The 72,089-nt window shown below is 43.7% G+C and overlaps 1 protein-coding gene and 2 long non-coding RNA genes across 6 annotated transcripts; 1 reads left to right on the forward strand and 2 right to left on the reverse strand.

The window, feature by feature from the left end:
- Nucleotides 1–23,794: 23,794 nt before the first annotated feature.
- On the reverse strand, nucleotides 23,795–34,093 carry LOC139834862 (uncharacterized). Of its 2 annotated transcripts, none has more exons than XM_071824850.1 (2): nucleotides 33,698–34,075; nucleotides 23,795–24,705 (listed from the first exon to the last, which is right to left on the reverse strand). In XM_071824850.1, the coding sequence occupies exon 2, from the start codon at nucleotides 24,703–24,705 to the stop codon at nucleotides 23,902–23,904; it is 804 nt and encodes a 267-aa protein (XP_071680951.1). In that variant the 5' UTR covers nucleotides 33,698–34,075; the 3' UTR covers nucleotides 23,795–23,901. The 2 variants fall into 2 exon arrangements, 1 of the variants encoding a protein (XP_071680951.1); XR_011750534.1 differs by lacking the exon at nucleotides 23,795–24,705 and adding an exon at nucleotides 24,932–25,251 and having other exon boundaries at nucleotides 33,698–34,093.
- A 1,047-nt stretch (nucleotides 34,094–35,140) lies between these two features.
- Nucleotides 35,141–43,396, reverse strand: LOC127324200 (uncharacterized). Of its 2 annotated transcripts, XR_011750532.1 has the most exons (3): nucleotides 42,993–43,356; nucleotides 36,669–36,754; nucleotides 35,141–35,360 (listed from the first exon to the last, which is right to left on the reverse strand). It is a non-coding gene; the product is annotated as an uncharacterized lncRNA (long non-coding RNA). The 2 variants fall into 2 exon arrangements; XR_007866138.2 differs by lacking the exons at nucleotides 35,141–35,360; nucleotides 36,669–36,754 and adding an exon at nucleotides 38,012–38,299 and having other exon boundaries at nucleotides 42,993–43,396.
- A 2,488-nt stretch (nucleotides 43,397–45,884) lies between these two features.
- On the forward strand, nucleotides 45,885–48,890 carry LOC127324201 (uncharacterized). 2 transcript variants are annotated; one of them, XR_011750533.1, is made up of 5 exons: nucleotides 45,885–46,285; nucleotides 46,373–46,614; nucleotides 46,704–46,777; nucleotides 47,282–47,367; nucleotides 48,679–48,890. It is a non-coding gene; the product is annotated as an uncharacterized lncRNA (long non-coding RNA). The 2 variants fall into 2 exon arrangements; XR_007866139.2 differs by lacking the exon at nucleotides 48,679–48,890 and having other exon boundaries at nucleotides 47,282–47,499.
- Nucleotides 48,891–72,089: the final 23,199 nt, after the last annotated feature.

A 72,089-nucleotide genomic window follows, 5' to 3' on the forward strand; every position in this document is an offset into this window, starting at 1 on the left:
TTGATTATAGGCATCATCTAGAAGAGGGAAGTAGTTAAGAGTAACAACATGAATAAGAACAAGCTCCGATTGAGGCCGTTTAGAAAGCATTGAAAATCTCTTTGGGATCTAAGATGAAATTACTTCACTTTCTCACGATCAATATAAATTTTAGTGTACGCACACATCCCCTCACACGTGTTGAAACTCTCGACCCCCAAAATGACTAACCCAAAGTAACAAACAAGTATGCAAAAAACACAAGTTTTTTTTGTTTTTACTGTTCGGTTTTGCATGGGTTATTTTACCCCGATGCTATCCAGGTCCTAGACGCCCCAGATACGGATGTCTACGATAGGGTGTTGGTGTCACATTAGAGAAGATACGGTGACGAAATTGATTATAGGCATCATCTAGAAGAGGGAAGTAGTTAAGAGTAACATAATGAATAAGAACAAGCTCCGATTGAGGCCGTTTAGAAAGCATTGAAGATCTCTTTGGGATCTAAGATGAAATTACTTCACTTTCTCACGATCTATATAAATTTTAATGTACGCACACATCCCCTCACACGTGTTGAAACTCTCGACCCCAAAACGACTAACCCAAAGTAACAAACAAGTATGCAAAAAACACAAGTTTTTTTTTGTTTTTACTGTTCGGTTTTGCATGGGCTATTTCATCCCGATGCTATCCAGGTCCTAGACGCCCCAGATACGGATGTCTACGATAGGGTGTTGGTGTCACATTAGAGAAGATACGGTGACGAAATTGATTATAGGCATCATCTAGAAGAGGGAAGTAGTTAAGAGTAACAACATGAATAAGAACAAGCTCCGATTGAGGCCGTTTAGAAAGCATTGAAGATCTCTTTGGGATCTAAGATGAAATTACTTCACTTTCTCACGATCTATATAAATTTTAATGTACGCACACATCCCCTCACACGTGTTGAAACTCTCGACCCCCAAAACGACTAACCCAAAGTAACAAACAAGTATGCAAAAAACACAAGTTTTTTTTTTGTTTTTACTGTTCGGTTTTGCATGGGCTATTTCATCCCGATGCTATCCGGGTCCTAGACGCCCCGAGATACGGATGTCTACGATAGGGTGTTGGTGTCACATTAGAGAAGATACGGTGACGAAATTGATTATAGGCATCATCTAGAAGAGGGAAGTAGTTAAGAGTAACAACATGAATAAGAACAAGCTCCGATTGAGGCCGTTTAGAAAGCATTGAAAATCTCTTTGGGATCTAAGATGAAATTACTTCACTTTCTCACGATCTATATAAATTTTAGTGTACGCACACATCCCCTCACACGTGTTGAAACTGTCGACCCCCAAAACGACTAACCCAAAGTAACAAACAAGTTTGCAAAAAACACAAGTTTTTTTTGTTTTTACTGTTCGGTTTTGCATGGGCTATTTCATCCCGATGCTATCCAGGTCCTAGACGCCCCTGATACGGATGTCTACGATAGGGTGTTGGTGTCACATTAGAGAAGATACGGTGACGAAATTGATTATAGGCATCATCTAGAAGAGGGAAGTAGTTAAGAGTAACAACATGAATAAGAACAAGCTCCGATTGAGGCCGTTTAGAAAGCATTGAAAATCTCTTTGGGATCTAAGATGAAATTACTTCACTTTCTCACGATCTATATAAATTTTAGTGTACGCACACATCCCCTCACACGTGTTGAAACTCTCGACCCCCAAAACGACTAACCCAAAGTAACAAACAAGTATGCAAAAAACACAAGTTTTTTTTTGCTTTTACTGTTCGGTTTTGCATGGGCTATTTCATCCCGATGCTATCCAGGTCCTAGACGCCCCTCATACGGATGTCTACGATAGGGTGTTGGTGTCACATTAGAGAAGATACGGTGACGAAATTGATTATAGGCATCATCTAGAAGAGGGAAGTAGTTAAGAGTAACAACATGAATAAGAACAAGCTCCGATTGAGGCCGTTTAGAAAGCATTGAAGATCTCTTTGGGATCTAAGATGAAATTACTTCACTTTCTCACGATCTATATAAATTTTAATGTACGCACACATCCCCTCACACGTGTTGAAACTCTCGACCCCCAAAACGACTAACCCAAAGTAACAAACAAGTATGCAAAAAACACAAGTTTTTTTTTGTTTTTACTGTTCGGTTTTGCATGGGCTATTTCATCCCGATGCTATCCAGGTCCTAGACGCCCCTGATACGGATGTCTACGATAGGGTGTTGGTGTCACATTAGAGAAGATACGGTGACGAAATTGATTATAGGCATCATCTAGAAGAGGGAAGTAGTTAAGAGTAACAACATGAATAAGAACAAGCTCCGATTGAGGCCGTTTAGAAAGCATTGAAAATCTCTTTGGGATCTAAGATGAAATTACTTCACTTTCTCACGATCTATATAAATTTTAGTGTACGCACACATCCCCTCACACGTGTTGAAACTCTCGACCCCAAAACGACTAACCCAAAGTAACAAACAAGTATGCAAAAAACACAAGTTTTTTTTTGTTTTTACTGTTCGGTTTTGCATGGGTTATTTCATCCCGATGCTATCCAGGTCCTAGACGCCCCAGATACGGATGTCTACGATAGGGTGTTGGTGTCACATTAGAGAAGATACGGTGACGAAATTGATTATAGGCATCATCTAGAAGAGGGAAGTAGTTAAGAGTAACAACATGAATAAGAACAAGCTCCGATTGAGGCCGTTTAGAAAGCATTGAAAATCTCTTTGGGATCTAAGATGAAATTACTTCACTTTCTCACGATCTATATAAATTTTAGTGTACGCACACATCCCCTCACACGTGTTGAAACTCTCGACCCCAAAACGACTAACCCAAAGTAACAAACAAGTATGCAAAAAACACAAGTTTTTTTTGTTTTTACGGTTCGGTTTTGCATGGGCTATTTCATCCCGATGCTATCCAGGTCCGAGACGCCCGGATACGGATGTCTACGATAGGGTGTTGGTGTCACATTAGAGAAGATACGGTGACGAAATGGATTATAGGCATCATCTAGAAGAGGGAAGTAGTTAAGAGTAACAACATGAATAAGAACAAGCTCCGATTGAGGCCGTTTAGAAAGCATTGAAAATCTCTTTGGGATCTAAGATGAAATTACTTCACTTTCTCACGATCTATATAAATTTTAGTGTACGCACACATCCCCTCACACGTGTTGAAACTCTCGACCCCCAAAACGACTAACCCAAAGTAACAAACAAGTTTGCAAAAAACACAAGTTTTTTTTGTTTTTACTGTTCGGTTTTGCATGGGCTATTTCATCCCGATGCTATCCAGGTCCTAGACGCCCCGGATACGGATGTCTACGATAGGGTGTTGGTGTCACATTAGAGAAGATACGGTGACGAAATTGATTATAGGCATCATCTAGAAGAGGGAAGTAGTTAAGAGTAACAACATGAATAAGAACAAGCTCCGATTGAGGCCGTTTAGAAAGCATTGAAAATCTCTTTGGGATCTAAGATGAAATTACTTCACTTTCTCACGATCTATATAAATTTTAGTGTACGCACACATCCCCTCACACGTGTTGAAACTCTCGACCCCCAAAACGACTAACCCAAAGTAACAAACAAGTTTGCAAAAAACACAAGTTTTTTTTTGTTTTTACTGTTCGGTTTTGCATGGGTTATTTCATCCCGATGCTATCCAGGTCCTAGACGCCCCGTATACGGATGTCTACGATAGGGTGTTGGTGTCACATTAGAGAAGATACGGTGACGAAATGGATTATAGGCATCATCTAGAAGAGGGAAGTAGTTAAGAGTAACAACATGAATAAGAACAAGCTCCGATTGAGGCCGTTTAGAAAGCATTGAAAATCTCTTTGGGATCTAAGATGAAATTACTTCACTTTCTCACGATCTATATAAATTTTAGTGTACGCACACATCCCCTCACACGTGTTGAAACTCTCGACCCCCAAAACGACTAACCCAAAGTAACAAACAAGTTTGCTAATAACACAAGTTTTTTTTGGTTTTTACTTGTTCGGTTTTGCATGGGCTATTTCATCCCGATGCTATCCAGGTCCTAGACGCCCCTGATACGGATGTCTACGATAGGGTGTTGGTGTCACATTAGAGAAGATACGGTGACGAAATTGATTATAGGCATCATCTAGAAGAGGGAAGTAGTTAAGAGTAACAACATGAATAAGAACAAGCTCCGATTGAGGCCGTTTAGAAAGCATTGAAAATCTCTTTGGGATCTAAGATGAAATTACTTCACTTTCTCACGATCTATATAAATTTTAGTGTACGCACACATCCCCTCACACGTGTTGAAACTCTCGACCCCCAAAACGACTAACCCAAAGTAACAAACAAGTATGCAAAAAACACAAGTTTTTTTTTGTTTTTACTGTTCGGTTTTGCATGGGCTATTTCATCCCGATGCTATCCAGGTCCTAGACGCCCCATATACGGATGTCTACGATAGGGTGTTGGTGTCACATTAGAGAAGATACGGTGACGAAATTGATTATAGGCATCATCTAGAAGAGGGAAGTAGTTAAGAGTAACAACATGAATAAGAACAAGCTCCGATTGAGGCCGTTTAGAAAGCATTGAAAATCTCTTTGGGATCTAAGATGAAATTACTTCACTTTCTCACGATCTATATAAATTTTAGTGTACGCACACATCCCCTCACACGTGTTGAAACTCTCGACCCCCAAAACGACTAACCCAAAGTAACAAACAAGTATGCAAAAACACAAGTTTTTTTTTTTGTTTTTACTGTTCGGTTTTGCATGGGCTATTTCATCCCGATGCTATCCAGGTCCTAGACGCCCCTGATACGGATGTCTACGATAGGGTGTTGGTGTCACATTAGAGAAGATACGGTGACGAAATTGATTATAGGCATCATCTAGAAGAGGGAAGTAGTTAAGAGTAACAACATGAATAAGAACAAGCTCCGATTGAGGCCGTTTAGAAAGCATTGAAAATCTCTTTGGGATCTAAGATGAAATTACTTCACTTTCTCACGATCTATATAAATTTTAATGTACACACACATCCCCTCACACGTGTTGAAACTCTCGACCCCCAAAACGACTAACCCAAAGTAACAAACAAGTATGCAAAAAACACAAGTTTTTTTTTTGTTTTTACTGTTCGGTTTTGCATGGGCTATTTCATCCCGATGCTATCCAGGTCCTAGACGACCCAGATACGGATGTCTACGATAGGGTGTTGGTGTCACATTAGAGAAGATACGGTGACGAAATTGATTATAGGCATCATCTAGAAGAGGGAAGTAGTTAAGAGTAACAACATGAATAAGAACAAGCTCCGATTGAGGCCGTTTAGAAAGCATTGAAAATCTCTTTGGGGTCTAAGATGAAATTACTTCACTTTCTCACGATCTATATAAATTTTAGTGTACGCACACATCCCCTCACACGTGTTGAAACTCTCGACCCCCAAAACGACTAACCCAAAGTAACAAACAAGTATGCAAAAAACACAAGTTTTTTTTTTGTTTTTACTGTTCGGTTTTGCATGGGCTATTTCATCCCGATGCTATCCAGGTCCTAGACGCCCCAGATACGGATGTCCACGATAGGGTGTTGGTGTCACATTAGAGAAGATACGGTGACGAAATGGTTTATAGGCATCATCTAGAAGAGGTAAGTAGTTAAGAGTAACAACATGAATAAGAACAAGCTCCGATTGAGGCCGTTTAGAAAGCATTGAAAATCTCTTTGGGATCTAAGATGAAATTACTTCACTTTCTCACGATCTATATAAATTTTAGTGTACGCACACATCCCCTCACACGTGTTGAAACTGTCGACCCACAAAATGACTAACCCAAAGTAACAAACAAGTATGCAAAAAAAACAAGTTTTTTTTTGTTTTACTTGTTCGGTTTTGCATGGGCTATTTCATCCCGATGCTATCCAGGTCCTAGACGCCCCAGATACGGATGTCTACGATAGGGTGTTGGTGTCACATTAGAGAAGATACGGTGACGAAATTGATTATAGGCATCATCTAGAAGAGGGAAGTAGTTAAGAGTAACAACATGAATAAGAACAAGCTCCGATTGAGGCCGTTTAGAAAGCATTGAAAATCTCTTTGGGATCTAAGATGAAATTACTTCACTTTCTCACGATCTATATAAATTTTAGTGTACGCACACATCCCCTCACACGTGTTGAAACTCTCGACCCCCTAAACGACTACCCCCAAGTAACACACACGTTTGGCAAAAAAACAAGTTTTTTTTTTGTTTTTACTGTTCGGTTTTGCATGGGCTATTTCATCCCGATGCTATCCAGGTCCTAGACGCCCCTGATACGGATGTCTACGATAGGGTGTTGGTGTCACATTAGAGAAGATACGGTGACGAAATTGATTATAGGCATCATCTAGAAGAGGGAAGTAGTTAAGAGTAACAACATGAATAAGAACAAGCTCCGATTGAGGCCGTTTAGAAAGCATTGAAAATCTCTTTGGGATCTAAGATGAAATTACTTCACTTTCTCACGATCTATATAAATTTTAGTGTACGCACACATCCCCTCACACGTGTTGAAACTCTCGACCCCCAAAACGACTAACCCAAAGTAACAAACAAGTATGCAAAAAACACAAGTTTTTTTGTTTTGTTTTTACTGTTCGGTTTTGCATGGGCTATTTCATCCCGATGCTATCCAGGTCCTAGACGCCCCAGATACGGATGTCTACGATAGGGTGTTGGTGTCACATTAGAGAAGATACGGTGACGAAATGGATTATAGGCATCATCTAGAAGAGGGAAGTAGTTAAGAGTAACAACATGAATAAGAACAAGCTCCGATTGAGGCCGTTTAGAAAGCATTGAAAATCTCTTTGGGATCTAAGATGAAATTACTTCACTTTCTCACGATCTATATAAATTTTAGTGTACGCACACATCCCCTCACACGTGTTGAAACTCTCGACCCCCAAAACGACTAACCCAAAGTAACAAACAAGTTTGCAAAAAACACAAGTTTTTTTTTGTTTTTACTGTTCGGTTTTGCATGGGCTATTTCATCCCGATGCTATCCAGGTCCTAGACGCCCCAGATACGGATGTCTACGATAGGGTGTTGGTGTCACATTAGAGAAGATACGGTGACGAAATTGATTATAGGCATCATCTAGAAGAGGGAAGTAGTTAAGAGTAACAACATGAATAAGAACAAGCTCCGATTGAGGCCGTTTAGAAAGCATTGAAAATCTCTTTGGGATCTAAGATGAAATTACTTCACTTTCTCACGATCTATATAAATTTTAGTGTACGCACACATCCCCTCACACGTGTTGAAACTCTCGACCCCCAAAACGACTAACCCAAAGTAACAAACAAGTATGCAAAAAACACAAGTTTTTTTTTGTTTTTACTGTTCGGTTTTGCATGGGCTATTTCATCCCGATGCTATCCAGGTCCTAGACGCCCCAGATACGGATGTCTACGATAGGGTGTTGGTGTCACATTAGAGAAGATACGGTGACGAAATTGATTATAGGCATCATCTAGAAGAGGGAAGTAGTTAAGAGTAACAACATGAATAAGAACAAGCTCCGATTGAGGCCGTTTAGAAAGCATTGAAAATCTCTTTGGGATCTAAGATGAAATTACTTCACTTTCTCACGATCTATATAAATTTTAATGTACGCACACATCCCCTCACACGTGTTGAAACTCTCGACCCCCAAAACGACTAACCCAAAGTAACAAACAAGTATGCAAAAAACACAAGTTTTTTTTGTTTTTACTGTTCGGTTTTGCATGGGCTATTTCATCCTGATGCTATCCAGGTCCTAGACGCCCCTGATACGGATGTCTACGATAGGGTGTTGGTGTCACATTAGAGAAGATACGGTGACGAAATTGATTATAGGCATCATCTAGAAGAGGGAAGTAGTTAAGAGTAACAACATGAATAAGAACAAGCTCCGATTGAGGCCGTTTAGAAAGCATTGAAAATCTCTTTGGGGTCTAAGATGAAATTACTTCACTTTCTCACGATCTATATAAATTTTAGTGTACGCACACATCCCCTCACACGTGTTGAAACTCTCGACCCCAAAACGACTAACCCAAAGTAACAAACAAGTATGCAAAAAACACAAGTTTTTTTTTGTTTTTACTGTTCGGTTTTGCATGGGTTATTTCATCCCGATGCTATCCAGGTCCTAGACGCCCCTAATACGGATGTCTACGATAGGGTGTTGGTGTCACATTAGAGAAGATACGGTGACGAAATTGATTATAGGCATCATCTAGAAGAGGGAAGTAGTTAAGAGTAACAACATGAATAAGAACAAGCTCCGATTGAGGCCGTTTAGAAAGCATTGAAAATCTCTTTGGGATCTAAGATGAAATTACTTCACTTTCTCACGATCTATATAAATTTTAGTGTACGCACACATCCCCTCACACGTGTTGAAACTCTCGACCCCAAAAACGACTAACCCAAAGTAACAAACAAGTATGCAAAAAACACAAGTTTTTTTTTGTTTTTACTGTTCGGTTTTGCATGGGCTATTTCATCCCGATGCTATCCAGGTCCTAGACGCCCCAGATACGGATGTCTACGATAGGGTGTTGGTGTCACATTAGAGAAGATACGGTGACGAAATGGATTATAGGCATCATCTAGAAGAGGGAAGTAGTTAAGAGTAACAACATGAATAAGAACAAGCTCCGATTGAGGCCGTTTAGAAAGCATTGAAAATCTCTTTGGGATCTAAGATGAAATTACTTCACTTTCTCACGATCTATATAAATTTTAGTGTACGCACACATCCCCTCACACGTGTTGAAACTCTCGACCCCCAAAACGACTAACCCAAAGTAACAAACAAGTTTGCAAAAAACACAAGTTTTTTTTTGTTTTTACTGTTCGGTTTTGCATGGGCTATTTCATCCCGATGCTATCCAGGTCCTAGACGCCCGGATACGGATGTCTACGATAGGGTGTTGGTGTCACATTAGAGAAGATACGGTGACGAAATTGATTATAGGCATCATCTAGAAGAGGGAAGTAGTTAAGAGTAACAACATGAATAAGAACAAGCTCCGATTGAGGCCGTTTAGAAAGCATTGAAAATCTCTTTGGGATCTAAGATGAAATTACTTCACTTTCTCACGATCTATATAAATTTTAGTGTACGCACACATCCCCTCACACGTGTTGAAACTCTCGACCCCCAAAACGACTAACCCAAAGTAACAAACAAGTATGCAAAAAACACAAGTTTTTTTTTTGTTTTTACTGTTCGGTTTTGCATGGGCTATTTCATCCCGATGCTATCCAGGTCCTAGACGCCCCTGATACGGATGTCTACGATAGGGTGTTGGTGTCACATTAGAGAAGATACGGTGACGAAATGGATTATAGGCATCATCTAGAAGAGGGAAGTAGTTAAGAGTAACAACATGAATAAGAACAAGCTCCGATTGAGGCCGTTTAGAAAGCATTGAAAATCTCTTTGGGATCTAAGATGAAATTACTTCACTTTCTCACGATCTATATAAATTTTAGTGTACGCACACATCCCCTCACACGTGTTGAAACTCTCGACCCCCAAAACGACTAACCCAAAGTAACAAACAAGTTTGCAAAAAACACAAGTTTTTTTTTGTTTTTACTGTTCGGTTTTGCATGGGCTATTTCATCCCGATGCTATCCAGGTCCTAGACGCCCCTGATACGGATGTCTACGATAGGGTGTTGGTGTCACATTAGAGAAGATACGGTGACGAAATTGATTATAGGCATCATCTAGAAGAGGGAAGTAGTTAAGAGTAACAACATGAATAAGAACAAGCTCCGATTGAGGCCGTTTAGAAAGCATTGAAAATCTCTTTGGGATCTAAGATGAAATTACTTCACTTTCTCACGATCTATATAAATTTTAGTGTACGCACACATCCCCTCACACGTGTTGAAACTCTCGACCCCCAAAACGACTAACCCAAAGTAACAAACAAGTATGCAAAAAACACAAGTTTTTTTTTTTGTTTTTACTGTTCGGTTTTGCATGGGCTATTTCATCCCGATGCTATCCAGGTCCTAGACGCCCCTGATACGGATGTCTACGATAGGGTGTTGGTGTCACATTAGAGAAGATACGGTGACGAAATGGATTATAGGCATCATCTAGAAGAGGGAAGTAGTTAAGAGTAACAACATGAATAAGAACAAGCTCCGATTGAGGCCGTTTAGAAAGCATTGAAAATCTCTTTGGGATCTAAGATGAAATTACTTCACTTTCTCACGATCTATATAAATTTTAGTGTACGCACACATCCCCTCACACGTGTTGAAACTCTCGACCCCCAAAACGACTAACCCAAAGTAACAAACAAGTATGCAAAAAACACAAGTTTTTTTTTGTTTTTACTGTTCGGTTTTGCATGGGCTATTTCATCCCGATGCTATCCAGGTCCTAGACTCCCCGGATACGGATGTCTACGATAGGGTGTTGGTGTCACATTAGAGAAGATACGGTGACGAAATGGATTATAGGCATCATCTAGAAGAGGGAAGTAGTTAAGAGTAACAACATGAATAAGAACAAGCTCCGATTGAGGCCGTTTAGAAAGCATTGAAAATCTCTTTGGGATCTAAGATGAAATTACTTCACTTTCTCACGATCTATATAAATTTTAGTGTACGCACACATCCCCTCACACGTGTTGAAACTCTCGACCCCCAAAACGACTAACCCAAAGTAACAAACAAGTTTGCAAAAAACACAAGTTTTTTTTTGTTTTTACTGTTCGGTTTTGCATGGGCTATTTCATCCCGATGCTATCCAGGTCCTAGACGCCCCTGATACGGATGTCTACGATAGGGTGTTGGTGTCACATTAGAGAAGATACGGTGACGAAATTGATTATAGGCATCATCTAGAAGAGGGAAGTAGTTAAGAGTAACAACATGAATAAGAACAAGCTCCGATTGAGGCCGTTTAGAAAGCATTGAAAATCTCTTTGGGATCTAAGATGAAATTACTTCACTTTCTCACGATCTATATAAATTTTAGTGTACGCACACATCCCCTCACACGTGTTGAAACTCTCGACCCCAAAACGACTAACCCAAAGTAACAAACAAGTATGCAAAAAACACAAGTTTTTTTTTTGTTTTTACTGTTCGGTTTTGCATGGGCTATTTCATCCCGATGCTATCCAGGTCCTAGACGCCCAGATACGGATGTCTACGATAGGGTGTTGGTGTCACATTAGAGAAGATACGGTGACGAAATGGATTATAGGCATCATCTAGAAGAGGGAAGTAGTTAAGAGTAACAACATGAATAAGAACAAGCTCCGATTGAGGCCGTTTAGAAAGCATTGAAAATCTCTTTGGGATCTAAGATGAAATTACTTCACTTTCTCACGATCTATATAAATTTTAGTGTACGCACACATCCCCTCACACGTGTTGAAACTCTCGACCCCCAAAACGACTAACCCAAAGTAACAAACAAGTTTGCAAAAAACACAAGTTTTTTTTTGTTTTTATGGTGGGTTTTTCATGGGCTATTTCAAACCGCTGCTATACAGGTCCTAGACGCCCAGATACGGATGTCTACGATAGGGTGTTGGTGTCACATTAGAGAAGATACGGTGACGAAATTGATTATAGGCATCATCTAGAAGAGGGAAGTAGTTAAGAGTAACAACATGAATAAGAACAAGCTCCGATTGAGGCCGTTTAGAAAGCATTGAAAATCTCTTTGGGATCTAAGATGAAATTACTTCACTTTCTCACGATCTATATAAATTTTAGTGTACGCACACATCCCCTCACACGTGTTGAAACTCTCGACCCCCAAAACGACTAACCCAAAGTAACAAACAAGTATGCAAAAAACACAAGTTTTTTTTTTGTTTTTACTGTTCGGTTTTGCATGGGCTATTTCATCCCGATGCTATCCAGGTCCTAGACGCCCCTGATACGGATGTCTACGATAGGGTGTTGGTGTCACATTAGAGAAGATACGGTGACGAAATTGATTATAGGCATCATCTAGAAGAGGGAAGTAGTTAAGAGTAACAACATGAATAAGAACAAGCTCCGATTGAGGCCGTTTAGAAAGCATTGAAAATCTCTTTGGGATCTAAGATGAAATTACTTCACTTTCTCACGATCTATGTAAATTTTAGTGTACGCACACATCCCCTCACACGTGTTGAAACTGTAGACCCGCAAAACGACTAACCCAAAGTAACAAACAAGTATGCAAAAAACACAAGTTTTTTTTTTTGTTTTTACTGTTCGGTTTTGCATGGGCTATTTCATCCCGATGCTATCCAGGTCCTAGACGCCCTGATACGGATGTCTACGATAGGGTGTTGGTGTCACATTAGAGAAGATACGGTGACGAAATTGATTATAGGCATCATCTAGAAGAGGGAAGTAGTTAAGAGTAACAACATGAATAAGAACAAGCTCCGATTGAGGCCGTTTAGAAAGCATTGAAGATCTCTTTGGGATCTAAGATGAAATTACTTCACTTTCTCACGATCTATATAAATTTTAATGTACGCACACATCCCCTCACACGTGTTGAAACTCTCGACCCCCAAAACGACTAACCCAAAGTAACAAACAAGTATGCAAAAAACACAAGTTTTTTTTTTGTTTTTACTGTTCGGTTTTGCATGGGCTATTTCATCCCGATGCTATCCAGGTCCTAGACGCCCCAGATACGGATGTCTACGATAGGGTGTTGGTGTCACATTAGAGAAGATACGGTGACGAAATTGATTATAGGCATCATCTAGAAGAGGGAAGTAGTTAAGAGTAACAACATGAATAAGAACAAGCTCCGATTGAGGCCGTTTAGAAAGCATTGAAAATCTCTTTGGGATCTAAGATGAAATTACTTCACTTTCTCACGATCTATATAAATTTTAGTGTACGCACACATCCCCTCACACGTGTTGAAACTGTCGACCCCCAAAACGACTAACCCAAAGTAACAAACAAGTTTGCAAAAAACACAAGTTTTTTTTTTGTTTTTACTGTTCGGTTTTGCATGGGCTATTTCATCCCGATGCTATCCAGGTCCTAGACGCCCCAGATACGGATGTCTACGATAGGGTGTTGGTGTCACATTAGAGAAGATACGGTGACGAAATTGATTATAGGCATCATCTAGAAGAGGGAAGTAGTTAAGAGTAACAACATGAATAAGAACAAGCTCCGATTGAGGCCGTTTAGAAAGCATTGAAAATCTCTTTGGGATCTAAGATGAAATTACTTCACTTTCTCACGATCTATATAAATTTTAGTGTACGCACACATCCCCTCACACGTGTTGAAACTCTCGACCCCCAAAACGACTAACCCAAAGTAACAAACAAGTTTGCAAAAAACACAAGTTTTTTTTTTGTTTTTACTGTTCGGTTTTGCATGGGCTATTTCATCCCGATGCTATCCAGGTCCTAGACGCCCCTGATACGGATGTCTACGATAGGGTGTTGGTGTCACATTAGAGAAGATACGGTGACGAAATTGATTATAGGCATCATCTAGAAGAGGGAAGTAGTTAAGAGTAACAACATGAATAAGAACAAGCTCCGATTGAGGCCGTTTAGAAAGCATTGAAAATCTCTTTGGGATCTAAGATGAAATTACTTCACTTTCTCACGATCTATATAAATTTTAGTGTACGCACACATCCCCTCACACGTGTTGAAACTCTCGACCCCAAAACGACTAACCCAAAGTAACAAACAAGTATGCAAAAAACACAAGTTTTTTTTTTGTTTTTACTGTTCGGTTTTGCATGGGCTATTTCATCCCGATGCTATCCAGGTCCTAGACGCCCCAGATACGGATGTCTACGATAGGGTGTTGGTGTCACATTAGAGAAGATACGGTGACGAAATGGATTATAGGCATCATCTAGAAGAGGGAAGTAGTTAAGAGTAACAACATGAATAAGAACAAGCTCCGATTGAGACCGTTTAGAATGCATTGAAAATCTCTTTGGGATCTAAGATGAAATTACTTCACTTTCTCACGATCTATATAAATTTTAGTGTACGCACACATCCCCTCACACGTGTTGAAACTCTCGACCCCCAAAACGACTAACCCAAAGTAACAAACAAGTTTGCAAAAAACACAAGTTTTTTTTTGTTTTTACTGTTCGGTTTTGCATGGGCTATTTCATCCCGATGCTATCCAGGTCCTAGACGCCCAGATACGGATGTTCACGATAGGGTGTTGGTGTCACATTAGAGAAGATACGGTGACGAAATTGATTATAGGCATCATCTAGAAGAGGGAAGTAGTTAAGAGTAACAACATGAATAAGAACAAGCTCCGATTGAGGCCGTTTAGAAAGCATTGAAAATCTCTTTGGGATCTAAGATGAAATTACTTCACTTTCTCACGATCTATATAAATTTTAGTGTACGCACACATCCCCTCACACGTGTTGAAACTCTCGACCCCCAAAACGACTAACCCAAAGTAACAAACAAGTATGCAAAAAACACAAGTTTTTTTTTGTTTTTACTGTTCGGTTTTGCATGGGCTATTTCATCCCGATGCTATCCAGGTCCTAGACGCCCCAGATACGGATGTCTACGATAGGGTGTTGGTGTCACATTAGAGAAGATACGGTGACGAAATTGATTATAGGCATCATCTAGAAGAGGGAAGTAGTTAAGAGTAACAACATGAATAAGAACAAGCTCCGATTGAGGCCGTTTAGAAAGCATTGAAAATCTCTTTGGGATCTAAGATGAAATTACTTCACTTTCTCACGATCTATATAAATTTTAATGTACGCACACATCCTGTCAACACCCGGATTTTTAAGTCCGAATGCCTATTATGTCATACATCGCAATCCCAGGAATATTGTTGTTGCGAGGCATAATAGTTAAGTATCACAGTCATCATTCATTACAAACCATAAGTCTTACAAATTGGAATCACATGATCCATATTACACGAATAGTTGATCTATTGATCAACGAACAAACACAAGTTCATAGTTCAACATAGCGGAAGCGTAAGATACAAGGACTCTCTAGTCCACAAAGCCAACGCTTGACGTCTAAGGCGCTTAGTTGTCGTAGGCGTCCTGCTGGTCATCTCCTTGTTCATCTTCATACTCTGGCCATTTGAATAGCCAGGGACAAAGCCGTGAGTACGTTGAGTACTCGCAAACTAATACTAATGTAAGTGCTAGACATTCTAGCAGGGTTTGCTAAGCTCTAGTTTATTTGCATAAAGCTAGTTTTAGTTCACAAAGCTTTGAGAAAAGCCTACTCAAGTGCTAACTAACCCAAGTGGGAACATTAGTGTCATTCCCACCATTCAAGTGGTGATTTCAATTCAATCCACCACAAGTCATTTCACCATCACCTTTCAACATCATTTTCAAAGATATGACATCGGAAACTGTATGGCCTTTCCATCCGTCCTTAACCGTGGAGGCGGCTATTCGAATAGGTTTACACTCTGCAGAGGTTGCACACTTGTGCCACAACATTTGATTTCATCCGTCGGGATTTCCCGAATAATCGTAACACGACGCGGATCATCAACCATAACCTTTCACTTACGAATCCTAGTATGAGCACCTCTCCCCATGAGCTTGGCCTCCCAGTGAAGACCAACTCACAACCTGGGAATCGCACAGGCTTGGGCCGGACATTCACCTCCTTTCGCATCATATCGTATCGTTTCTTTTGTGGTAGAGGCAGCTTTCGGCATAACCCCGATGACGCTTGTTTAGAGGGAACCCATACTAAGACGCATAAACTTCCAGTTAAGCCCTACCCATAATCGTGTATTGTGGGGGTACTCGAGAATTGGAAAGGTATCGCATTCAAACCAACATCATGTTTTATCAAAAATCACCATCTTCTCTTGGTCATATTCACCTTCAAAAATCATTCAATGGAATGCATCTTCATTCCAAGGTTTCAAAATCCTTTCAAAATCACAAGGTTCCCATCTAGAGTAGTCAAGTTTAGTTTATTAGCACTAGCTCTAAGTCATGAGGGGTGCTACCTTGCTTTGCTTGGAAAGGCTAACTCACTACTCTAACAACCACTTGTATTTTGACCAAAGTTAACTATAAAAGGAAAATCATTTGGAAAACAAGTAAAAACTTGGGATGGGTTCACATAGAAAAGGTAAGACATGGTGCCTTGCCCCAAGGGGCTTTGCACTTGGCAAGAATAAAAGCTTGCATAGTAAATTAGCTTGCCTTGGTAGTTCTCAAACTGTTCCTCTTCCTCCTCCTGGTAGCAACCTTCTTCTTCGCGTACTCTCCGGTGCTACCGTCTAAATTTGAATACGAGTATAATTACTCACTAATTCCAGGGCTATTCCACACATCACAAATAAACACACAAACTACTCTATGCACACACATAAATAAACTAGGGTGCATGGGTGGTGGGATTAAAATAGGATTTGTATTCTATATGTAAATGATAGTTTCCATAGGGTTCTTGAGAAATAATTTCCTCTCATTGAAATCTTCTTAAGATTTAATTTCTCCAACAATCATGGATGAACTCATCTTGACCTTGATCAAATGTTCATCATCATCATCATTTGGGAGAATGATTTAAATGAGGTGGAACACCTCATGCCATTTAAATAACACTACATTTGATTTAAATCTCAAGTAATTCATATAAGAGAGTTTGGAACCAGGGGTCCAAACATCCCATGAATTCATGTGAGACAAGTTTAAATGAAGTGTAATACTTCACACAATTTAACTTTAATAGTTTTGGACAATATCAACTAGTTAAACTAGTCAAAATATCCATTCACAAAACCATGGCATGATCATGCAAAGTGACCACACCATTTTATTGCATAAACAATTAGTGTAAGTCAAATGTGAGCTATTAGAGTTGGAATTAACTTAATATCTATTTTGGTTGATTTTTAAGAATTATTTGAATAGGGAAAAGTCCCTGGCTTGTTATTTTTGTCACATTAATTCTACAAAGAATTTGACCAAGAGGCCAGTGGCATTGGATAGAGAATTTCAGGGGCTTTCTAACAATGTCAAATTCACTAAATTTGGTTTAGCCAATTTGAAACTATTTAATTTCAAAGTTTGGGCAGTATTGAAATTGGGTGAAATTGATTTAAACGAATTTTGAATAAAAGGGCCGGCGGGAAAACGAAGCTGGGCCGAATTGAATTAAAACGGCCCACTCCAGCCCACCACGGTCCACAGACGCGCGGCGTGCTGACAGCGTGGGGTCCACGCGTCAGTGGCTGTTACAACCCGAACCGGTACGTTTTAAAGTGGGGCGTTGGATTAGAAGCAAATCGGACGGTCGAGGTTCATCGTCTTCTCCGACGAGAACCCGACGTGCTGGCGGCGGACCTAGGGGGTCGGAGGGCTAACCGTGGCTCCAGCTAGGGTGGGTAGTGTGCTTGGGGAAGTTGTCGACGACGGCGAAGCTCCTGGTACCGGCGGCTCCTCCTGGAACAGCTCCAATCGACGGCGGCGACCTCCGGGTACTGGCGGCGTCGATCTTCAAATTGGAGCAGCTCCGGCGACGATCGAGTGAGTGGAGAGGTGGTGGAGAAGCTGTGAGAGGTGGGGAGCGAGGTGGTGTGCTCAGTTCTGTCAAGGAACGCTCTATTTATAGGATCGAGAGAGGGTGGCGGGGCGATGATGCGGGCGACATGGGCGCGGCGTCTCCGGCGAGCTAGTGAGCTAGGCGAGGGCGTGGTGCTGTTCTGCGGTTCCTGGCGAGTCTAACGGCAGCGACAGCTTGGTCGGGGGAGGCTTGGTTGGGTCGCGTTGTTTCCACGACGGCCGCGGCGGTGGCGGGATCTTCTTCCCCGTCTACGGCGGCGGCGGTCCAGGGTCTTGTCGTGGCCATGTCTGGCGGTGTCGTGGTGTCACTGCGGTGCTCAACGTGTCGAGGGAGGGTCCAGGGCGTGCTCGAGGTGGTGGCGCGGCACGTGGCCAGTGCGCGTCCATGCGCGCATGGTCGCGACGCGAGCGGCATGCCGGGCGAATTTGGGCGCGCGATCTCCGGCGAGCTACGGCGTCTACCTCGACGATGGCCGGTGCTAGGTGGTGTAGGAGGGTGCGGTGGAGAGTGTGGGCGCCAGGGCCAGGGGTGGCGAGCAAGGATGAGAGGGGAGAAGAACATGGCCGGCATGGGCCGGCATGGCCATGTCTTGCTTGTTCTCTCCCTCCCTAGGGTTTCTATGCTGGGATTAGTGAGAGAGGGAACCAGGGAGCATTGTAGGATAGCTTTGGTTAAATTTGGATGAGGTAGATCACTATTTGCAATAGTTGCAAATAGTGCCCAATTTTGGAAATTGCAAAATTATCCAAATTGGAAAAAGTTCAAAAGGTGAAAGTTTGTGATATGTGAAGGTTGAGATAAGTTGTAATTGACCAGAGATGAATTGAGGTGGTGGTGGAAAAATTAGATTTCAAAATTTGGCCAAAATGGCTAAGTGGAGATTGTTGAACTTATTAAAAAGTTGCAACTTTGGATGAGCATAGCTAGTGATCAAAGATGAATTTGGCAGGGTGGTCTTCATCAAAGTTGTTCACCTTGATGTTGACTTTGAAATGGTGCAAAGAGTTAGCAAAGATTGGTTTGGAAAAATTGAATTGCAGGGGCTCAAAGTGGTGACCAGACTATAATTGGCAGATTTGGTCATCATCACATGTGAGTGGGAAAAGTGTTTGAAAATCATTTGAATTGTGCAACCCTGGTTCCAAAAGTTGTAATAAGTGTTTAACAACATTATTCAACTAATGGTGAAGACCAAATAGGTCTAGGGTCAAAATTTATAGAAATGCCATAGGGCATCTATGAGGGTTTTTAGGGTTTTGCCTTTTATTTGATTTTCTTCCTCTTTGATTTATTTGGTTGGTGATCTTCATATGATCACTCTAGGGTTTTAGAGCACATCAAAAAGGCAAGTAATAACAATCATCATGGCATATCACTCAAATGCACAAGTCCTATGCAGGGTACTATATGCAAAAGAAAAGTTTTTGTTGGTTTGAAATTTTGTATTTCTGGAATCTTCTAACTTTCTTTTTCATTGAAATTTGGGGTGTTACAAACCCTTCCCCCTTACAAAAGATCTCGTCCCGAGATCAAAAAGAAAGTTAGGTACTAAAGAGATCTGGGTACTCCTTCTTCATGAAGTCTTCGCGTTCCCAGGTGGCTTCATCCTCGGTATGATTGCTCCATTGGATCTTTAGAAACTTGATGCTTCGGGTGCGGGTGGTTCTGTATGCTTCTTCTAGGATGCGAATCGGCACTTCGCGGTAAGTCAGATCCTTGTTGATATCCACCGATCGGTGATCGATGTTCTTGAACACTTCGGTCTTCTCAGGGACTTCAAGACATTTCCGGAGAAGTGAGATGTGAAAAACGTCGTGCACAGCCGACATTTCTTCGTGCAACTCCGCTTGATAAGATACTTCACCTCGGCGGCTGAGGACTTGGAAAGGTCCCACGTAGCGAGGTGCAAGCTTTCCTTTCAGCTGAAACCTTTGCATCCCTTTCAAGGGGGATACTTTGAGATAGACAAAATCTCCGATCTCAAAGGTCATCTCCCGACGTCTCTTGTCGGCGTAGCTCTTCTGCCTGGATTGCGCAGTCTTGAGGTACTCACGGATCTTGTGAACCTTCTCTTCGGCTTCACGAAGAACGTCTGGGCCGAAAACTTGACTCTCTCCGACTTCTGACCAGTTCAGGGGGTACGGCACTTCCTTCCGTACAAGGCTTCAAAGGGGGCCATCTGTAGGCTGGCTTGATAACTATTGTTGTATGAGAATTCTGCGTAAGGTAGGCAGTCTTCCCACTTGGATCCGTATTCCAGTACGCATGCTCTAAGCATATCTTCCAGTATCTGGTTTACTCTCTCAGTCTGTCCGTCGGTCTGAGGGTGATAGGCGGTGCTGAAATTTAGGCGAGTGCCTAGTCCTTCATGCACCTTCTCGCGTAACCTTGAGGTGAACTGTGATCCTCTATCTGACACTATCGATTTGGGAGTTCCATGCAAAGCGACTATTCTGGAGAGGTAGAGTTCAGCTAACTTGGGGCCTTGATAGGTGGTTTTGACGGCGATGAAATGGGCGACTTTGGTCAATCTATCGACCACTACCCATATGGAATCATTGCCTTTGCTGGATTTGGGCAGTCCGGTGATAAAGTCCATTCCTACGGAGTCCCATTTCCATTCTGGAATCAAGGGGTTGCAACAGTCCGGCGGGTCTCTCGGTGTTCTGCCTTAACTCGCCGGGCAGATGTCACACTTAGCGATATAGCTACCGATCTCTCTTCATTCCGTGCCACCAAAATTGTTCTTTCAGGTCCTGGTACATCTTGGTACCTCCGGGTGGATTGAGTAAAGGGTGTCATGGGCTTCTTGCAGGATGACTTGTTTCGTGTCGTAGTCCGATGGTACGCAGAGGCGTTCTTTGTACCAAAGCACTCCGGCTTCGTCAATGGTGAATCCGGGGCTTTTCCTGCGGCTATCTGCTTTCTTGATTCCATCAATGCTAGCGTTGTCCTTCGGGCTTCCTTGATCTGACCAATCAAGGTAGGTTGCGCTCGATGCTGGCTAGGAATCCTTCACTCACAAGTTCAAGTCTGAACTGTTCAAACTCTTGGTGCAAACTAGGCTGTTCGGTTGCGAGCATGGAGTTCAATCGGGCACGGCAATGACTCAAAGCATCCGCTACCACATTGGCCTTGCCGGGGTGGTAGTGAATCTCCATGTCGTAATCCTTGATCAATTCGATCCATCGGCGTTGTCTCATGTTTAACTCCTTCTGGGTGAAAATGTATTTGAGGCTTTTGTGATCGGAATAAATCTCGCATCGATTACCCATGAGGTAATGACGCCAAACTTTCAAGGCTAAGACCACGGCTGCAAGCTCGAGGTCGTGGGTTGGGTAGTTCTGCTCATGTTGCTTGAGTTGTCTAGAAAGGTAGGATACAACCTTTCCTTCTTGCATAAGCACGCATCCAAGTCCAGCCTTGGAGGCGTCGCAATATACGTCAAAGGGCTTTGCGATATCTCGGCATGATCAGGATTGGGGCTGTTGTCCGCCGCCTCTTGAGCTGTTGAAAGCTCTCTTCACACTTGTCGGTCCACTCAAACTTTCTGTCCTTTTTCAGCAGTTGGGTCATTGGTCGAGCGATGCTCGAAAAACCTTCTACAAATCTGCGGTAATATCCGGCTAATCCAAGAAAAGCACGGACCTCAGTTTGTGTGGTCGGAGCTTTCCATTCCATAACAGTTTTGATCTTGGCGGGATCTACGGCAATTCCTCCTGCAGACAAGAGGTGTCCGAGGAATCCAACTTCTTCCAGCCAAAACTCACACTTGCTAAACTTGGCGTACAACTCGGTGCTGTCTCGTGGTTTCTAGAACAATCTCCGTGATGTCGTTCATGTTCTTCTTCGGACTTGGAGTAGACCAAAATGTCGTCGATGAAAACAACGACAAATTTGTCCAAGAAGTTCATGAAGATCTTATTCATGAGATTCATGAAATAAGCGGGAGCATTGGTCAGTCCAAATGCCATGACGTTGTACTCATACAACCCATATCTGGTGGTAAAGGCAGTTTTTGGAATATCGGTGGCTCGGATTTTCAGTTGGTGGTATCCAGTTCTAAGATCAATTTTCGAGAAAACTCGGGATCCGGTGAGTTGGTCGAACAAGTCTTCGATCTTGGGTAAGGGGTATTTGTTTTTGATGGTGACATCGTTAAGCTTACGATAGTCGGTGCATAAACGATTTGCACCATCCTTCTTGTCGACAAACAAGACGGGGGATCTCCAGTGGGGATGCACTTGGTCCGATCAAACCTTTGGCTAACATGTCATCTATTTGCTTCTTCAGCTCCACAAGCTCGGCTGCGTTCATGCCGTAGGCTCTCGGGCGATGGGTCCAGTTCCGGGATTAACTCGATGATAAACTCGATATCCCGGTCCGGGGGCATACCGGGTAGATCATCCGGAAACACATCGTGGTAGCGACAAACGACCCCGATTTGATCCGTAGTAGGCTTGGATACACTTTGGTTGCGGTAAATTTCTGGGTAGTTTTTCGTAGACGTGCTCAACTACGATTCCGGTGTCGCTAGTCATGGTTATGGCTTTCTTGGCGCAATCTATCCAGCCATGGTGCTTGGACATCCCGTCCAGTCCTCGGCCAACGTCCAACCCTATCGTTCCCAGTATGATGCGATTTGCAAAGAAATCAACATCATGGATTTTGAGTGGCACAATTTTACAAAATTTTCTCGGCTTTGGTGGTTGATCCGGGGATTTGAACTATCATAACATGCTTCAAACTGAGGGGTTGAATTTTACTTGTTGATGCAAAATCTTCGGTGACAAAGGAATGCGATGCTCCGGAATCAAACAACACTCTAGCAGGGGTGTGGTTGACAGAAAACATACCTAGTACCACATCCGGGGCTTCCGGGCTTCTTCGGCGTTCATGTGGTAGAGGCGGCCGTTGCGGTTGTTGGGGTTGTTGGGGGCGAACTTCTTGCCGGTGGAGACACGGCGTTGCTGCTGAGCAGAGCAGCGGTGTTGCCGGCGAGCTTGGCAAGACGCTTGGGACACTCGTTGGAGTAGTGCCCCACTACACCACACTCATAACAAGTGATAGTGCTCTTGTCCTGCTTTGTTCGCAACGGGAATGGCATTGCTCCCGGTTCTGGGGTTGGTGTTGGTGTTGGTGTTGTTGGTGTTCGGGGCTCGAGGTGGAGCGCGGTTGTAGTTGTTGTTGTTGTAGTTGGGGTTGTAGCCTCCTGGCTTGGAGTTTCCTCCACTTCGGTTCTGATAACCGGGGCGAGAGTTCTGCATCGGGGGTTTGTTATGTCTCGGATTGAAACCTCCGCTTGAGCTAGGGCGAAACTTTTGGGGGTGGCTTGATCCACTCTGATTTGCCATGCGGCGCTTGCGGTTCTCATTGGCTTGGTTCAACTTGCCCTCCATCTGGATGGCGGAGTCAACAAGGGCTTCGAGGTCGGCGAAGGGGATGTTGACGAGGACAGTCTGCATCTCATCATGCAGCCCGTTCAGGAATCTCTCCTTCCTCTTTTCAACGGTGTCCGTCTCATCAGGGGCATACCTTGACAAGGTGAGAAACTTGTCGCGGTACTCAACCACCGTCATGCGACCTTGTTTCAGTTCACGGAACTCATCCCTCATCTTCTTGATAAGACCCGGGGGTACATGGTACTTGCTGAACTTGAGTTTGAAATCCTCCCAAGTCATGAATTGACCTCCGTTCATGGCACGGGTACTTGTCCACCAAGCGCGAGCTGGTCCAGCGAGGTAGTGAGTGGCGAACAACACCTTCTCGTTGGCTTCCACTCCAGCTACTTCCAGATTGTTCTCCATAGTCTGGAGCCAATCGTCGGCGTCGAGGGGCTCCTCGGTCTTGCTAAACACCGGAGGGTTGGTGTTCTGGAAGTTCTTGAGCTTGGATCCGGGGTGGTCATGATTTCCATGGCCTTGGGCGATGTTCTGCAAGGCGATGATGTTGGCTTGGCGCTCGGCTCTCTCGGTTTCCCGGTCTGCAAGCAGGGTTTGCAGAAGTTGCATCATCGCGTCGTTGGTGCGATTCGGAGGGGCCATCTGAAGGTATAGAAGATCATGAGATAAGAGGGAACATTCTATGGTTCATTTAAGTTTGAAAAACATTTGAAAACTTGTAATCTTTTCATGACAAACATAACATTCATTCATTCATTCATGCAACACATAGTACAAACTACACACATACTCCAATGGTTTTAAGAACCATTTTCATGCTACGATACAAAGGACGGGATACAACTCACACCTACTATAAGTGAAACTAGTGCAACTACTCCTCATCGTCGATATCAATCGGGACGTAGTCATCCTGTCCGGCCTCCAGGAACTCGTAGTCCTCCTCCTCGGTGTTCTCGTCCTCCTCAAAGTCATCGTCATCGCTCAGAAAGGCGTCTCCTCCCTGAATATCGATGCCTTCATCGTCCTCCTCCATGTGACGAATCTGATCTTCCTGGGCCGTGACAGTGGCCTCAAGTGACGCGATCCGGTCGCGAAGGCGGCGAATCGTAGCGTCCTTCTTGGCACGCTGCTGGCGAAGGTTCCTGCGGTCGTTGTTGAGTAGCTTGATCGCCTCACCCTGCTCGATGATGTGAGCATGGGTCTGGTTCGCGTAAGCGCGAGAGGCGTCGAGGTCCCTCTGAGTCTGGTAGAGCATGAAGTCCAAGTGATCCACATGGTGCCTCAACTGGGGGTGGAGTGGCACATCCATGGGTCTTCCGTCAGAGTTACGCCGTGCGAGATGCGCAAAGCGTTCCTCACGAAGGGCTTCGGTATTCTGTCCGCACAGACGAGCAAGTGCTTCCTGAAGAGCACGTGCAAGCCCGTCGAGCCAGTTGCTTTCCCTGAAAGAGAAAAGGATCCTCTCCGAGGTGGGAGGCTCCAGCTTGCCCCTCAAGTCGGCAGTGATAATCCACTGCAGTTCCCCTCCCGGCTGGTCGTCCACCTGAATCCCGTGAAACTCGGGGTGTGGGCGGCCAAGGTGATCCGACAGGGAGTCGAGGTCATGCTCGAAGATCAAGCTTCCTCCGTTTCCAAGCTGATAAAACTTGGTGTTGAGGGGTTCATTCGGTTCCATCTGAAAGAGAATTGGATGAGTAAGTTAGAGAGTGCAAAGTGTGGCAAGGTTTTAAGTTGATTTAAAAAAAGATAGAACATGATCAAATTTTGGCAAAGTCTCAAAGACAAGAGTGTAGTAAATTTTCACAAATAAGTCCTTTCATTTGATTTCAAAGTTAAATTTTTCAGAACGCCCATTCTAACTAAGGTCTTCTAAGGTCAAACAATGGCTCTGATACCAACTTGTCAACACCCGGATTTTTAAGTCCGAATGCCTATTATGTCATACATCGCAATCCCAGGAATATTGTTGTTGCGAGGCATAATAGTTAAGTATCACAGTCATCATTCATTACAAACCATAAGTCTTACAAATTGGAATCACATGATCCATATTACACGAATAGTTGATCTATTGATCAACGAACAAACACAAGTTCATAGTTCAACATAGCGGAAGCGTAAGATACAAGGACTCTCTAGTCCACAGGCCAACGCTTGACGTCGGAAGGCGCTTAGTTGTCGTAGGCGTCCTGCTGGTCATCTCCTTGTTCATCTTCATACTCTGGCCATTTGAATAGCCAGGGACAAAGCCGTGAGTACGTTGAGTACTCGCAAACTAATACTAATGTAAGTGCTAGACATTCTAGCAGGGTTTGCTAAGCTCTAGTTTATTTGCATAAAGCTAGTTTTAGTTCACAAAGCTTTGAGAAAAGCCTACTCAAGTGCTAACTAACCCAAGTGGGAACATTAGTGTCATTCCCACCATTCAAGTGGTGATTTCAATTCAATCCACCACAAGTCATTTCACCATCACCTTTCAACATCATTTTCAAAGATATGACATCGGAAACTGTATGGCCTTTCCAACCGTCCGTAACCGTGGACGCGGCTATTCGAATAGGTTTACACTCTGCAGAGGTTGCACACTTGTGCCACAACATTTGATTTCATCCGTCGGGATTTCCCCGAATAATCGTAACACAGTACGCGGATCATCAACCATAACCTTTCACTTACGAATCCTAGTATGAGCACCTCTCCCCATGAGCTTGGCCTCCCAGTGAAGACCAACTGTCAACCTGGGAACTGCACAGGGCTTGGGCCGGACATTCACCTCCTTTCGCATCATATCGTATCGTTTCTTTTGTGGTAGAGGCAGCTTTCGGCATAACCCCGATGACGCTTGTTTAGAGGGAACCCATACTAAGACGCATAAACTTCCAGTTAAGCCCTACCCATAATCAGGTATTGTGGGGGTACTCGAGAATTGGAAAGGTATCGCATTCAAACCAACATCATGTTTTATCAAAAATCACCATCTTCTCTTGGTCATATTCACCTTCAAAAATCATTCAATGGAATGCATCTTCATTCCAAGGTTTCAAAATCCTTTCAAAATCACAAGGTTCCCATCTAGAGTAGTCAAGTTTAGTTTATTAGCACTAGCTCTAAGTCATGAGGGGTGCTACCTTGCTTTGCTTGGAAAGGCTAACTCACTACTCTAACAACCACTTGTATTTTGACCAAAGTTAACTATAAAAGGAAAATCATTTGGAAAACAAGTAAAAACTTGGGATGGGTTCACATAGAAAAGGTAAGACATGGTGCCTTGCCCCAAGGGGCTTTGCACTTGGCAAGAATAAAAGCTTGCATAGTAAATTAGCTTGCCTTGGTAGTTCTCAAACTGTTCCTCTTCCTCCTCCTGGTAGCAACCTTCTTCTTCGGCGTACTCTCCGGTGCTACCGTCTAAATTTGAATACGAGTATAATTACTCACTAATTCCAGGGCTATTCCACACATCACAAATAAACACACAAACTACTCTATGCACACACATAAATAAACTAGGGTGCATGGGTGGTGGGATTAAAATAGGATTTGTATTCTATATGTAAATGATAGTTTCCATAGGGTTCTTGAGAAATAATTTCCTCTCATTGAAATCTTCTTAAGATTTAATTTCTCCAACAATCATGGATGAACTCATCTTGACCTTGATCAAATGTTCATCATCATCATCATTTGGGAGAATGATTTAAATGAGGTGGAACACCTCATGCCATTTAAATAACACTACATTTGATTTAAATCTCAAGTAATTCATATAAGAGAGTTTGGAACCAGGGGTCCAAACATCCCATGAATTCATGTGAGACAAGTTTAAATGAAGTGTAATACTTCACACAATTTAACTTTAATAGTTTTGGACAATATCAACTAGTTAAACTAGTCAAAATATCCATTCACAAAACCATGGCATGATCATGCAAAGTGACCACACCATTTTATTGCATAAACAATTAGTGTAAGTCAAATGTGAGCTATTAGAGTTGGAATTAACTTAATATCTATTTTGGTTGATTTTTAAGAATTATTTGAATAGGGAAAAGTCCCTGGCTTGTTATTTTTGTCACATTAATTCTACAAAGAATTTGACCAAGAGGCCAGTGGCATTGGATAGAGAATTTCAGGGGCTTTCTAACAATGTCAAATTCACTAAATTTGGTTTAGCCAATTTGAAACTATTTAATTTCAAAGTTTGGGCAGTATTGAAATTGGGTGAAATTGATTTAAACGAATTTTGAATAAAAGGGCCGGCGGGAAAACGAAGCTGGGCCGAATTGAATTAAAACGGCCCACTCCAGCCCACCACGGTCCACAGACGCGCGGCGTGCTGACAGCGTGGGGTCCACGCGTCAGTGGCTGTTACAACCCGAACCGGTACGTTTTAAAGTGGGGCGTTGGATTAGAAGCAAATCAGACGGTCGAGGTTCATCGTCTTCTCCGACGAGAACCCGACGTGCTGGCGGCGGACCTAGGGGGTCGGAGGGCTAACCGTGGCTCCAGCTAGGGTGGGCAGTGTGCTTGGGGAAGTTGTCGACGACGGCGAAGCTCCTGGTACCGGCGGCTCCTCCTGGAACAGCTCCAATCGACGGCGGCGACCTCCGGGTACTGGCGGCGTCGATCTTCAAATTGGAGCAGCTCCGGCGACGATCGAGTGAGTGGAGAGGTGGTGGAGAAGCTGTGAGAGGTGGGGAGCGAGGTGGTGTGCTCAGTTCTGTCCAGGGAACGCTCTATTTATAGGATCGAGAGAGGGTGGCGGGGCAGTGATGCGGGCGACATGGGCGCGGCGTCTCCGGCGAGCTAGTGAGCTAGGCGAGGGCGTGGTGCTGTTCTGCGGTTCCTGGCGAGTCTAACGGCAGCGACAGCTTGGTCGGGGGAGGCTTGGTTGGGTCGCGTTGTTTCCACGACGGCCGCGGCGGTGGCGGGATCTTCTTCCCCGTCTACGGCGGCGGCGGTCCAGGGTCTTGTCGTGGCCATGTCTGGCGGTGTCGTGGTGTCACTGCGGTGCTCAACGTGTCGAGGGAGGGTCCAGGGCGTGCTCGAGGTGGTGGCGCGGCACGTGGCCAGTGCGCGTCCATGCGCGCATGGTCGCGACGCGAGCGGCATGCCGGGCGAATTTGGGCGCGCGATCTCCGGCGAGCTACGGCGTCTACCTCGACGATGGCCGGTGCTAGGTGGTGTAGGAGGGTGCGGTGGAGAGTGTGGGCGCCAGGGCCAGGGGTGGCGAGCAAGGATGAGAGGGGGAGAAGAACATGGCCGGCATGGGCCGGCATGGCCATGTCTTGCTTGTTCTCTCTCCCTCCCTAGGGTTTCTATGCTGGGATTAGTGAGAGAGGGAACCAGGGAGCATTGTAGGATAGCTTTGGTTAAATTTGGATGAGGTAGATCACTATTTGCAATAGTTGCAAATAGTGCCCAATTTTGGAAATTGCAAAATTATCCAAATTGGAAAAAGTTCAAAAGGTGAAAGTTTGTGATATGTGAAGGTTGAGATAAGTTGTAATTGACCAGAGATGAATTGAGGTGGTGGTGGAAAAATTAGATTTCAAAATTTGGCCAAAATGGCTAAGTGGAGATTGTTGAACTTATTAAAAAGTTGCAACTTTGGATGAGCATAGCTAGTGATCAAAGATGAATTTGGCAGGGTGGTCTTCATCAAAGTTGTTCACCTTGATGTTGACTTTGAAATGGTGCAAAGAGTTAGCAAAGATTGGTTTGGAAAAATTGAATTGCAGGGGCTCAAAGTGGTGACCAGACTATAATTGGCAGATTTGGTCATCATCACATGTGAGTGGGAAAAGTGTTTGAAAATCATTTGAATTGTGCAACCCTGGTTCCAAAAGTTGTAATAAGTGTTTAACAACATTATTCAACTAATGGTGAAGACCAAATAGGTCTAGGGTCAAAATTTATAGAAATGCCATAGGGCATCTATGAGGGTTTTTAGGGTTTTGCCTTTTATTTGATTTTCTTCCTCTTTGATTTATTTGGTTGGTGATCTTCATATGATCACTCTAGGGTTTTAGAGCACATCAAAAAGGCAAGTAATAACAATCATCATGGCATATCACTCAAATGCACAAGTCCTATGCAGGGTACTATATGCAAAAGAAAAGTTTTTGTTGGTTTGAAATTTTGTATTTCTGGAATCTTCTAACTTTCTTTTTCATTGAAATTTGGGGTGTTACACATCCCCTCACACGTGTTGAAACTCTCGACCCCCAAAACGACTAACCCAAAGTAACAAACAAGTATGCAAAAAACACAAGTTTTTTTTTTGTTTTTACTGTTCGGTTTTGCATGGGCTATTTCATCCTGATGCTATCCAGGTCCTAGACGCCCCTGATACGGATGTCTACGATAGGGTGTTGGTGTCACATTAGAGAAGATACGGTGACGAAATTGATTATAGGCATCATCTAGAAGAGGGAAGTAGTTAAGAGTAACAACATGAATAAGAACAAGCTCCGATTGAGGCCGTTTAGAAAGCATTGAAAATCTCTTTGGGGTCTAAGATGAAATTACTTCACTTTCTCACGATCTATATAAATTTTAGTGTACGCACACATCCCCTCACACGTGTTGAAACTCTCGACCCCCAAAACGACTAACCCAAAGTAACAAACAAGTATGCAAAAAACACAAGTTTTTTTTTTGTTTTTACTGTTCGGTTTTGCATGGGTTATTTCATCCCGATGCTATCCAGGTCCTAGACGCCCCAGATACGGATGTCTACGATAGGGTGTTGGTGTCACATTAGAGAAGATACGGTGACGAAATTGATTATAGGCATCATCTAGAAGAGGGAAGTAGTTAAGAGTAACAACATGAATAAGAACAAGCTCCGATTGAGGCCGTTTAGAAAGCATTGAAAATCTCTTTGGGATCTAAGATGAAATTACTTCACTTTCTCACGATCTATATAAATTTTAGTGTACGCACACATCCCCTCACACGTGTTGAAACTCTCGACCCCCAAAACGACTAACCCAAAGTAACAAACAAGTATGCAAAAAACACAAGTTTTTTTTTTGTTTTTTCTGTTCGGTTTTGCATGGGCTATTTCATCCCGATGCTATCCAGGTCCTAGACGCCCCAGATACGGATGTCTACGATAGGGTGTTGGTGTCACATTAGAGAAGATACGGTGACGAAATTGATTATAGGCATCATCTAGAAGAGGGAAGTAGTTAAGAGTAACAACATGAATAAGAACAAGCTCCGATTGAGGCCGTTTAGAAAGCATTGAAAATCTCTTTGGGATCTAAGATGAAATTACTTCACTTTCTCACGATCTATATAAATTTTAGTGTACGCACACATCCCCTCACACGTGTTGAAACTCTCGACCCCCAAAATGACTAACCCAAAGTAACAAACAAGTATTTTGTTTTTACTGTTCGGTTTTGCATGGGCTATTTCATCCCGATGCTATCCAGGTCCTAGACGCCCCAGATACGGATGTCTACGATAGGGTGTTGGTGTCACATTAGAGAAGATACGGTGACGAAATTAATTATAGGCATCATCTAGAAGAGGGAAGTAGTTAAGAGTAACAACATGAATAAGAACAAGCTCCGATTGAGGCCGTTTAGAAAGCATTGAAAATCTCTTTGGGATCTAAGATGAAATTACTTCACTTTCTCACGATCTATATAAATTTTAATGTACGCACACATCCCCTCACACGTGTTGAAACTCTCGACCCCCAAAACGACTAACCCAAAGTAACAAACAAGTATGCAAAAAACACAAGTTTTTTTTTTTTTTTTTGTGTTCGGTTTTGGATGGGATATTACTTCCCGATGCTATCCAGTCCTAGACGCCCCTGATACGGATGTCTACGATAGGGTGTTGGTGTCACATTAGAGAAGATACGGTGACGAAATTGATTATAGGCATCATCTAGAAGAGGGAAGTAGTTAAGAGTAACAACATGAATAAGAACAAGCTCCGATTGAGGCCGTTTAGAAAGCATTGAAAATCTCTTTGGGATCTAAGATGAAATTACTTCACTTTCTCACGATCTATATAAATTTTAGTGTACGCGCACATCCCCTCACACGTGTTGAAACTCTCGACCCCCAAAATGACTAACCCAAAGTAACAAACAAGTATGCAAAAAAAACTTGTTTTTTTTGTTTTTACTGTTCGGTTTTGCATGGGCTATTTCATCCCGATGCTATCCAGGTCCTAGACGCCCCAGATACGGATGTCTACGATAGGGTGTTGGTGTCACATTAGAGAAGATACGGTGACGAAATTGATTATAGGCATCATCTAGAAGAGGGAAGTAGTTAAGAGTAACAACATGAATAAGAACAAGCTCCGATTGAGGCCGTTTAGAAAGCATTGAAAATCTCTTTGGGATCTAAGATGAAATTACTTCACTTTCTCACGATTTATATAAATTTTAATGTACGCACACATCCCCCCGCACGTGTTGAAACTCTCGACACCCAAAACGACTAACCCAAAGTAACAAACAAGTATGCAAAAAACACATGTTTTTTTGTTTTTACTGTTCGGTTTTGCATGGGTTATTTCATCCCGATGCTATCCAGGTCCTAGACGCCCCAGATACGGATGTCTACGATAGGGTGTTGGTGTCACATTAGAGAAGATACGGTGACGAAAATGATTATAGGCGTCATCTAGAAGAGGGAAGTAGTTAAGAGTAACAACATGAATAAGAACAAGCTCCGATTGAGGCCGTTTAGAAAGCATTGAAAATCTCTTTGGGATCTAAGATGAAATTACTTCACTTTCTCACGATCTATATAAATTTTAGTGTACGCACACATCCCCTCACACGTGTTGAAACTCTCGACCCCCAAAACGACTAACCCAAAGTAACAAACAAGTATGCAAAAAACACAAGTTTTTTTTGTTTTTACTGTTCGGTTTTGCATGGGCTATTTCATCCCGATGCTATCCAGGTCCTAGACGCCTGTAACGGCCCCGGGTAGCGCCCCTATTAGTTTTGTTTGTTGTTTTTCTTTTGTGCATCGTCTTGGCATATGCATCATCATGCATCATATCATCCACAAGATTTTATGAAATAAAAATTATTTTAAATAAAAACTATTTGTGTTTTCCCTCTCATATGGTTTCTATATAAAACCCTTTACCTTTCTTTTAACAAACCCTAAAACCAAATCTATTAACAAATATAACTATTTTAAATGTCTTACAAATTAAATTTGGTTTACCTTTGTCTATTTTCAAAAGATGGTTCAAAACAGTTTTAAAATCAAAAGGAAAAGGAAACATATTTAAAATAAAAATAAAACAGAAAAACCTACCCTAACCCTAGCTAAACAGGCCGCAGCCCCTCTCGGCCCACCTCCCTCTTTCCTCCTTCCCTCCCCTGGCCCATCTCCTCTTCTTTCTTTTTACGCCGCAGCCCAACCAGCTCGGCCCATCTCTTCTCCTCCAGCCCGTACCCCTTCACCGTTTCGGCCCCCTCCCTTTTTCTCTTCGTCCTCGCCATCGACAGCAGTGAGCACGGGAGACGCGTGAGTCTCTGGTCCCCGCCGAACCTCTCCCCACCTCCACCTTCCCCATGTGCACCTTCCCCTCTCTCTTGCTTTTTGCCTGGACCGCCACCACCTCTCGTCTCCATCCTCTCCCACCTGCCCTTTCATCTTTCCCCTCCTCCACGCCAAGCATCAGCGGGAGAAACCCCACAGTACACCTCCTCCCCGCCATGGCGCCGCCGCTGCGGGCACCCCCCTCGCCGTCCGAGCCCACCAGAAGAACCGCCTCGCCGTCCTCTACGTCTAGGTGCAAGGAATCGAGCTGGGGTTCGCTCAATCGTCACCAACTTCGCCTCCGGCGCCGAGGTCGACGCCCTCTCGCTCGCGAACCCTCTCTGCAGACGAGCTCGCTGCACTACCGCGCGGCCCCTCGCCGGCGCCAAGGAAAACGGACTCTTGCGCGCGCTCGCTCACGCCGACGAGATTGCTCACCGCCGAGCATAGCACCCCTTCCGCCGAGGCAAAATCGCCGGAGAAATCTGCTAACCCTAGCTAATTTTAGAGCGGGGGGAATGGGGAACGGGAAGAGGGAGAGAGGGACAGAAACGTCTCCGTGCGGGCCCAGGTGGAAAGTTGTCGGGGCCCAGGTGCCGCCATGTCCGGACGCACTTCGTTCAGGCGGCGCGATCGAGCGCGTTACGATCACATCGAACGGCCGAAAAGCAAGTGCTTGGATAGACAGGGAGCATCCGAGCGCTTTTTAGCACTTGGGTAACTGAATTTAACAGAGGTGTTATCTGAAACTGAGGAACAGCGACAGAAAACAAGGGCATTTCAAGGTAGATAGCTAGCAAGCGGGCTGCTGGATCGTTCGCTGCCGTAGAATAGCTAGCTGAAGCAAATACTGCTGAATCGATCCAGACCATAAAATAGCTATATTGAAACAGACAACTGCGTGCGCGTGCGTGAGGGATCAGGTGAGACGGCAGTGTGTAGGAAACAACAGCATCCCCAAAAGAAAAACAGGGGAGCAAGCTCGCACGCGGGTACAGCGCAGCCGTGGCGGACACGCGGGCGCACAACTTGATGGCCATCTCCATGGAAGACGCGCGCGCGGATGGGCATGGAACATAGGCTACGTCGGATGCTGAAAAGGGGAAGTTGGAAACAAAAGCGGGTGCTCACCGAGGGGTTGGTGGCGCAGGGGCTCGACTCGGGGACGGTCGATGGCGCCGGAAGAGGAAGAAGAAGACGGCGGTAACCACGGCGAGCGCGCGGCGGCGGCGTGGTCCGTGAAGAAGCTCCCAAGCAGCTCCGGCCCGGATTCCTTGTCGAGGAGGTGCGCAATGATGTGGCACAACGTCTGGTACCCTCAGCTTGGCTCGAGGACGATCATGATGACGACACGGACTCCGGGAAGATGTGGCGGCGGCAGATGGAGGAGGCTAGGGTTTGCTGGGGCTTGGTGGCTGAGAGAGAGGGGGGAAAGGGAGCAGGTGGAGGAGGGGCGCATCACGTGCTCAAGGAGAAGACAACGATATGAGGGATGCTTCTGCTGCTCGATCAGATAAGGAGATGTCTAGGTTGAGAAGTTGCCATGGCCTTCAGTAAAAATAAAAACCCAGGAATTTGCAAATTGCAAAGAGATAACGGGATAGAGATAAAAGATAGAGAGGAAGAAAGATAGGAATCAAAGAGAGATAGAATGGAGGAAAAGTTTGGCAAACCAATTTTTCAAAACTTGATTTTGATTCAAAACAATTTAAAGCTTGCAAAATATTTTGATTTCAGTTTCAAAATAAAATAAGAAGAGGCGAGTTTTAATATAGAGCCATATGAGGAGAAAACGAAAATAGTTTTTATTAAAAAATTAATAATTTTCATTTTGACAAAACATCTCGATGATATGATGCATGATGCAGATGACCTTGGAACGACACGAAAAAAAAAACAAGCAGCGACGAAAATATAATATTGGGGTTTTTTTTTTCCGGGTCGTTACAAACGACACCACTAACAAGGAACCTCGCCCCGAGGTTCCACGTCCAGGTACGGGGAAAGAGAGGCGAACTATCGGATCTTCTGGCGACGTGTCGATCTCCTCGACACCACTAACAAGAGTTCTTGCTCCATGTAGTCGGGCGACACCACTAACAAGAAGTCGTTGTTCCGCTGTTGATGATGAAGTGCTTCCGGTGGAATCTTCAAAGATCGATCCTATTAGGTGAAAGGTAAAGATCGTCCAACCCACGTGGAAGCCTAAGACTCGGAGAAACTCAGATAAGAGAGAAGACTCAAAACTCGCATAGGTAAGATGAGAAAGAATATAGATAAGGAGAAAAACAGAGCTAGTCAGAACTATCCAACGATGTTTCAGAAAATAGTTTTGACACGCTAAACTTAACGACCGTTGGCAAGGTTATCCTACAGGCTGGACTAGTGGGGTACCGTCAACCTGAGGCTCTGATACCAACTTGTGACGCCCCGGAACCGGTATCCTGAGGATTCCAGCGATCCCGCCGAAATCCGCACGATATCGATTCTGAGACGCCCTCTGACACGACGTGCGCGACGAATCACACACGTGATGCCAGAGGAATTAACACGAGCGGTAACATTACAACAAGATTACAATAGAGCCCACAAGATACATATATTACAACAACGACTCCAACGAGTCAAGATACAAATATACAATACAAAGATCCAAATCATACAGAAGATCGAATACGTCCGAGTACGGACAAGATACAAATTGGACTAAGAGTCCTGAAGATAACCAGTGGCGTCCATAACCCTGCCCAGGCCAAGCCGGAAGGGTAACCTTGCTAACGTCGTCATCTCGTACCTGTCAAAGTCGGGCCATCGGTTGCCGACAAAAGGGAGGAAGCAAAAGAGAAAGGGAAAAGGCGAGAGTAAGTACCAAGGAACGAACTCCGGCACGTACTTAGCGAGACTGGAAATGGCTATGCTTGCCGAGCGAGTATAAATATATATCGCCTGGGGCTATATGGTAGGTTTAGCGGCAGCAAAACTATAACCAATAGAGACACGCTACAACATCCGTCTAATCAGATAAGATAAGGGAGCGCATAAGGTAACAGATAAATACTACACAAACATAACCCAGCCAAATACACATATCCCCTTCAACAATTGCGAAGAGGCAATGTAAAAGGCACTCAACGGTGGACAAAATTTATTAGGTATCGGTTGTAGTAATGCTATATTACTACGCAAGTTATTAGCAGATTATTAGCAACAAGATAACGGTATAAGTTGTTCTATGATCAAGCTATACAATTCCAAGTCGTCCATAACCGCGGACACGGCTTATCGATAAGATGTACACCCTGCAGGGGTTGCCCAAATGTAACCATACGCATGCTCGACCCACTTACGACAGGTGGATGTCTCACATCAAGACCGTTCCCAGTTCAACAAGAAAGTCTAGGGGGGCCACCCGACTAAGCTACCCGTAACGAAGTCCGGCCGTACTCCGAAGCGGACTCAGGGTTTGCGTTAACGGCTAGGCGTGCAAACCACACGCTTCGCTAAACGTTCCGCGGGGTACAGTACAGAATATAAACACCCGAAGGCAACAGGAAGTAAACACCCGAAGGCAACAGTATAGTAAAGCATGGCATACATGGCATAGGCAAATAAAACCAAGGTTGTGGCCCCCTTTTCAACTGACTTGAGAAAAGGTAAAGGGTGAGGGGGGGTCCCAATAATCGTCCCCACGCATGGGTAGAGCGCTCAATCTCGGAACAGATAACAAGAACTCGGGTCCTAGGGGACATTAGCGAGTCAAAGTTCCGATGCTTTCGCAAAGGGGCTCACAGATGCCTCTGCTTACAATTTTAGTTGTTAACAAATAAGTAAAGCATGTGTTATCTCCAACAACTGATATAGCATGTGATAACCTCCCAACAACCCAACATATCCCGATAACAGATCGAGATAAACAACAGAGCCTAAAGACGCCTACGACTCGCAAGGCTCAAACATCAAGCAACGGCTATGGTTAAGGAATGATACATATAGGATTATTATGGTAAACAAGTGGAATAGGACACGTGACTCGATAAAGAATCGCAACATAAGGATAGCAGTGCGAGGGAGAGAGTAAAATAGGTGAAGAGAGAGGGCTCGCCTGTGAAAAGCTGCAGAAGAACTTGTCGGAGAACTCGTCGTATCTCACATCACCACTTCGTGATCCTATCCGGGAAGAAGCAAATGCTGGAACACACAACGGATGCAAATCTTACTACTACGGTTAAAGAAGATCCAGCATGATCATGATGAGATATGCATGACATGGCAGATATGATGCGATGCAACTTATCCATATTAATCGGAGTCGGAACCCCGGACAACCAATTAGGATTGAAGTTGCATTTTCTACCGTCAAAATTAAGTGTTAATTAGCATGGCATAACATGACAAGGGTGTGCTACTTCAAAATTAAACGGAACCGGAAATTAAACGGAACCGGGACAACATTATACAATATCCCACATATTCCATATGTTATCTATTAGGTGATAATGCAAACTATCACGAAATTATATGATGCACTATGCAACATCAAGCATGGATGGCATAATCATGTTCATTGAATTTTTCTGAACAATTTTCATATATAACACTTTTGATTTTGAGCTATAGATTAGAAGATATAAAATAAACACGTTTTGGAATTGAAGTAAAAGAAACAGAGAAGATAGGAGGGAAACTGGTGGTGATGCTTTGTCTGCCTGTCGAAACCGAAGCGAATAACAGATAGGCCGTGGAACGGCGAGACAGCTACGCTTAGGATGGATAGCTAGCAGCTAGGCATGCACTCAGGCAGCTAGATCGATTGGGTATTGTTGTGTGTGTGCTAGCTGAAAAGAAAAATGCAGAAGTGGTGAAGCTGGTTGTACGTGTGGAGCAACAGCGAGCAAACAACTGGAGACCAAACAGTTTACTGCCGGTGAACAAAACAAAGGCACGGCGCGATGAACGATTGAGACGACGGCGACGCTACAGCTACAGAACGAGCGATGAAGACGCTCTGAGTCGGGCACGTCCACGATTTTTGAAGATGATCTGGAGGACGAACAGTTAACTGAATGGACCTGGCTAGGCAGCATCCGGTGCTGGTTTGTCCTACCCAGCATCCAGATGCTAATTTGACCTACCCAGCATCTGGGTGCTGTTCTGTCCTACCCAGCATCTGGGTGCCGTTCCGGTGGATTCAACACCTGACCATGAAAAAGAAAGGTTACATGTAACAGAAAAAGCAGAAGAGAGCATCGCTTGGCGAACTGCTCGTCTTCTTCCGCTCTCCGCTCTCAGGGGCCAGGTCCACCCGCTACCACATCTTATCTTCTTCCTCCATGAATACATGGAGATACATAGAAATCCAGAAATGTGAAAACAGAGGAAAAAAATAACTATGTGTTGGATCACCCCACTAAGGTCTGCATCGACTTAAACTTGAAACAACTCAGATAACAAAGAAAAAGCCTTAGGTCCTTGAAATCAAGAACAACAATCCCTACGACAACAAAGTTAGATTCAGATGTCCCATGAGCATACAAAAATATAGCAAACCTACATCAACTTTGATAGACAGGAAAACCCAAGTTTCATGCAACAAACAGAAATATTTGGAAAACAAACTAGGTTGCATATCCACTAAAACCCCATGTGCAACTACAGTAGCTGCAGCTCCAACAACATTAGTTCGGGGTGCAGCTCGATGGTGCCGGCCAGATGTCCAATGTTGATTGTTCTCGCCTGAAAAACATATACCAAAGAGAAGAAATATCATTTTGCTGATCGCCTTGTCATACAACCGAGAAGGGGTCGGCTAAAGCAAACTTAACAAAATTTATGGTCACCTTAATGGACAACTGAAATCCTAGTTTGAATACATACTCGAAACAACTTAATAAGAGACATCAAGTACAAAATATATACTTAAAAGCTTGTCTCCTAGAAACTACCTTTTCCAATTAATATCATCATTCAAATCATAAAGGCATTGCCTGTATAAACAAACAAGCTGGTAGATGATTGAACACAACTTAGCTATCTAGAAAGAGCAACTTATCTCATAAGCATATTTCATCAAGGCATATGGTTGTAACTCAAATTTAAGATGTTTCTAAACATCATAAAAAGTCGAACCAACAAGCTTATTGTGAAAAAGGCAACTTAGTCAAATTCAATAAAAAACCTAAGCAAGTTCAACAAAACAACTCCGAGAAATCAGTATGCAAGTTAGAAGATAAAAACACGAACTAAAAATACACTGACAATAAAACAACTTAGTTAGATTATGTGCACAACTTAATCATGTTGAACAAAAACAACTTAATGAAATCCAGTATAAAACTTACTAAACCATAGGATAAAACACAAATTAAAAGTACATTAACAATAAAAACAACTTAGTTAGAATCTGTGCACAACTTAAGCATGTTGGACGAAACAATTTAATGAACTCCAGTATATTACTTACTAAAAGGAAAACATTTCAAAACCTTCGGAGGATCCTAGGCTGGCATCCTCCGGCTTGAGCGCTCGCCACGTGTCCCTCCGACTAGGAGACAGCGAAGAGGTGAGGCCCACCACGTTTAGACTTATCTTTATCCTGATCGTTCTCCTCCACTGATTTATATTCCCCTTCCTCCCACGGCTCTCTCCTCCATGCGCAGGTAGGTACTCCCTGGCCATGGAGAGATCGGCAACCGTCCCATGCCCTCCTCTTCCGCTCCCTCTATCTCCCTCCAGAAACCTTGCGAGCATGGAGGCCGGCGGAGCTGCAACCAGCGGTCGACGGTAGTACAATCCTATGCCGGTGGAGCTGCAACTAGCGACTGATGGTGTTACAATCGTCTACCGGCGGACCTGCAATCACCTACCGCTGGACCTCTAACCATCAGGCGACGGTGCTGCAATCGCTTGCTGGCGAAGCTACAAGCAGCAGGCGCAGTGCTGCAATCGCCTGCTGGCGGAGCTACAAGCAGCAGGCGCAGTGCTTCAATCGCCTGCCAGCGAGTTAGGGCGGCGGTGCTGCAATTGCCTGGCGGTGGAGCTCCAAGCAGCGGGCGTGGTGCTGCAATGCGGGAGCTGCAAGTGAGCGGCGGTGTGATGCTATGAAGGGCGTCTTCTCCGGTGACGGCTATGGTTCTCGAAGGAGAGGGTCCGAGGCCAACGCATAGCTTTTTTCGTATGAAGCTTTGGGGGGGGGGGGGGGGGGGGGGTCTAATGGTACGAAGAGGCCGCTGTTGCTGCAAGCCAAAGGTGGAGCTTCCTTTGCTGGTGACTGCTATGACGAGCGAGCCATCAACATGGGCTAGAACACATTGCATGTAATGATAACATTCCAACAACTATTGTACCTACAGAAACCACTTGTCATGGTTTGGTAGAACGTGGAACTGGCATGTGCGAAGAAGCGCGCTGGCCTATTGGATGCAATTCGACACTACTGAAGCTGCAAGAGCACATTACAATTCTTACGCCGCGTTGACTATGCAGCTTAGCTAGAGTAAATATGCAAACTTAGCTATGTTCCGGAGCCAAGTAGATTAAATTTTAAAAACAACCAACCTATAAGATGAGGTACAAAAAATAATAACCTATTTTTTAATTTTTTTTGGCTATCCTTATTACTCCCTCCGGTTCATATTAAATGACTCAACTTTGTATACACATGCATCTATCCCAAAAACTTAACTAGATTCATACGAATCTAGACAAAGTAGAGTACATTAATATGAACCGGAGGGAGTAGTTTACTAGCCAACTTAGTTTAACTAAGTAAACAAACTTAGCCGTGATAGGAATCCAACTTTATTCAAATTAGAAAAAAAACACCTATCCCTAGAAAAGATGATGAGACACTGAATAATAACCTCAAGATTTTCAAAAATGTTGACTAGCCAACTTAGATATATTAGGCAACCAAACTTAGGCATATTCAGAAGACAACTTTATTGAAATTTAAACCCAACTATCCCACAAAAAATGAGATATAAATAATAACCTCAAATATTTAAATTGTTCACATCCAACGTAGGTAGATGAAGTACCCAAACTTAGCTTTGATCAGCAGCATACTTGATTAAAATTAAAATCCAACCATCCTATAAAATACGAGACAAAATAGTCTCAAAAATTTAAAGAAGCGTTCACTCCAACTTAGGAAGATGAAGTATCCAAACTTAGTTGTGTTCAGCAGCCAACTTGTGATTAGAATTAAAATACAACCATCCTATAAAATAAGAGGCAAACAATATAACCTCGAAAAGTTAAAAAAGAAGTGTTGACTATCCAACTTAGCTATACTAAGTAAGCAAACTTAGCCATTTTCAGCAACCAACTTGATTAAAAATTAAAACCCAAACCATCCTACAAAGATTAGGTACAGAATATTTACCTCCAAAACTTAAAAGGTGTTGATCCAACTAAGCGATAGTACGTAAGCAAACTTAGCCATGTTCAGCATCCAACATGATGAAATTTTAAAACCCAACCATCCTATAAGATGAGGTACAGAAAAGAATAACCTAAAAAATGTTGACTATCCATCTTAGTTCCAGTAAGTAAACAAACTTAGCCATGATCATAAGCCAACTTTATTTCAAATTAAAAAACAACTATCCCTACAAAGATGAGACACAAAAGAATAACCTCAAAATTTTAAAAATGTTGACTAGCCAACTTAATTATATTAGGCAACCAAACGTAAGCATATTCAGAAATCACCTTGCTTCAAATAAAAACCCAACTATCCCACGAGAAAATGAGATACAAAATAATAACCTCGAAAACAAAATTTTACTGACTAACCAACTTAGTTAGATTTAGTAAATCAATAGATGCCGCTTATCAGGATCATGAACCATGAATATTATAGTCATTCCTATTCCTTCTAGACCAACGGTTTTGCCTTTGCTTGGATGATTTTAAAGAATTGATAACTCAAGAAAGCACAGAAAGCAACCATGAGTAAACTTCATAGCTGCAAAATAGTACCAGGACCTTACGAAAGCAAACTTTTTAGGAGGATGCGGAGCTCACACCTAATTATCTAGAAGGATGTATCTGAATTGCAGTATATAATCCCTATTCCTGCGTTTCCCCGCTCATCGCCTCTTCCAACCTTACCATGAGCCATGGGCATTGGGCAGGATCGAGTAGGCACCAGAGCTGCATTTTGCATCACAAATTCCTCCCTACTTGGCACATAGCCAGACATAGGTTGGCTTGCAAAATTTTTATGGAGATAAACAACAGTAGTATAGCATTGTCCTATCTAATGCGTGGTGTGCACAAACAAAGGACATGACAGGTACTGAGACAAATTACCACAACATGGCACCACGAGAGAATACAGAGCATGGTTACTAGTATTTTCGTACCTCCTGTTGCAGATTTCTGTCGCAGTGCACCCTACACAACCGATAGCTGAAGCCTTTGGGCATGTGAAGTACTCCGCGGCCGATCTATTGCCCACTCGCGCGTGCTCCCTTTCCGCTGACGAGCTCCCCGCCCACTCGCGCGGGACACTCTCCGCCGATGAGATCCCCGCCCCTCCCGCGGCGCGCTCCATCTCCACCAAAGAGAACACTGTAGTCGCGGCTCGCTCTCCGGCGCCGAGGTCGACGCCCTCTCGCTCGCGAACCCTCTCTGCAGACGAGCTCGCTGCACTACCGCGCGGCCCCTCGCCGGCGCCAAGGAAAACGGACTCTTGCGCGCGCTCGCTCACGCCGACGAGATTGCTCACCGCCGAGCATAGCACCCCTTCCGCCGAGGCAAAATCGCCGGAGAAATCTGCTAACCCTAGCTAATTTTAGAGCGGGGGGAATGGGGAACGGGAAGAGGGAGAGAGGGACAGAAACGTCTCCGTGCGGGCCCAGGTGGAAAGTTGTCGGGGCCCAGGAGCCGCCATGTCCGGACGCACTTCGTTCAGGCGGCGCGATCGAGCGCGTTACGATCACATCGAACGGCCGAAAAGCAAGTGCTCGGATAGACAGGGAGCATCCGAGCGCTTTTTAGCACTTGGGTAACTGAATTTAACAGAGGTGTTATCTGAAACTGAGGAACAGCGACAGAAAACAAGGGCATTTCAAGGTAGATAGCTAGCAAGCGGGCTGCTGGATCGTTCGCTGCCGTAGAATAGCTAGCTGAAGCAAATACTGCTGAATCGATCCAGACCATAAAATAGCTATATTGAAACAGACAACTGCGTGCGCGTGCGTGAGGGATCAGGTGAGACGGCAGTGTGTAGGAAACAACAGCATCCCCAAAAGAAAAACAGGGGAGCAAGCTCGCACGCGGGTACAGCGCAGCCGTGGCGGACACGCGGGCGCACAACTTGATGGCCATCTCCATGGAAGACGCGCGCGCGGATGGGCATGGAACATAGGCTACGTCGGATGCTGAAAAGGGGAAGTTGGAAACAAAAGCGGGTGCTCACCGAGGGGTTGGTGGCGCAGGGGCTCGACTCGGGGACGGTCGATGGCGCCGGAAGAGGAAGAAGAAGACGGCGGTAACCACGGCGAGCGCGCGGCGGCGGCGTGGTCCGTGAAGAAGCTCCCAAGCAGCTCCGGCCCGGATTCCTTGTCGAGGAGGTGCGCAATGATGTGGCACAACGTCTGGTACCCTCAGCTTGGCTCGAGGACGATCATGATGACGACACGGACTCCGGGAAGATGTGGCGGCGGCAGATGGAGGAGGCTAGGGTTTGCTGGGGCTTGGTGGCTGAGAGAGAGGGGGGAAAGGGAGCAGGTGGAGGAGGGGCGCATCACGTGCTCAAGGAGAAGACAACGATATGAGGGATGCTTCTGCTGCTCGATCAGATAAGGAGATGTCTAGGTTGAGAAGTTGCCATGGCCTTCAGTAAAAATAAAAACCCAGGAATTTGCAAATTGCAAAGAGATAACGGGATAGAGATAAAAGATAGAGAGGAAGAAAGATAGGAATCAAAGAGAGATAGAATGGAGGAAAAGTTTGGCAAACCAATTTTTCAAAACTTGATTTTGATTCAAAACAATTTAAAGCTTGCAAAATATTTTGATTTCAGTTTCAAAATAAAATAAGAAGAGGCGAGTTTTAATATAGAGCCATATGAGGAGAAAACGAAAATAGTTTTTATTAAAATATTAATAATTTTCATTTTGACAAAACATCTCGATGATATGATGCATGATGCAGATGACCTTGGAACGACACGGAAAAAAAAACAAGCAGCGACGAAAATATAATATTGGGGTTTTTTTTTTCCGGGTCGTTACACCCCCCTAGACTTTCTTGTTGAACTGGGAACGGTCTTGTTGTGAGACATCCACCTGTCGTAAGTGGGTCGAGCATGCGTATGGTTACATTTGGGCAACCCCTGCAGGGTGTACATCTTATCGATAAGCCGTGTCCTCGGTTATGGACGACTTGGAATTGCATAGCTTGATCATAGAACAACTTACACCTTTATGTTGTTGATAATAATTTGCTAATAACTTGATTAGTAATATAGCATTACTACAACCGATACCTAATAAAACTTGTCCACCGTTGAGTGCCTTTTACATTGCCTCTTCGCAATTGTTGGAGGGGATATGTGTATTTGGCCGGGTTATGTTTGTGTAGTATTTATCTATTACCTTGTGCGCTCTCTTATCTTATCTGAGTAGACGGATGTTGTAGTGTGTCTCTATTGGTTATAGTTTTGCTACCGCTAAACCTACCATATAGCCCCAGGCGATATTTATTTATACTCGCTCGGCGAGCATAGCCATTTCTAAGTCTCGCTAAGTACGTGCCGGAGTTCGTTCCTTGGTACTTACTCTCGCCTTTCCTTTTTCTCTTTTGCTTCCTCCCTTTTGTCGGCAACCGATGGCCCGACTTTGATAGGTACGAGATGACGACGTTAGCAAGGTTACCCTTCCGGCTTGGCCTGGGCAGGGTTATGGACGTCACTGGTTATCTTCAGGACTCTTAGTCCAATTTGTATCTTGTCCGTACTCGGACGTATTCGATCTTCTGTATGATTTGGATCTTTGTATTGTATATTTGTATCTTGACTCGTTGAAGTCGTTGTTGTAATATATGTTTCTTGTGGGCTCTATTGTAATCATGTTGTAATGTTACCGCTCGTGTTAATTCCTCTGGCATCACGTGTGTGATTTGTTGCGCACGTCGTGTCGGAGGGCGTCTCTGGATCGATATCGTGCGGATTTCGGCGGGGATCGCTGGAATCCTCATGGTACCGGTTCCGGGGCGTCACAAGTTGGTATCAGAGCTCAGGTTAACGGTACCCCACTAGTCCAGCCTGTAGGATAACCTTGCCAACAGTCGATAAGTTTAGAGCGTCCAAACTATTTTCTAAAATTCGTTGGATAGATCTGATTAGCTCTGATTTTTCTCCTTACCTATATTCTTTCTCCTCTTACCTATGCGAGTTTTGAGTATTCTCTCTTATCTGAGTTTTCCAATTCTTAGGCTTTGACGTGGGTTGGACGATCTATGCCTTTAACCTAATAGGATCGATCTTCGGAGGATCCCGATAGAAGCGCATCATCATCGGTGGAACAACGACTTCTTGTTGGTGGTGTCGACCGTTCTACATGGAGCAACAATTCTTGTTAGTGGTGTCGAGAAGATCAACACTTCGCCAGAATAAGGTTCCACCTCGAGGTCGGGTGTTTGTCAACATGGTACAAGAAGACTCGGTAGTTTAACCAACTCCCCCTTGGCTTGACGTGGAACCTCGGGGCGAGGTTCCTTGTTAGTGGTGTCGATTGTAACGGCCCCGGGTAGCACCCCTATTAGTTTTGTTTGTTGTTTTTCTTTTGTGCATCGTCTTGGCATATGCATCATCATGCATCATATCATCCACAAGATTTTATGAAATAAAAATTATTTTAAATAAAAACTATTTGTGTTTTCCCTCTCATATGGTTTCTATATAAAACCCTTTACCTTTCTTTTAACAAACCCTAACACCAAATCTATTAACAAATATAACTATTTTAAATGTCTTACAAATTAAATTTGGTTTACCTTTGTCTATTTTCAAAAGATGGTTCAAAACAGTTTTAAAATCAAAAGGAAAAGGAAACATATTTAAAATAAAAATAAAACAGAAAAACCTACCCTAACCCTAGCTAAACAGGCCGCAGCCCCTCTCGGCCCACCTCCCTCTTTCCTCCTTCCCTCCCCTGGCCCATCTCCTCTTCTTTCTTTCTCTGGCCGCAGCAGCCCAACCAGCTCGGCCCATGTCTTCTCCTCCAGCCCGTACCCCTTCACCGTTTCGGCCCCCTCCCTTTTTCTCTTCGTCCACGCCATCGACAGCAGTGAGCACGGGAGACGCGTGAGTCTCTGGTCCCCGCCGAACCTCTCCCCACCTCCACCTTCCCCATGTGCACCTTCCCCTCTCTCTTGCTTTTTGCCTGGACCGCCACCACCTCTCGTCTCCATCCTCTCCCACCTGCCCTTTCATCTTTCCCCTCCTCCACGCCAAGCATCAGCGGGAGAAACCCCACAGTACACCTCCTCCCCGCCATGGCGCCGCTGCTGCGGGCACCCCCCTCGCCGTCCGAGCCCACCAGAAGAACCGGCTCGCCGTCCTCTACGTCTAGGTGCAAGGAATCGAGCTGGGGTTCGCTCAATCGTCACCAACTTCGCCGTTTCTCTTCTCCGGCCGTCGCACTCCGGCAAGGATCTCGTCGCCGTCCGGCCTTCCCCGACCCTTCCGAGCACCTCTACAGTTTCTAGGTGACCATGCGCTTCCCCGAGACCCTTTTCTTCGTCTGTTTCGTCTTTGGTGTCTCTGCCCACGTTGATCTCCTTTAACCACCGTAGGGGCTCGACGCCGTCGACTCTCCGGTGAGCCCCTGCACTATGCACCGGCACCATCAAGTTCTCCACGTTCAGGCGCATCCCCGAGCCATCTTTGGTGTCCCGGTTTGCTCGAAATCGGGAGATCGAATCCTGACTGGATCTCCCTCCGCCATGATTGCAGTTGCTGAAGCTCGTTCGTTTCATGAGCTTGTTCTAAAGGCCACGCGCCACTGTTCATTCCCCAACACCGCACCAGCCCAGTGGTTCGTTCAGTTTGTTGAGATCCGGAGATCCAGGGTTCAATTTGCACAGCATGCAAATTAAGCCCACCCTTTTCCTCTGTTTTTGCCAGATCTGCAGATGGACCTCGGCCAGATCCGTCAGGCAGTCCAGCCCACGCGCGTCGGCCTTCCTTCGGCTGGTCAGGTAGCAGGCCAACCCCCAGATCCGGCCCAACACCTTTTCTATGTCTTTTCTGAAATTTCAGAAAATGATACAAACTTGCAAAATCCGTATCTTTTAATCCGTAACTCGGAATAAAAAGTATTTTATATGTTTTTCGATCAGAAAAAGGTGATGAACATGATTATGTCATCCATGCTTGCTGTTGCATCATGAATCATATAATTTCGTGCTGGTTTGCATTATCACCTAATATGGAACATATGGAATATGTGGGATATAACTATTTGTTGTCCCGGTTCCATTTAACTTTGAAGTAGCTCACCCCTGCCATGTTTGCTATGCTAATCCACCCTTAAATTTGTCGGTAGAAAATGCAACTCCAACCCAATCTGTTTGTCCGGGGTTTCGACTCCGATTAATATGGTTAAGTTGCATCCCACCATATCTGCCATGTCATGCATATCATCTTGATCATGCTGGTTCTTATTCCGTAGTTGTAAGAATTGCATCTGTTGTGTGTACCAGCATTTGCTTCTTTCCGGATAGGATCACGAAGTGTTGATGTGAGATACGACGAGTTCTCCGACAAGTTCTTCTGCAGCTTTTCACAGGCGAGCCCTCTCTCTTCACCTATTTTACTCTCTCCCTCGCATTGCTATCCTTATGTTGCGCTTCTTTATCGAGTCACGTGTCCTATTCCACTTGTTTACCATAATAATCCTATATGCACCATTCCTTATCCATAGCCGTTGCTTGATGTTTGAGCCTTGCGAGTCGTAGGCGTGTTTAGGCTCTGTTGTTTATCTCGATCTGTTATCGGGATATGTTGGGTTGTTGGGAGGTTATCACATGCTATATTAGTTGTTGGATATAATCACACTTTACTTTATTGTTAACAACTAAAATTGTAAGCAGAGGCATCTGTGAGCCCCTTTGCGAAAGCATCGGAACTTTGACTTGCTAATGTCCCCTAGGACCCGAGTTCTTGTTATCTGTTCCGAGATTGAGCGCTCTACCCATGCGTGGGGACGATTATTGGGACCCCCCCCCCCTCACCCATTACCTTTTCTCAAGTCAGTTGAAAAGGGGGCCACAACCTTGGTTTTATTTGCCTATGCCATGTATGCCATGCTTTATTACTGTTGCCTTCGGGTGTTTACTTCCTGTTGCCTTCGGGTGTTTATATTCAGATCTTGTACCCGCGGGACGTTTAGCGAAAGCGTGTGGTTCGCACGCCTAGCCGCCGTCGCAAACCACTGAGTCCGCTTCGGAGTACGGCGGACTTAGATTACGGGTAGCTTAGTTGGGTGGCCCCCTAGACTTTCTTGTTGAACTGGAACGGTCTTGTTGTGAGACATCCACCCGTAAGTAAGTGGGTCGAGCATGCGTATGGTTACATTTGGGCAACCCCTGCAGGGTGTACATCTTATCGATAAGCCGTGTCCGCGGTTATGGACGACTTGGAATTGCATAGCTTGATCATAGAACAACTTACACCTTTATGTTGTTGATAATAATTTGCTAATAACTTGATTAGTAATATAGCATTACTACAACCGATACCTAATAAAACTTGTCCACCGTTGAGTGCCTTTTACATTGCCTCTTCGCAATTGTTGGAGGGGATATGTGTATTTGGCCGGGTTATGTTTGTGTAGTATTTATCTATTACCTTGTGCGCTCTCTTATCTTATCTGAGTAGACGGATGTTGTAGTGTGTCTCTATTGGTTATAGTTTTGCTGCCGCTAAACCTACCATATAGCCCCAGGCGATATTTATTTATACTCGCTCGGCGAGCATAGCCATTTCTAAGTCTCGCTAAGTACGTGCCGGAGTTCGTTCCTTGGTACTTACTCTCGCCTTTCCTTTTTCTCTTTTGCTTCCTCCCTTTTGTCGGCAACCGATGGCCCGACTTTGATAGGTACGAGATGACGACGTTAGCAAGGTTACCCTTCCGGCTTGGCCTGGACAGGGTTATGGACGTCACTGGTTATCTTCAGGACTCTTAGTCCAATTTGTATCTTGTCCGTACTCGGACGTATTCGATCTTCTGTATGATTTGGATCTTTGTATTGTATATTTGTATCTTGACTCGTTGGAGTCGTTGTTGTAATATATGTTTCTTGTGGGCTCTATTGTAATCCTGTTGTAATGTTACCGCTCGTGTTAATTCCTCTGGCATCACGTGTGTGATTTGTTGCGCACGTCGTGTCGGAGGGCGTCTCTGGATCGATATCGTGCGGATTTCGGCGGGGATCGCTGGAATCCTCATGGTACCGGTTCCGGGGCGTCACAACGCCCCAGATACGGATGTCTACGATAGGGTGTTGGTGTCACATTAGAGAAGATACGGTGACGAAATTGATTATAGGCATCATCTAGAAGAGGGAAGTAGTTAAGAGTAACAACATGAATAAGAACAAGCTCCGATTGAGGCCGTTTAGAAAGCATTGAAAATCTCTTTGGGATCTAAGATGAAATTACTTCACTTTCTCACGATCTATATAAATTTTAGTGTACGCACACATCCCCTCACACGTGTTGAAACTCTCGACCCCCAAAATGACTAACCCAAAGTAACAAACAAGTATGCAAAAAAAACAAGTTTTTTTTGTTTTTACTGTTCGGTTTTGCATGGGCTATTTCATCCCGATGCTATCCAGGTCATAGACGCCCCAGATACGGATGTCTACGATAGGGTGTTGGTGTCACATTAGAGAAGATACGGTGATGAAATTGATTATAGGCATCATCTAGAAGAGGGAAGTAGTTAAGAGTAACAACATGAATAAGAACAAGCTCCGATTGAGGCCGTTTAGAAAGCATTGAAAATCTCTTTGGGATCTAAGATGAAATTACTTCACTTTCTCACGATCTATATAAATTTTAGTGTACGCACACATCCCCTAACACGTGTTGAAACTCTCGACCCCCAAAACGACTAACCCAAAGTAACAAACAAGTATGCAAAAAACACAAGTTTTTTTTTTTTGTTTTTACTGTTCGGTTTTGCATGGGCTATTTCATCCCGATGCTATCCAGGTCCTAGACGCCCCTGATACGGATGTCTACGATAGGGTGTTGGTGTCACATTAGAGAAGATACGGTGACGAAATTGATTATAGGCATCATCTAGAAGAGGGAAGTAGTTAAGAGTAACAACATGAATAAGAACAAGCTCCGATTGAGGCCGTTTAGAAAGCATTGAAAATCTCTTTGGGATCTAAGATGAAATTACTTCACTTTCTCACGATCTATATAAATTTTAGTGTACGCACACATCCCCTCACACGTGTTGAAACTCTCGACCCCCAAAATGACTAACCCAAAGTAACAAACAAGTATGCAAAAAAACAAGTTTTTTTTGTTTTTACTGTTCGGTTTTGCATGGGCTATTTCATCCCGATGCTATCCAGGTCCTAGACGCCCCAGATACGGATGTCTACGATAGGGTGTTGGTGTCACATTAGAGAAGATACGGTGACGAAATTGATTATAGGCATCATCTAGAAGAGGGAAGTAGTTAAGAGTAACAACATGAATAAGAACAAGCTCCGATTGAGGCCGTTTAGAAAGCATTGAAAATCTCTTTGGGATCTAAGATGAAATTACTTCACTTTCTCACGATTTATATAAATTTTAATGTACGCACACATCCCCTCGCACGTGTTGAAACTCTCGACACCCAAAACGACTAACCCAAAGTAACAAACAAGTATGCCAAAAACACATGTTTTTTTGTTTTTACTGTTCGGTTTTGCATGGGTTATTTCATCCCGATGCTATCCAGGTCCTAGACGCCCCAGATACGGATGTCTACGATAGGGTGTTGGTGTCACATTAGAGAAGATACGGTGACGAAAATGATTATAGGCGTCATCTAGAAGAGGGAAGTAGTTAAGAGTAACAACATGAATAAGAACAAGCTCCGATTGAGGCCGTTTAGAAAGCATTGAAAATCTCTTTGGGATCTAAGATGAAATTACTTCACTTTCTCACGATCTATATAAATTTTAGTGTACGCACACATCCCCTCACATGTGTTGAAACTCTCGACCCCCAAAACGACTAACCCAAAGTAACAAACAAGTATGCAAAAAACACAAGTTTTTTTGTTTTTACTGTTCGGTTTTGCATGGGCTATTTCATCCCGATGCTATCCAGGTCCTAGACGCCCCAGATACGGATGTCTACGATAGGGTGTTGGTGTCACATTAGAGAAGATACGGTGACGAAATTGATTATAGGCATCATCTAGAAGAGGGAAGTAGTTAAGAGTAACAACATGAATAAGAACAAGCTCCGATTGAGGTCGTTTAGAAAGCATTGAAAATCTCTTTGGGATCTAAGATGAAATTACTTCACTTTCTCACGATCTATATAAATTTTAGTGTACGCACACATCCCCTCACACGTGTTGAAACTCTCGACCCCCAAAACGACTAACCCAAAGTAACAAACAAGTATGCAAAAAAACACAAGTTTTATTTTTGTTTTTACTGTTCGGTTTTGCATGGGTTATTTCATCCCGATGCTATCCAGGTCCTAGACGCCCCAGATACGGATGTCTACGATAGGGTGTTGGTGTCACATTAGAGAAGATACGGTGACGAAATTGATTATAGGCATCATCTAGAAGAGGGAAGTAGTTAAGAGTAACAACATGAATAAGAACAAGCTCCGATTGAGGCCGTTTAGAAAGCATTGAAAATCTCTTTGGGATCTAAGATGAAATTACTTCACTTTCTCACGATCTATATAAATTTTAATGTACGCACACTTCCCCTCACACGTGTTGAAACTCTCGACCCCCAAAACGACTAATCCAAAGTAACAAACAAGTATGCAAAAAACACAAGTTTTTTTTGTTTTTACTGTTCGGTTTTGCATGGGCTATTTCATCCCGATGCTATCCAGGTCCTAGACGCCCCAGATACGGATGTCTACGATAGGGTGTTGGTGTCACATTAGAGAAGATACGGTGACGAAATTAATTATAGGCATCATCTAGAAGAGGGAAGTAGTTAAGAGTAACAACATGAATAAGAACAAGCTCCGATTGAGGCCGTTTAGAAAGCATTGAAAATCTCTTTGGGATCTAAGATGAAATTACTTCACTTTCTCACGATCTATATAAATTTTAGTGTACGCACACATCCCCTCACACGTGTTGAAACTCTCGACCCCCAAAACGACTAACCCAAAGTAACAAACAAGTATGCAAAAAACACAAGTTTTATTTTTGTTTTTACTGTTCGGTTTTGCATGGGTTATTTCATCCCGATGCTATCCAGGTCCTAGACGCCCCAGATACGGATGTCTACGATAGGGTGTTGGTGTCGCATTAGAGAAGATACGATGACGAAATTGATTATAGGCATCATCTAGAAGAGGGAAGTAGTTAAGAGTAACAACATGAATAAGAACAAGCTCCGATTGAGGCCGTTTAGAAAGCATTGAAAATCTCTTTGGGATCTAAGATGAAATTACTTCACTTTCTCACAATCTATATAAATTTTAATGTACGCACACTTCCCCTCACACGTGTTGAAACTCTCGACCCCCAAAACGACTAACCCAAAGTAACAAACAAGTATGCAAAAAACACAAGTTTTTTTTTTGTTTTTACTGTTCGGTTTTGCATGGGCTATTTCATCCCGATGCTATCCAGGTCCTAGACGCCCCAGATACGGATGTCTACGATAGTGTGTTGGTGTCACATTAGAGAAGATACGGTGACGAAATTGATTATAGGCATCATCTAGAAGAGGGAAGTAGTTAAGAGTAACAACATGAATAAGAACAAGCTCCGATTGAGGCCGTTTAGAAAGCATTGAAAATCTCTTTGGGATCTAAGATGAAATTACTTCACTTTCTCACGATCTATATAAATTTTAATGTACGCACACATCCCCTCACACGTGTTGAAACTCTCGACCCCCAAAACGACTAACCCAAAGTAACAAACAAGTATGCAAAAAACACAAGTTTTATTTTTGTTTTTACTGTTCGGTTTTGCATGGGTTATTTCATCCCGATGCTATCCAGGTCCTAGACGCCCGTATACGGATGTCTACGATAGGGTGTTGGTGTCACATTAGAGAAGATACGATGACGAAATTGATTATAGGCATCATCTAGAAGAGGGAAGTAGTTAAGAGTAACAACATGAATAAGAACAAGCTCCGATTGAGGCCGTTTAGAAAGCATTGAAAATCTCTTTGGGATCTAAGATGAAATTACTTCACTTTCTCACGATCTATATAAATTTTAATGTACGCACACTTCCCCTCACACGTGTTGAAACTCTCGACCCCCAAAACGACTAACCCAAAGTAACAAACAAGAATGCAAAAAACACAAGCTTTTTTTGTTTTTACTGTTCGGTTTTGCATGGGCTATTTCATCCCGATGCTATCCAGGTCCTAGACGCCCCTGATACGGATGTCTACGATAGGGTGTTGGTGTCACATTAGAGAAGATACGGTGACGAAATTGATTATAGGCATCATCTAGAAGAGGGAAGTAGTTAAGAGTAACAACATGAATAAGAACAAGCTCCGATTGAGGCCGTTTAGAAAGCATTGAAAATCTCTTTGGGATCTAAGATGAAATTACTTCACTTTCTCACGATCTATATAAATTTTAATGTACGCACACATCCCCTCACACGTGTTGAAACTCTCGACCCCCAAAATGACTAACCCAAAGTAACAAACAAGTATGCAAAAAACACAAGTTTTTTTTTGTTTTTACTGTTCGGTTTTGCATGGGTTATTTCATCCCGATGCTATCCAGGTCCTAGACGCCCCAGATACGGATGTCTACGATAGGGTGTTGGTGTCACATTAGAGAAGATACGGTGACGAAATTGATTATAGGCATCATCTAGAAGAGGGAAGTAGTTAAGAGTAACAACATGAATAAGAACAAGCTCCGATTGAGGCCGTTTAGAAAGCATTGAAAATCTCTTTGGGATCTAAGATGAAATTACTTCACTTTCTCACGATCTATATAAATTTTAATGTACGCACACATCCCCTCACACGTGTTGAAACTCTCGACCCCCAAAACGACTAACCCAAAGTAACAAACAAGTATGCAAAAAACACAAGTTTTTTTTTTTGTTTTTACTGTTCGGTTTTGCATGGGCTATTTCATCCCGATGCTATCCAGGTCCTAGACGCCCCTAATACGGATGTCTACGATAGGGTGTTGGTGTCACATTAGAGAAGATACGGTGACAAAATTGATTATAGGCATCATCTAGAAGAGGGAAGTAGTTAAGAGTAACAACATGAATAAGAACAAGCTCCGATTGAGGCCGTTTAGAAAGCATTGAAAATCTCTTTGGGATCTAAGATGAAATTACTTCACTTTCTCACGATCTATATAAATTTTAGTGTACGCACACATCCCCTCACACGTGTTGAAACTCTCGACCACCAAAACGACTAACCCAAAGTAACAAACAAGTATGCAAAAAACACAAGTTTTATTTCTGTTTTTACTGTTCGGTTTTGCATGGGTTATTTTATCCCGATGCTATCCAGGTCCTAGACGCCCCTGATACGGATGTCTACGATAGGGTGTTGGTGTCACATTAGAGAAGATACGGTGACGAAATTGATTATAGGCATCATCTAGAAGAGGGAAGTAGTTAAGAGTAACAACATGAATAAGAACAAGCTCCGATTGAGGCCGTTTAGAAAGCATTGAAAATCTCTTTGGGATCTAAGATGAAATTACTTCACTTTCTCACGATCTATATAAATTTTAATGTACGCACACTTCCCCTCACACGTGTTGAAACTCTCGACCCCAAAACGACTAACCCAACGTCACAAACTAGTATGCAAAAAAAACAACTTTTTTTTGTTTTTTCCGTTCGGTTTTGCATGGGCTATTTCATCCCGATGCTATCCAGGTCCTAGACGCCCCAGATACGGATGTCTACGATAGGGTGTTGGTGTCACATTAGAGAAGATACGGTGATGAAATTGATTATAGGCATCATCTAGAAGAGGGAAGTAGTTAAGAGTAACAACATGAATAAGAACAAGCTCCGATTGAGGCCGTTTAGAAAGCATTGAAAATCTCTTTGGGATCTAAGATGAAATTACTTCACTTTCTCACGATCTATATAAATTTTAATGTACGCACACATCCCCTCACATGTGTTGAAACTCTCGACCCCCAAAACGACTAACCCAAAGTAACAAACAAGTATGCAAAAAACACAAGTTTTTTTTTGTTTTTACTGTTCGGTTTTGCATGGGTTATTTCATCCCGATGCTATCCAGGTCCTAGACGCCCCAGATACGGATGTCTACGATAGGGTGTTGGTGTCACATTAGAGAAGATACGGTGATGAAATTGATTATAGGCATCATCTAGAAGATGGAAGTAGTTAAGAGTAACAACATGAATAAGAACAAGCTCCGATTGAGGCCGTTTAGAAAGCATTGAAAATCTCTTTGGGATCTAAGATGAAATTACTTCACTTTCTCACGATCTATATAAATTTTAATGTACGCACACATCCCCTCACACGTGTTGAAACTCTCGACCCCCAAAACGACTAACCCAAAGTAACAAACAAGTATGCAAAAAAACACAAGTTTTTTTTACTGTTCGGTTTTGCATGGGCTATTTCATCCCGATGCTATCCAGGTCCTAGACGCCCCAGATACGGATGTCTACGATAGGGTGTTGGTGTCACATTAGAGTAGATACGGTGACGAAATTGATTATAGGCATCATCTAGAAGAGGGAAGTAGTTAAGAGTAACAACATGAATAAGAACAAGCTCCGATTGAGGCCGTTTAGAAAGCATTGAAAATCTCTTTGGGATCTAAGATGAAATTACTTCACTTTCTCACGATCTATATAAATTTTAATGTACGCACACATCCCCTCACATGTGTTGAAACTCTCGACCCCCAAAACGACTAACCCAAAGTAACAAACAAGTATGCAAAAAACACAGTTTTTTTTTTGTTTTTACTGTTCGGTTTTGCATGGGTTATTTCATCCCGATGCTATCCAGGTCCTAGACGCCCCAGATACGGATGTCTACGATAGGGTGTTGGTGTCACATTAGAGAAGATACGGTGACGAAATTGATTATAGGAATCATCTAGAAGAGGGAAGTAGTTAAGAGTAACAACATGAATAAGAACAAGCTCCGATTGAGGCCGTTTAGAAAGCATTGAAAATCTCTTTGGGATCTAAGATGAAATTACTTCACTTTCTCACGATCTATATAAATTTTAGTGTACGCACACATCCCCTCACACGTGTTGAAACTCTCGACCCCCAAAACGACTAACCCAAAGTAACAAACAAATATGCAAAAAACACAAGTTTTATTTTTGTTTTTACTGTTCGGTTTTGCATGGGTTATTTCATCCCGATGCTATCCAGGTCCTAGACGCCCCAGATACGGATGTCTACGATAGGGTGTTGGTGTCACATTAGAGAAGATACGATGACGAAATTGATTATAGGCATCATCTAGAAGAGGGAAGTAGTTAAGAGTAACAACATGAATAAGAACAAGCTCCGATTGAGGCCGTTTAGAAAGCATTGAAAATCTCTTTGGGATCTAAGATGAAATTACTTCACTTTCTCACGATCTATATAAATTTTAATGTACGCACACTTCCCCTCACACGTGTTGAAACTCTCGACCCCCAAAACGACTAACCCAAAGTAACAAACAAGTATGCAAAAAACACAAGTTTTTTTTTGTTTTTACTGTTCGGTTTTGCATGGGCTATTTCATCCCGATGCTATCCAGGTCCTAGACGCCCCAGATACGGATGTCTACGATAGGGTGTTGGTGTCACATTAGAGAAGATACGGTGACGAAATTGATTATAGGCATCATCTAGAAGAGGGAAGTAGTTAAGAGTAACAACATGAATAAGAACAAGCTCCGATTGAGGCCGTTTAGAAAGCATTGAAAATCTCTTAGGGATCTAAGATGAAATTACTTCACTTTCTCACGATCTATATAAATTTTAATGTACGCACACATCCCCTCACACGTGTTGAAACTCTCGACCCCCAAAACGACTAACCCAAAGTAACAAACAAGTATGCAAAAAACACAAGTTTTATTTTTGTTTTTACTGTTCGGTTTTGCATGGGTTATTTCATCCCGATGCTATCCAGGTCCTAGACGCCCCAGATACGGATGTCTACGATAGGGTGTTGGTGTCACATTAGAGAAGATACGATGACGAAATTGATTATAGGCATCATCTAGAAGAGGAAAGTAGTTAAGAGTAACAACATGAATAAGAACAAGCTCCGATTGAGGCCGTTTAGAAAGCATTGAAAATCTCTTTGGGATCTAAGATGAAATTACTTCACTTTCTCACGATCTATATAAATTTTAATGTACGCACACTTCCCCTCACATGTGTTGAAACTCTCGACCCCCAAAACGACTAACCCAAAGTAACAAACAAGTATGCAAAAAACACAAGTTTTTTTTGTTTTTACTGTTCGGTTTTGCATGGGCTATTTCATCCCGATGCTATCCAGGTCCTAGACGCCCCAGATACGGATGTCTACGATAGGGTGTTGGTGTCACATTATAGAAGATACGGTGACGAAATTGATTATAGGCATCATCTAGAAGAGGGAAGTAGTTAAGAGTAACAACATGAATAAGAACAAGCTCCGATTGAGGCCGTTTAGAAAGCATTGAAAATCTCTTTGGGATCTAAGATGAAATTACTTCACTTTCTCACGATCTATATAAATTTTAATGTACGCACACATCCCCTTACACGTGTTGAAACTCTCGACCCCCAAAACGACTAACCCAAAGTAACAAACAAGTATGCAAAAAACACAAGTTTTTTTTTGTTTTTACTGTTCGGTTTTGCATGGGTTATTTCATCCCGATGCTATCCAGGTCCTAGACGCCCCAGATACGGATGTCTACGATAGGGTGTTGGTGTCACATTAGAGAAGATATGGACGAATTGATTATAGGCATCATCTAGAAGAGGGAAGTAGTTAAGAGTAACAACATGAATAAGAACAAGCTCCGATTGAGGCCGTTTAGAAAGCATTGAAAATCTCTTTGGGATCTAAGATGAAATTACTTCACTTTCTCACGATCTATATAAATTTTAATGTACGCACACATCCCCTCACACGTGTTGAAACTCTCGACCCCCAAAACGACTAACCCAAAGTAACAAACAAGTATGCAAAAAACACAAGTTTTATTTTTTTTTTTCTTGTTCGGTTTTGCATGGGTTATTTCATCCCGATGCTATCCAGGTCCTAGACGCCCCAGATACGGATGTCTACGATAGGGTGTTGGTGTCACATTAGAGAAGATACGATGACGAAATTGATTATAGGCATCATCTAGAAGAGGAAAGTAGTTAAGAGTAACAACATGAATAAGAACAAGCTCCGATTGAGGCCGTTTAGAAAGCATTGAAAATCTCTTTGGGATCTAAGATGAAATTACTTCACTTTCTCACGATCTATATAAATTTTAATGTACGCACACTTCCCCTCACATGTGTTGAAACTCTCGACCCCCAAAACGACTAACCCAAAGTAACAAACAAGTATGCAAAAAACACAAGTTTTTTTTGTTTTTACTGTTCGGTTTTGCATGGGGTATTTCATCCCGATGCTATCCAGGTCCTAGACGCCCCAGATACGGATGTCTACGATAGGGTGTTGGTGTCACATTATAGAAGATACGGTGACGAAATTGATTATAGGCATCATCTAGAAGAGGGAAGTAGTTAAGAGTAACAACATGAATAAGAACAAGCTCCGATTGAGGCCGTTTAGAAAGCATTGAAAATCTCTTTGGGATCTAAGATGAAATTACTTCACTTTCTCACGATCTATATAAATTTTAATGTACGCACACATCCCCTTACACGTGTTGAAACTCTCGACCCCCAAAACGACTAACCCAAAGTAACAAACAAGTATGCAAAAAACACAAGTTTTTTTTTGTTTTTACTGTTCGGTTTTGCATGGGTTATTTCATCCCGATGCTATCCAGGTCCTAGACGCCCCAGATACGGATGTCTACGATAGGGTGTTGGTGTCACATTAGAGAAGATACGGTGACGAAATTGATTATAGGCATCATCTAGAAGAGGGAAGTAGTTAAGAGTAACAACATGAATAAGAACAAGCTCCGATTGAGGCCGTTTAGAAAGCATTGAAAATCTCTTTGGGATCTAAGATGAAATTACTTCACTTTCTCACGATCTATATAAATTTTAATGTACGCACACATCCCCTCACACGTGTTGAAACTCTCGACACCCAAAACGACTAACCCAAAGTAACAAACAAGTATGCAAAAAATCACAAGTTTTTTTGTTTTTACTGTTCGGTTTTGCATGGGCTATTTCATCCCGATGCTATCCAGGTCCTAGACGCCCCTTATACGGATGTCTACGATAGGGTGTTGGTGTCACATTAGAGAAGATACGGTGACGAAATTGATTATAGGCATCATCTAGAAGAGGGAAGTAGTTAAGAGTAACAACATGAATAAGAACAAGCTCTGATTGAGGCTGTTTAGAAAGCATTGAAAATCTCTTTGGGATCTAAGATGAAATTACCTTACATTCTCACGATCTATATAAATTTTAATGTACGCACACATCCCCTCACACGTGTTGAAACTCTCGACCCCCAAAACGACTAACCCAAAGTAACAAACAAGTATGCAAAAAACACAAGTTTTTTTTGTTTTTCCTGTTCGGTTTTGCATGGGTTATTTCATCCCGATGCTATCCAGGTCCTAGAAGACCCTCTTACGGATGTCTACGATAGGGTGTTGGTGTCACATTAGAGAAGATACGGTGATGAAATTGATTATAGGCATCATCTAGAAGAGGGAAGTAGTTAAGAGTAACAACATGAATAAGAACAAGCTCCGATTGAGGCCGCTTAGAAAGTATTGAAAATCTCTTTGGGATCAAAGATGAAATTACTTCACTTTCTCACGATCTATATAAATTTTAGTGTGCGCACACATCCCCTCACACGTGTTGAAACTCTCGACCCCCAAAACGACTAACCCAAAGTAACAAACAAGTATGCAAAAAACACAAGTTTTTTTTTGTTTTTACTGTTCGGTTTTGCATATGTTATTTCATCCCGATGCTATCCAGGTCCTAGACGCCCCAGATACGGATGTCTACGATAGGGTGTTGGTGTCACATTAGAGAAGATACGGTGACGAAATTGATTATAGGCATCATCTAGAAGAGGGAAGTAGTTAAGAGTAACAACATGAATAAGAACAAGCTCCGATTGAGGCCGTTTAGAAAGCATTGAAAATCTCTTTGGGATCTAAGATGAAATTACTTCACTTTCTCACGATCTATATAAATTTTAATGTACGCACACATCCCCTCACACGTGTTGAAACTCTCGACCCCCAAAACGACTAACCCAAAGTAACAAACAAGTATGCAAAAAACACAAGTTTTTTTTTGTTTTTACTGTTCGGTTTTGCATGGGCTATTTCATCCCGATGCTATCCAGGTCCTAGACGCCCCAGATACGGATGTCTACGATAGGGTGTTGGTGTCACATTAGAGAAGATACGGTGACGAAATTGATTATAGGCATCATCTAGAAGAGGGAAGTAGTTAAGAGTAACAACATGAATAAGAACAAGCTCTGATTGAGGCTGTTTAGAAAGCATTGAAAATATCTTTGGGATCTAAGATGAAATTACTTTACATTCTCACGATCTATATAAATTTTAATGTACGCACACATCCCCTCACACGTGTTGAAACTCTCGACCCCCAAAACGACTAACCCAAAGTAACAAACAAGTATGCAAAAAACACAAGTTTTATTTTTGTTTTTACTGTTCGGTTTTGCATGGGTTATTTCATCCCGATGCTATCCAGGTCCTAGACGCCCCAGATACGGATGTCTACGATAGGGTGTTGGTGTCACATTAGAGAAGATACGGTGATGAAATTTGTCAACACCCGGATTTTTGAAGTCCGGATGCCTATTATGTCATACATCGCAATCCCAGGAAATTGTTGTTGCGAGGCATAATAGTTAAGTATCACAGTCATCATTCATTACAACCCATAATGTCTTACAACTTGGAATCACATGACCCATATTACACAAATAGTTGATCTATTGATCAACGAACAAACACAAGTTCATAGCGGAAGCGTAAGATACAAGGACTCTCTAGTCCACAGGCCAACGCTTGACGTTAGAAGCTCCTAGGTGTGGTAGACGTCCTGCTGATCGTCATCCTCGTACTGCTGCTCGGCTTCATAGTCTGGCCATTTGAATAGCCAGGGACAAAGCCGTGAGTACTTTATGTACTCGCAATCTAATACTAATGTAAGGACTAACATTACTATTGAGGGTGTTCTAAGCTCTAAGTTTATTTGCACAAAGCCAATTTTATTTCATAAACACTTTTGTAAACAACTCCCCGAATGCTAACTAACTCAAGTGGGAACATTAGTGTCATTCCCACAACTCAGTTGTGATTCAAATTCAAAGTCACCATTCAAGTTCAAACAGATATAAATTCTGATGACGAAAACAGAATGGCCTTTCCAATTGTCCATATCCGCGGACGCGGCTATTCGAATAGTTCTACACTCTGCAGAGATCGCACACTTGTGCCACAACATTTGATTTCATCCGTCAGGGATAAAACCCTGAATAATCGTAACTCAGTACGCGGATCATCAACCATTAACCTTTCACTTACGCACCCTAGTATAGGCACCTCTCCCCATGAGCTTGGCCTCCGGTGAAAACCAACTGTTAACCCGGAACTGCACAGGGCTTGGGCCGGACATTCACCTCATATTCACGTCATATCATATCATCTCTTTTGTTGTAGAGGCAGCTTTCGGCATAACCCCGATGACGCTTGTTTAGAGGGAACCCATACTAAGACACATAAACTTCCAGTTAAGCCCTACCCATAATCAGGTATTGTGGGGGTACTTAATATTGGGAAGGTATCGCATCCAACTCAATCATCAGTTTTTAACCAAAGTCACCAAGTCAAACTTCAGTGTCATATTCACCTTCAAAATCTTTCAATGGAAATGACTAATCATTCCAAGGTTTTCACCATCATCATTTCATCAACACATGTTCCCATCTAGAGTAGTCATTTTAAATTTAGCACTAGCAACTATGTATGAGGGGTGCTAAGTATTTGCTTTGCTTCTAGGCTAAGTTTGATACTCTTGTACTAACTCCATACTAACCTAGTAAATCATAAATCAAAAAGTACTTTGATAAAACGAAAGTAAATAAAGCTTGTAAAGTAAAACTGGGAAATAGGATCATAAGCATAAAGTAAATGGGGTAATGCCTTGCTCATGGTGAGCTTTGCACTTTGCAAGAGTATTATCTTGCCTTGGTTGGGAAACTGGTCAAAGTGGTCTTCTTCTTCCTGGAAGTAGACCTCCTCCTCCTCCTGATACTCCTCGGTACTAGCGTCTAAAATACGAATACGGAGTACACAATCATCACACCAAACTAATCTACTAAGCTATGCACAATCATGGTTCACACACTTAAACTAGCATCACATATTACTATTAAATTGGTGGATGGTTTCTTCTTATCAATTAAGAAAAATAATTTCCTCTCATACTAAACTTAAATGTTACTTTGAATTATTCAGAGAAATAATTTCCTCTCATTATCTTATTAAGATTTAATTTCTCTTATGCATCATATGTGACCTAGGTTGACCCAAGTCAACCTCTTCACACTTAGCATTTGGAGAAAAAGGTTTAAATGAGGTGAGCACCTCATACAATTTAATTCTAGCATAACAAGGATTTAATATCACCAACAATTCCTATGGGACCTAATTAACCAGAGTCTCCACTTCACTTGGAATTGGTGGTGACAAGATTTAAATGAGGGAAACTCCCACATAAGATTTATTAATAGTTTTGGACAATATCTCTGACTAGAAAATAGCCATAAGGGCATTTAAATCAACTCAACCATGATCATTCAAAGTAAGCATGGCATATTTTTGTAGAAACAATTAGTATAAGTGAAATGTGAATTATTGGAGGTGGAATTAACTGAAAAGCATTTATGGTTGATTTTTAAGAATTATTATAAGGCAGAAAAGTCCCTGCCTTGTTTATTTTGTCATTTTAATTCTACAAAAGATCTAGGGTTCTATCCAGTGGCATTGTGTAGATAATTTCATAAGGTTTCCAGAAATATAAAGTTTGTAAAATTTGGCCGAGTAGATTTGTCACAATTGAATTTCAAAGTTTGCATCAGATTGGATATTTCATATACTCTGGAAAATTTGAATTCAAACTGGTGGGCTTGCGCGGGAAAAAGGAGTTGGGCCGGCCCACTTCGCGTCCAGCGCGAGCAGGCCGTCTGACGGCGGGTCCCACGCGTCAGTGGGTTTTACCCCAGCGAAACGGTATGTGGAATGTGAGCCGCACGATTAGAAGAGGATCGCACGGCCCAGAGACGTCATCGTCTCCGGCGAGAGAGGAGCTTACGGGCGGCGACGGTGGACGGTGGGCGAGGTCGTCGGAGCTCCGGGGGTCGTCGGAGGGGTGCGCCGCGTCGTTGTCGAGGATGGGGAGGCGCCTGGAAGCAGCGGCGTCTCCAATGGTGGCCTCTGCTCCGGCGGCGTCCGTGTCTTGGCGGCGGCGTCGATCTTGCGATTGGCGGTCTCCGGCGGCTTTTCTATGAAATTGAGGTGGCAGGGGGAGTTCTGAGGAAGAGTGGAGGCGATTGGCGTGCTCAGTTTGGACGGAGGGGTCCTCCTTTTATAGCGGCGAGAGGTGGCTGTGGCGCCCGGCTAGGTTTGCCATGGTCGCCGTCGGTCCAGGGCCGCGAAGAGCCAAGTGATGGGCGCGGAGTGTTGGCGACGTCCATGCGGTGTGACGCGCTTGACGGTGATGAAAACGAGGCACTACGGCGGCGGTGAGCTTGACGGGAGCTCGCGGGCGATGGCGGATGGGCGTCGACGCGTTCATCACCTGCGGCGTTCCCGCGGGCCAGCGAGCGTGTCCGTGCGTGTCACGGTGAGGTGAGCGTCGGCGGCGGTGAGCGTGAGGGCTGAGGTGATGCGTGGACGCGGGGCGTCGTCACGCTCTGGGCGTCCAGGGTGCTCGCCATGCGCGCTCTGGCGCGGCATGGGCGTTGCCTGGGCGTCACTGGGCGCGCTGTTTCCGGCGTGTGCGTGCGTCGTGTTGACCAGGGGATGGTACGGGCGTGTCCAGAGAGTGAGGAGGCTAGTGGACACGGTGGTGCAGGCGAGAATCGACCGGGTGAGGAGATGGCAAGGTGAGGCCATGCCATGCCACGGCATGGCATGTTTGAGGTGATTTAATCTAACCATGGCCAGTGCAAGTGGTGAAGTGATGTGGTGAGGTGAGAGGGAGACTCCAGGGGTGCGAGGAGGTCCAAGTTGGACCAAGTCCAAGTAGAAAAATGAGGCATGGGCTCAAGATTTTACCCCCGCTCGCAATGTGTTCGACAAAATGCCCGCAAGAAAATTATTTTCGAATTTTGAAATTCTTTTTGGTGGGTTGAAATCATATATTAAGTGGAGCATTTTGGTGGTGGTGGTGGTCAAAATGAATTTGATATGCAAAATCACATTTTGCATATGATCTTAAATCTGTTTCAAAGTCCTGACTTTGCTTGCTTGTCATTTCAAATTGGTGATGAATTTGGGGTGGTGACTTTGGGCAAAGTTGAAGTGCTTGATGTTGTCTTGGATGAGGTGTGAAGAGTTGACAAAGTTTAGAAGTGGAAAGAAGAAAACCAGGGGCTCAAAGTGGGCATCAGACTAAAAATGGCACAAGTGACCATATTTCATGTGACTTGGAAATTGAATTTGATTTTGGTTTGATTTGAGTTTCTTCACTTCCAATAGTGTTTAAAAGTGTTTAGTAACCATTTACACACAAAGGTGCAAGCCAAAGTGGGCTAGGTTAAGTATTAGCAAAAATGGCATAGGCCTTATGTGAGAGGTAAATGGATTTTTGGAATTTCTTTATATTTCCATTTTATTTGGCTAGGGGTGATCAAGTGATCATTGCTAGGTTTTTAGAGTGAGAGTAACACACAACAAGCATCATGGCAATTGCACACTCAAAATAATTAATAAGGTGATCTATATGCATAAACCTATATGATAAGAAAAAGTTTTTGTTAACCCTGATTTTTGGATTCTTGAAAATCTCCCTTGTTCATTTTATTGAAAAGTGGGATGTTACAAACCCTTCCCCCTTACAAAAGATCTCGTCCCGAGATCTAGAGAAAACTAGGTACTAAAGAGATTTGGGTATTCCTTCTTCATGTCCTCCTCACGTTCCCAAGTTGCTTCTTCTTCGGTGTGGTTACTCCATTGTATTTTCAGGAACTTGATACTCCTGGTGCGGGTGGTCCTGAATGCTTCTTCAAGGATGCGAATAGGCACTTCGCGGTAGGTTAGGTCCTTGTTGATATCAATGGCTCTGTGGTCGATGTTCTTGAATACTTCGGTCTTTTCCGGCACTTCTAGGCACTTCCTAAGTAGTGAGATGTGAAACACATCGTGTACGGCGGACATCTCTTCCGGCAGTTCCAACTGATATGAGACTTCTCCTCGGCGATCCAGAATCTTGAATGGTCCGACATATCTGGGGGCGAGTTTTCCTTTGAGTTGGAATCTCTGCATTCCTTTGAGGGGTGAGACTTTGAGATACACAAAATCTCCGATCTCGAATGTCATCTCTCGGCGTCTCTTGTCGGCGTAGCTCTTTTGTCTGGATTGGGCGGTCTTGAGGTACTCGCGGATCTTGTGCACCTTCTCTTCAGCTTCGCGGAGAACATCGGGGCCGAAGACTTGACTATCTCCGACTTCCGACCAGTTCAGAGGGGTACGGCATTTCCTTCCGTACAGGGCTTCAAAGGGGGCCATCTGTAAGCTGGCTTGGTAGCTATTGTTGTATGAGAATTCTGCATATGGTAAGCAGTCTTCCCATTTGGATCCGTACTCTAGCACACAGGCTCTCAACATATCTTCTAGGATCTGGTTGACTCTCTCAGTCTGTCCGTCAGTCTGTGGGTGGTATGCTGTGCTGAAATTCAGACGGGTTCCTAGTCCTTCATGTACTTTCTGCCAGAATCTTGAGGTGAATTGTGATCCTCTATCTGACACAATGGACTTCGGGGTTCCGTGCAGGCTGACTATTCTGGATATGTATAGCTCAGCTAGCTTTGGGCCTTGGTATGTGGTCTTGACAGGGATGAAATGGGCAACCTTGGTTAACCTATCGATGACTACCCAAATGGAGTCATTTCCTCTGTTAGATTTGGGCAATCCTGTGATAAAGTCCATACCGACAGAATCCCATTTCCACTCAGGAATCTGTAAGGGTTGCAACAGTCCTGCGGGTCGTTGATGTTCGCTTTGACTCGCCGACGGATATCACACTTGGCGATGTAGCTTCCTATCTCTCGCTTCATTCCGTGCCACCAGAATTGTTCCTTCAGGTCTTGGTACATCTTGGTACCTCCGGGGTGGATTGAGTAAAGGGTGTCATGGGCTTCTTGCAGAATGACTTGCTTCAAGTCAGAGTCCGATGGTACGCAGAGACGTTCTTTGTACCAAAGAACTCCGGCTTCGTCTACGGTGAATCCTGGTGCCTTTCCTGCAGCTATCTGACTCTTTATTCCGTCAATGCTGGCATTTCCCTTCTGGGCTTCTTTTATCTGGCTCATCAAGGTGGGTTGGAGTTCAATGCTGGCGAGGAATCCTTCGCTCACTAGCTCTAGTCTGAATTGTTCAAACTCTTGGTACAGGCTTGGTTGCTCTATTGCGATCATGGAGTTCAACTGACACGGCAGTCTGCTCAAGGCATCCGCTACCACATTGGCTTTGCCGGGGTGGTAGTGAATTTCCATGTCGTAATCCTTGATTAACTCTATCCATCTGCGCTGTCTCATGTTCAGCTCCTTCTGGGTGAAAATGTACTTCAGGCTCTTGTGATCAGAATATATCTCGCATCGATTACCCATGAGGTAATGACGCCAAACCTTCAGGGCTAACACTACGGCTGCTAGCTCCAAGTCATGAGTTGGATAATTCTGTTCATGTTGCTTCAGTTGCCTTGATAGGTAAGATATCACTTTGCCTTCTTGCATCAACACACATCCAAGTCCAGTCTTGGACGCATCACAATAGACATCAAAAGGCTTGGTGACATCGGGCATGATCAGTATTGGGGCTGTGGTTAATCTGAGTTTGGGTAGCTGAAAGCTTTCTTCACATTTGTCATTCCAGTCAAATTTCCGGTCCTTCTTCAGCAGTTGAGTCATTGGTCTTGCGATGCTTGAAAATCCTTCAACGAATCGGCGGTAATATCCCGCCAATCCTAGAAATGCTCGGACTTCGATGCGGGTGGTTGGGGCTTTCCATTCCTCAACGGTTTTGATTTTTGCGGGATCTACAAAGAATTCCTCCTGCAGACAAGATGTGTCCCAGGAATCCCACTTCTCTCAACCAAAACTCACATTTGCTAAACTTGGCGTACAACTGATGTTGCCTAAGGGTTTCTAGAACCACTTCCAAGTGTTGCTCATGTTCCTCTTCTGATTTGGAGTAGATAAGGATGTCGTCGATGAAGACAACGACAAACTTATCCAGGAATTCCATAAAAATCTTATTCATGAGATTCATGAAGTAAGCGGGGGCATTGGTCAGTCCAAAGGACATGACATTGTACTCATACAGTCCATATCTGGTGGTAAAGGCAGTCTTTGGAATATCTGTTGCTCGGATTTTCAGTTGATGGTAACCTGTCCTCAGATCAATCTTTGAGAAAACTTGGGCACCGGTCAGCTGGTCAAACAGGTCTTCTATCTTTGGCAAGGGATATTTGTTCTTGATGGTGACATCGTTAAGCTTACGATAATCCGTAACCAAACGAGTGGCACCGTCCTTTTTATCCACAAACAAAACTGGTGATCTCCAAGGCGACGCACTTGGTCGAATCAGACCTTTGTACAAAGCATATCATCCAGCTTGCTTTTTCAGTTCCATCAACTCGCGGGGTTCATGCTATAGGCTCTGGGCTATAGGTCCTGTTCCAGGATTAACTCGATGATAAACTCGATATCCCGATCCGGGGGCATACCGGGTAGATCATCCGGAAACACATCAGGGTATCGACAAACGACCCTGATTTGATCCAGAGTTGGCTTTGCTACACTTTGATTGCAGGTGAATTTTCTGGGTAGTTTTTCAGATAAGTGTTCTATTATTATTCCGGTGCTACTTGTCATGGTGATGGCCTTCTTGGCGCAGTCTATCAATCCATGATGTTTCGCCATCTAGTCCATACCCAGGACTACTTCCAATCCTTTTGTTCCCAGAACAATCAAGTTTGCATAAAAGTCTATTTCATGGATTCTGATGGGTACATCTTTGCAAAATTTTCTAGCTTTAGTTGTTGATCCAGGTATTTGAACTACCATGAAATGTTTCAAGCTGTTGGGTTGAATCTTACTTGTGCACACAATATCTTCTGTACCGAACTAATTCGATGCTCCATAATCAATCAACACTCTTGCTGTTATTGAGTTTACAGAGAACATACCCAGGCACCACGTCAGGTGCTTCCTGGGCTTCCTCAAGATTCATGTGGTAGAGGCGACCTCCGCGGTTGTTCGGGTTGTTGGGGGCGAACTTCTTGCCGGTGGAGACACGGCGTTGCCGCCGAGCTGTGTGGTGCGGGGTTGCCTGCGAGCTTGGCGAGCCTCTTGGGACACTCATTGGAGTAATGCCCCACTACACCACACTCATAGCAAGTGATGGTGGTCTTGTCCTGCTTGTTCGCGACGGGAATTGCATTGCTCCCGGTCCTTGGTGCGGTGTTGGTGTTATTGTTGCTGTTGTTGTTGTTGGGGGCTCTCGGCGGAGCGCGGTTGAAGTTGTTGTTGGTGTTGTAGTTGTTGTTGTGGCCTCCTGGCCTGGGGTTTCCTCCACTCCGGTTCTGATAAACCGGACGTGACATCTGTGCATTGGGCTTGTTGTTTCTGAAACCTCCGCCTGAGTTGGGGCGGTACCTTGGGGCATTGCTGGGCCCACTCTGATTCATCATGCGGCGCTTGCGGTTCTCGCTGGCTTGGTGCAGTTTGCCCTCCATTTGGATGGCGGAGTCAACAAGTGCTTCGAGGTCGGCAAAGGGGATGTTGATCAACACAGTCTGCATCTCATCATGCACTGCTCAGAACCTTTCCTTCCTCTTCTCGCAGTGTCGGTCTCATCCGGGGCGTACCTTGACAAGCAGTGAGAAACTTGTCGCGTATTCCACCACGGACATCCGGCCTTGCTTCAGCTTCACGGAATTCATCTCTCATCTTCTTTATCGCACCCGGGGGCACATGGTACTTGCTGAACTTAAGCTTGAAATCAGTCCAGGTGATAAACTGTCCCGCGTTCATGGCACGGGTGCTTGTCCACCAAGCTCTTGCTGGTCCTGCTAAGTAGTGCGTGGCAAACAGCACTTTCTCATTCTCCTCCACTCCAGCTACTTCTAGATTGTTCTCCATAGTTTGGAGCCAATCATCTGCATCAAGTGGTTCCTCAGTCTTGCTGAAAACTGGCGGGTTGGTATTCTGGAAGTTCTTGAGCTTGGATCCTGGATGATCATGGTGGCCTTGATTGTTGTTGACCAGCTGTTGAAGTGCTGCAATGTTGGCTTGCCTTTCAGCTCTTTCTGCTTCTCTATCTTCCAAAGATAACTTGCAACATCTCGCATCATAGCATCTTGGTTCGTGTTGCGAGTTGGAGGGGCCATCTGAGTATTGAGATAGATCATGAGATAAGAGGGAAATTTTCTATGGCTGGTTTTGGGTTTGTGTTCAAAAGCTTAAAACTTGAAGTTTTTTCATGATGACACAAACATACATTCATTCATAGCAAACAACACACATTACAAGCTAACACACTAAGGGTTTTAAGAACCCTTCTTCTCCAAGCTACGATACATGGGGCGGGATACAACTCACACCTACGATAGTGCATAAGTGAACTACTCCTCCTCCTCATCGACATCGATGGGGGTGTGCTCATCATCTTCATCGTCCAGGAAGTCGTAGTCTTCCCCCTCGGTGTTCTCATCCTCCTCGAAGTCGTCGTCACTCAGTAGTTGCTTCCTCCCGAATATCTTCTCCATCTTCCTCCATCTTCTTCATCTGCTCCTCCTGGGCCTTGACAAGGGCCTCAAGTGCTGCGATCTTCGCGCGGAGGCGGTCGATAGTGGCATCCTTCTTCGCGCGCTGCCGGGCGGAGAGTCCTCGCGGTCCTTGGCGAGCATCTTGATGCGCCGCCTTGCTCGATGATGCGGGCGTGAGTCTGGTTGGCGTACTCACGGGAGTGGTCGAGATCCCGCCGTGTGTGGTACAAAGCATGAAGTCGAGATGCTCCACGTGGTGCTTCACTGCGGGTGCGATGACATGTCCATGGGTTCTCCACAGAGTTACGCCTCGCGAGGTGGGAAAAGCGAGGGTGCCGGAGTGCCTCCCCGCTCATCCCGCACAAGCGTGCGAGTCCCTCCCGAAGGCCGCGGGCCAGTCCGTCCAGCCGCTTGCTCTCCATGAAGGAGAAGAGGATCCTCTCGTAAGTGGGAGGCTCCATCTTGCCCCTCAAGTCAGCGGTGATGATCCACTGCAGCTCGCCTCCTGGCTGGTTCGCGATCTGCGAACCGTGGAACTCGGGGTGCGGGCGACCAAGGTGGTCGGACAGGGCGTTGAGGTCGTGCTCGAAGATCAAGCTACCCCCGTTCCCAAGCTGGTAAAACTTCGTGTTCACGGGCTCCATCTGAAAGTGAAGTAAAGGATTAAGTTAGAGAAGTGAACAAGTGTGGCAAAATTTTAGTTATCTTTCTAAGGAAGAGCATGAATTTTTTTGTTTTTCCAAAGAGCTCAAGGAGAAGACAAAGACTTACATTTTTCAGAAATACTTCATTCCTTTTTGAAACTTAATTTTTCAGAACGTCCATTTCTAACTAGGGTCTCCTAAGGTCAAACAATGGCTCTGATACCAACTTGTCAACACCCGGATTTTTGAAGTCCGGATGCCTATTATGTCATACATCGCAATCCCAGGAAATTGTTGTTGCGAGGCATAATAGTTAAGTATCACAGTCATCATTCATTACAACCCATAATGTCTTACAACTTGGAATCACATGACCCATATTACACAAATAGTTGATCTATTGATCAACGAACAAACACAAGTTCATAGCGGAAGCGTAAGATACAAGGACTCTCTAGTCCACAGGCCAACGCTTGACGTTAGAAGCTCCTAGTTGTGGTAGACGTCCTGCTGATCGTCATCCTCGTACTGCTGCTCGGCTTCATAGTCTGGCCATTTGAATAGCCAGGGACAAAGCCGTGAGTACTTTATGTACTCGCAATCTAATACTAATGTAAGGACTAACATTACTATTGAGGGTGTTCTAAGCTCTAAGTTTATTTGCACAAAGCCAATTTTATTTCATAAACACTTTTGTAAACAACTCCCCGAATGCTAACTAACTCAAGTGGGAACATTAGTGTCATTCCCACAACTCAGTTGTGATTCAAATTCAAAGTCACCATTCAAGTTCAAACAGATATAAATTCTGATGACGAAAACAGAATGGCCTTTCCAATTGTCCATATCCGCGGACGCGGCTATTCGAATAGTTCTACACTCTGCAGAGATCGCACACTTGTGCCACAACATTTGATTTCATCCGTCAGGGATAAAACCCTGAATAATCGTAACTCAGTACGCGGATCATCAACCATTAACCTTTCACTTACGCACCCTAGTATAGGCACCTCTCCCCATGAGCTTGGCCTCCCGGTGAAAACCAACTGTTAACCCGGGAACTGCACAGGGCTTGGGCCGGACATTCACCTCATATTCACGTCATATCATATCATCTCTTTTGTTGTAGAGGCAGCTTTCGGCATAACCCCGATGACGCTTGTTTAGAGGGAACCCATACTAAGACACATAAACTTCCGCTAAGCCCTACCCATAATCGTGTATTGTGGGGGTACTTAATATTGGGAAGGTATCGCATCCAACTCAATCATCAGTTTTTAACCAAAGTCACCAAGTCAAACTTCAGTGTCATATTCACCTTCAAAATCTTTCAATGGAAATGACTAATCATTCCAAGGTTTTCACCATCATCATTTCATCAACACATGTTCCCATCTAGAGTAGTCATTTTAAATTTAGCACTAGCAACTATGTATGAGGGGTGCTAA

The sequence above is a fragment of the Lolium perenne genome, unplaced genomic scaffold, assembly GCF_019359855.2.
Source record: "Lolium perenne isolate Kyuss_39 unplaced genomic scaffold, Kyuss_2.0 unplaced65, whole genome shotgun sequence".
Classification (NCBI taxonomy): Eukaryota; Viridiplantae; Streptophyta; class Magnoliopsida; order Poales; family Poaceae; genus Lolium; species Lolium perenne.

Coding starts and splice junctions, on each gene's coding strand:
- LOC139834862 (XM_071824850.1), bottom strand. CDS start 24,705: ATGGAACCGAATGAACCCCTCAACACCAAGTTTTATCAGCTTGGAAAC.